General features: G+C 38.1%; 5 protein-coding genes across 6 annotated transcripts; 3 read left to right on the forward strand and 2 right to left on the reverse strand.

Moving 5' to 3' along the window:
• Positions 1 to 21086: 21086 nt before the first annotated feature.
• LOC119823318 (olfactory receptor 52E8-like) lies at positions 21087 to 22024 on the reverse strand. Its single transcript, XM_038343262.1, is given in 2 exon segments — positions 21087 to 21235; positions 21238 to 22024. Coding segments are annotated over 2 exon segments (936 nt in total).
• A 9107-nt stretch (positions 22025 to 31131) lies between these two features.
• LOC119822572 (olfactory receptor 52E8-like) lies at positions 31132 to 32086 on the reverse strand. Its single transcript, XM_038342007.2, is given in 2 exon segments — positions 31132 to 31656; positions 31658 to 32086. Coding segments are annotated over 2 exon segments (954 nt in total).
• Positions 32087 to 34666: 2580 nt separating this feature from the next.
• On the forward strand, positions 34667 to 41645 carry LOC119823073 (olfactory receptor 52E8-like). Its single transcript, XM_038342851.1, is given in 3 exon segments — positions 34667 to 34676; positions 40704 to 41014; positions 41016 to 41645. Coding segments are annotated over 3 exon segments (951 nt in total).
• A 6591-nt stretch (positions 41646 to 48236) lies between these two features.
• LOC119823326 (olfactory receptor 52E4) lies at positions 48237 to 50038 on the forward strand. Of its 2 annotated transcripts, XM_038343276.1 has the most exons (2): positions 48237 to 48260; positions 49124 to 50038. In XM_038343276.1, the coding sequence occupies exons 1-2, from the start codon at positions 48237 to 48239 to the stop codon at positions 50036 to 50038; spliced, it is 939 nt and encodes a 312-aa protein (XP_038199204.1). The 2 variants fall into 2 exon arrangements, with proteins under 2 accessions (XP_038199204.1, XP_038199212.1); XM_038343284.1 differs by lacking the exon at positions 48237 to 48260 and having other exon boundaries at positions 49094 to 50038.
• A 15887-nt stretch (positions 50039 to 65925) lies between these two features.
• LOC119821838 (olfactory receptor 52E5-like) lies at positions 65926 to 66852 on the forward strand. The gene is given in 3 exon segments (XM_038340978.2): positions 65926 to 66212; positions 66214 to 66569; positions 66572 to 66852. Coding segments are annotated over 3 exon segments (924 nt in total).
• The last annotated feature ends 5237 nt before the right edge of the window (positions 66853 to 72089 follow it).

Consider the following 72089-nt stretch of genomic DNA (forward strand, 5'->3'; position numbering starts at 1 on the left):
AAGCATCCCCATGCCATATAATAATGAAAACACAAAGCATACAGAATAAAGAACAGATATTAAGAGATGCAAAGGAAAAAGGTCAAGTAACATATAAAGGGAAACCTATCAGAATTACACCTGACTTCTCAATGGAAACCATGAATGCCAGAAGAGCTTGGATAGATGTGCTACAGACACTAAGAGAACATGGATACAAGCCTAGACTACTATACATGGCAAAGCTAGCATTCACCATCGATGGAGAAAGCAAGATATTCCTGGACAAAAAAAGATTTAAACAATACGTAGCCACAAATCCAGCCTTACAGAAAGTAATAGAAGGAAAATCACAAACCAAGGAGTCCAACAATGCCCACAATAACTCGGATATCTAGTGACCTTTCACCAGCACAACTAGAAGAAGAGAAACACACAAACTCTACTACAAAAAAAATGACCGTAGTTAACAACCACTGGTCATTAATATCACGTAATATCAATGGACTCAATTCACGTATAAAAAGGCACAGGCTAAGAGATTGGATATGAAAACAGGATCCAACATTCTGCTGTTTACAAGAAACACACCTCAACCACAAAAACAGATACCTACTCAGCGTAAAGGGTTGGGAAAAGGTTTATCAAGCAAATGGACCTAAGTAACAAGCCAGTGTGGCCATAAAAATTTCTAACAAAGTTGACTTCAAACTAAAATCAATCAGAAGAGATGGAAAGAGGCACTTTGTACTCATAAAAGGAAAAATCATTCAGAATGAAGTCTCAATCCTGAATATCTATGCCCCTAATATAAAAGCTCCCACTTAGGTAAAAGAAAAACTTCTAGAACTCAAGGCAGCCATCAAACCACACACACTAATAGTAGGAGACTTCAACACTCCTCTCTCACCAATGGACAGGTCAATCAGACAGAAACCTAACAGAGAACTGAAAGACTTAATGGTAGTAATGAACCAAAAGGACTTAACAGACATCTATAGAACATTCCACCCAAATAGGAAAGAATATACCTTCTTCTCTGTGTTTCATGGAACCTTTTTGAAAACTGACCATACACTTGGTAACAAAGCAAACTTCCACAGTTATAAAAAAAATATTAGTAAACACCTGTGACTTATCAGATCACCGTGGACTAAAATTAGAATTCAACAACAATGCTACCCCCAGAAAGCCCACAAACTCATGGAAACTGAACAGTCAACTACTGAACCACACCTGGGTCAAGGAAGAAATGAAGAAAGAAATTAAAGTCTTCCTTGAATTTAATGAAAACAAAAACACAACATACTCAAACCTATGGGACACAATGAAAGCAGTGCTAAGAGGAAAGTTCATAGCACTAAGTGCCCACTTAAAGAAAATGGAGAAAGCACTCATTGGTGACTTAACAACACACCTGAAAGCACTGGAAAAAAAAGAAGCAGACTCACCTAGGAGGAGTAGAAGACTGGAAATAATCAAACTGAGGGCTAAAATCAACAAAATAGAAACACAGAAAACAATCCAAAGAATCAATGAAACAAAAAGCTAGTTCTTGGAGAAAATCAACAAGATTGACAAACCCTTAGACAAACTAATCAAACGGCAGAGAGAGAACACGCCAATTAATGAGATCAGAAATGAAAAGGGGGATATAACCACAGACACAGAGGAAATTCAGAGAATCATTAGATCTTACTACAAAAGCCTATATGCCACAAAACTGGAAAATGTAAAAGAAATGGACATTTTTTTAGATAAATGCAATATACCAAAGTTAAACCAGGACCAGGTAAATTCTCTAAATAGTCCTGTTAGTAGCGAAGAATCAGAAACTGTTATCAAAAACCTCCCTACCAAAAAGAGCCCAGGACCAGATGGTTTCAATGCGGAATTCTACCAGAACTCCCAAGAAGACCTAATACCTATACTCCTTAAGGTATTTCATAATATAGAAACACAAGAGTCACTGCCAAATTCCTTCTATGAAGCAACAGTTACCCTGATACCTAAACCACACAAAGACTCAACCAAGAAAGAGAATTACAGGCCAATCTCACTCATGAACATCGATGCAAAAATTCTCAATAAAATATTGGCAAACAGAATCCAAGAACACATTAGAAAAATTATCCACTATGATCAAGTAGGCTTCATCCCAGAGATGCAGGGCTGGTTCAACATATGAAAATCTATCAATGTAATCCATCATTTAAATAAACTGAAGAAAAAAAACCATATGATCATCTCATTAGATGCTGAAAAAGCATTTGACAAAATTCAACACCCCTTTATGATTAAGTTCTTGGAGAGATTAGGGATACAAGGGTCATTCCTAAATATAATAAAGGCTATTTACAGCAAGCCGACAGCTAACATCAAATTAAACGGAGAGAAACTCAAGGCCATCCCACTAAATTCAGGAACACGACAAGGCTGTCCACTCTCTCCTTATCTCTTAAATATAGTGCTTCAAGTTCTAGCAATAGCAATAAGACAACATAAGGGAATCAAGGCATTCAATTTGGAAAGGAAGAAGTTAAACTTTCGTTATTTGCAGATGATATGATAGTGTACATAAGCGACCCCAAAAACTCCACCAAAGAACTCCTACAGCTGATAAACTCCTTCAGTAACATGGCAGGATACAAGATCAACTCCAAAAAATCAGTTGCCCTCCTATACACAAAGCATAAGGAAGCAGAGAGGGAAATCAGAGAAGTATCACCTTTCACAATAGCCACAAATAGCATAAAATATCTTGGGGTAACTCTAACCAAGGAAGTGAAGGATCTATTTGACAAGAACTTTAAGTCTTTGAAGAAAGAAATTGAAGAGGATACCAGAAAATGGAAGGATCTCCCTTGCAAGTGGATTGGGAGGATCAACATAGTAAAAATGGCAATTCTACCAAAAGCAATCTATAGATTTAATGCAATCTCAATCAAGGTCCCAACAAAATTCTTCACAGATATTGAAAGGACAATAATCAACTTTATATGGAAAAACAAGAAACCCAGGATAGTCAAAACAATCTTATACAATAAAGGTACTTCTGAGGGCATTACCATCCCTGACTTCAAACTCTATTACAGAGCTACAGTATTGAAAACAGCTTGGTATTGGCATAAAAAGAGAGAAGTCGACCAATGGAATTGAATAGAAGACCCGGATCTTAAACCACAAACCTATGAACACCTGATTTTTGATAAAGTAGCCAAAAGTACAAAATGGAAGAAAGAGGGAATCTTCAACAAATGGTGCTGGCATAGCTGGATATCAACCTGTAGAAGAATGAAAGTAGATCCATATCTATCACCATGAACAAAACTCAAGTCCAAATGGATTAAAGACCTCAATATTAATTTGAACACACTGAGCTTCATAGAGGAGAAAGTGGGAAGTACTCTACAACAAATGGGCACAAGAGACCGTTTCCTACGTATAACCCCAGCAGCACAGACATTAAGGGCAACATTGAATAAATGGGACATCCTGAAGCTGAGCAGCTTCTGTAAAGCAAAGGACACTGTCACTAAGACACAAAGGCAGCCTACTGACTGGGAAAAGATCTTCACCAACCCTGCAACTGACAAAGGTCTGATCTCTAAAATATATAAGGAACTTATAAATATATATATAAGGAACTTAAGAGACTAGACTTTAAAATGCTAATTAACCCAATTAAAAAATGGTGTGCTGAACTGAACAGAGAATTCTCAACAGAAGAAGTTCAAATGGCCAAAAGACACTTAAGGTCATGCTTAACCTCCTTAGCTATTAGGGAAATGCAAATCAAAACAACTTTGAGATACCATCTTATACCTGTCAGATTGGCTAAAACCAAAAACACCAATGATAGCCTGTCTTGTAGAGGTTCTGGGGTAAGGGGTACTCTCATCCATTGCTTGTTGGAATGCACACTTGTGCAACCACTTTGGAAAGCAGTGTGGCGGTTTCTCAGGAAATTCGGGATCAACCTACCCCAGGACCCAGTAATTCCACTCTTGGGAATATAACCAAGAGATGCCCAATCATACTACAAAAGCATTTGCTCAACTATGTTCATAGCAGCATTATTTGTAATAGCCAGATCCTGGAAACAACCTAGGTGCCCTTCAGTGGAAGAATGGATGAAGAGTACTACTCAGTGGTAAAAAACAATGACATCTTGAATTTTGCATGCAAATGGATGGAAATAGAAAACACTATTCTGAGTGAGGTAACCCAGACCCCAAAAGATGAACATGGGATGTACTCACTCATAATCGGTTTTTAGCCATAAATAAAGGACATCGAGCCTATAATTTGTGATCCTTGAGAAGACAATAAGAAGGTGAAACCAAAGTAAAGCATATAGTTATCCTCCTGGATATTCAAAGCAGACAAGTTTGCCGGGCAAAAATTGGGATCTTGGGGGTGGGGTGGGTTGGGGACAAGGGGATATGGGGAGAGCAAAACATGAAGGGCAGGATAGGGAGAGCTTGGGGTAATGGGATGCTTGGGATATAGGAAGGGTGGATATGGGAGCAGGGAAGCATATATCCTAATTAAGGGAGCCATCTTAGGATTATTAAGAAACTTGACTCTAGAGGGGTTCCCAGGTATCCAGTGAGATGCCCCCAGCTAGTTCCGTGGGCAGCTGAGGAGAGGGAGTCGGAAAAGGCCAGGTCCTATAGCCATACTGATGATTATCTTGCATATCACCATAGAATCTTCATCTGCCGATGGATGGAACTAGAGACAGAGCCCCACATTGGAGCACCGGACTGAGTTCCCAAGGTCCTGATGAGGAGCAGAAGGAGGGAGAACATGAGAAAGTCAGGACCGTGAGGGAACCTTCATCTGGCGATGGATGGAGATAAAGACAGAGCCACATATTGGTGCACCGAACTGAGCGCCCAAGGTCCAAATGAGGAGCAGAAGGAAGAAAAACATGAGCAAGGAAGTCTGGACTGCGAGGAGTGCTCCCACCCACTGAGATGGTGGGGCTGATCTATTTGGAGCTTACCAGGCTCAGCTGGACTGGGACTGAAAAAGCATGAGATAAAACCGGTCTCCCTGAACATGGCAGACAATGAGGGCTGCTAAGAAGCCAAGGACAAAGACTCGGGATTTGGACCCTACTACACATACTGGCTTTGGAGGCGCCTGTCCTGTTTGGATGCTCACCTTCCTAGACCTGTATCGAGGGGGGAGGAACTTGGACTTCCCACAGGGCAGGGAACCCTTACTGCTCTCTGGACAGGAGAGGGGGGAGTGGAGAAGGGAGGGGGGGTAAATGGGAGGCGGGGAGGAGGCGGAAATTTTTAATAAAAAAAAAAGAAATGAGGGAAGTGGATTTGAAAGACAGTATGGGAGGGTTTGGAGTGGGAAATGATGTAAATGTCATACACATTTACATGAAATACATGAAATTTTACAAATAAAATATTTTTAAAAGAAGAAAAAAAGAATTTAATAATAATCACAAAGCTGTAATTATTTACACTGTTGCTTTTCATTAAATATCAGGGTATATTAAAATTTTTTCAAAGGCACAAATATATCTCCTTCCACATGAAAATTACCTTCCATGTCTTCTACAACTTTGACAGTGTTCTTCAATATTCTGATCTTCCCATTTATAGCCTAAAACATAGTACCAAAATATGATATCTTATTAGAAATTATAAAAACTTTGGGTTATCTTCAGTGATTTTTAGAAGCATGCCTGACTTATTCATCATTCTTCCTCTTTAAAAGTAAAATCCTAGTGGAACAAAAATCTCAAAAAAAGGCTTGTCCCCTTAAGTAAAAAGCTAGAGAAAACTCACATTCTTACCTACAGCAGTGAGGTTCTCACAGGTTTCCAACATCACATCTCTGTAGAGACTCTTCTGGAAAGGATCCAGCAAAGCCCACTCTTCATGAGTGTAGTTCACATGCACATCCTCATAGGTCACTGTGTCCTAAAATATGCCATATATGTACATAATAGAAATGGTGAGATTGACTGATTTCAAATGTATACTTCGTTGTATATATGTTTACATAATTCTGCGTGCTGAAGAAATTTATTTCATATCACAGAATTTCAAATGCATTCACCAAGTCCTTTAAGAAGGAAACAGAAAAGGAGGACTATGACTCTTATTTCTGGGCCTTCTGAGGAGTATATGACATTGTAAGAAAATGTGGACTTACATATAGAGAAACTTACAGACAGAGCAATAGTACTGAGTAAACACTAGCAAAATTATCAAAATTACTGGCATCAAAAAAGGATAGACAGGGTGGGCATGGTGGTCCACACTGTTAATACCAAAACCAGGAGACAGAAACAAGTGAATCTCTGTGATTTCCAGGCCAGATTGGTTTGGAGAGAGATTTCCAGGACAGCCAAAAAGGTACATACTGAGACCCTGTCTCAAACAAAAAAAAAAAAAGGAAAAATGAAAAGAGAGCACTCGGGCTCACTCTACAGTCTACCAATGAGTTAAACACCTACTCTATAAATGTACTTGTCTTTTAGAAAACTGGAGAGCCTCATCTAAACTCCAAGGGCCATACAACATTTCTATGAAGGAATGCATTTTTTAATAAGTTGTTGACTGACAGATCAAAAGAGTTCTCAAAAAATTAGTAAGTAAAGGCTGATGCTAAAAAAAAAAACCAATCAAACAAACAAAAAGAACAGTAGATTGTAAAGATGCTTCAATGATAATGATTACCTGTTGTTTTTTGCATTGGACTGACATCAATCCCCAGAACTCACTTAGAGCTCCCAACAATTTGTAATTCCAGATCAAGAAAATCCAATGATCTCTTCTGACTTCAGTGAACACCAGCACTGCTCACAGCACACACACACACACACACACTTATACATATGAGAAAGACGTATGCATACATTTCAAAAACTAAAAAAAGAAATTAAAACATGCATAAAGGAATAGAGAAAGTTATACATCTGCAATGTATTGATTCAGGAGATCAGTATAAATGTTCTGTATCCTGGTCTGTTTGTGGGACCTCTGGCAGTGCGACCAGGATCTAACCCTAGTACATGAGCTGGGTTTTTGAAGCCCATTCCATATGGTGGTATGCTTTGCTCAGCCTTGATGCGGGGGTGGGGGGCTTAGTCCTGAACAGTGCCTGGCTTTGTTAACTCCCCATGGGAGGGCTTATTATTTCTTTGGAGTGGGATGAACTGGGGAAAGGGGAAGGTGAAGAGAAGAGGGAAAGGGGATTGTGGTTGGTATGTAAAATAAATAAAAATAAAAAAGTTAAACATGTTTTCTGACATTCAAGGCAGTCTCTTGACTTATATCTTTTAAATCAAAAACAAATTATATCTATGCAACACACAAATATATGGAATACACATTTCAAAAATAAAAAAGTACTTCACATGGGATGATTTCTTGTTGTTTGATTTGCAAATTTCATGATGTCATTTTTTTTAACAGATGACTAACTCTCCATTATATAAAAGTACCATGTTTTCATTGTCCATTCTTCATTTTAGGGACATCAAGGTTGGAGGGATCAGGCATGGGGTTGGAGGGTTAGAAGGAGAGAGTACCTGGAAAGATCACTAGACTTGGGGCCTTAGGGTATGATGTAGAAATCAGTACAATGAAAACTCCCTGGCATCCATGGGAGTGACTCTAGCAGTTTCCTAGTAATGGGGGATGTGGCATCCAGAGTGGCCTACTTCAATAACTAGGCAAGGCTCCTAGCTTTAACCTCATCAGTTAAAGCAAGGATGAGTAGGCCTGCTGTGCAAGAGTCTCCTTCCTGTTTTCAGTCCCACCAAATGACAATGAAGACTACCAACCCGAATTGGTTCTGGACCAACTAAGCATGCTTTACATCTGTGTACACTAGAGCAGGACCAGGGGTGGTGCCGTCAACTCCACCCATCATCCAAATCTCTGTGTGTTAGGGGGGGTGCTCAGGAGATCGGCAGCAAATTATCTTTCTGGACTCCTTTTAGAGGGAAAAAGTCTGTGGGTCTTCATGTAACATGAATTCTAATTGTTCTTTTTTTTCCCCCACAGGTCAAGACAGTTTTTTTTATTAACCAATGGTATTCACAGCATACAGAGGGGAATCCCACACCACCTCCACTTTTCTGTCTAAATAAAAAGGAAGATTTTAACATTAACACAGAAAAAATACATTTAACAAAACAGGTATCAAGCAAGAATTGCAGTTACAATATTTATGTCTACTTTATTTTTTATCATAACTAAGGAAAACTATATTATAGCTACATATTCTTCGACTCCATCAAAGACTCCAGAAGGATATAATATTACCTAAGTAAACAGGAAGTACATTGTAAACAACTTCCAAAACTCTAGAATTGACAGAGACATCTCACTGCCTGGATGGTCATCCAAAATTTTGCAACATTGCGGGTGGCCATCTTCAGCCTACTGGCCTATAGTATCCAGCAGACTTTTCCATGAAGCAGGAAATTTCAAAGACAGTTCCACCTTTATTTGCAGTTTATCAGTCACTTTCTTCTGTGTCCTACAGAATGTCTGGCAGACTCTTTCATGAAGCAGAAACTTTGAAGGACAGTCTCACCTTTAGGCAAGTTCAGCAGTCATTTCTTGTGGGTCTTGCATGTCCAGTTCACACAGCATACCATCAAGCAGTCCAGGCAAGAGTAGTTTCTTGCCCAAATGGCTAACAAACTCCATAAGGAGCCTCTTTGATGCCCATCTTCCTCTTGAAGTAATTGATGCTGCCAGGAGCAGATGTGTCCCACTATCATGTCCTAAGTTCTTAAAACATTTGAAATGACATATTCTGAAGGTCTTTGAAAGATTTGAAGAATACCTACCTAACTGAAATATATTTCTATATATCTAGGAAACCTAACTAACATGACTACAAGCTTGACTATTATAGATGATTACCTATTTACCCATATTTCTTAATTATACATTTTAAATGAGCTGTACAAATATAATAATCAAGATCAGAAATACACATGTTACAAAATTAACCTTAAATTTGTATCAATAAACTAAGATCCATACCAATGCAAATTATTCATCTCTATAGCATATCCCTTAATAAAAACCAAAGTCAGATATTATGGGGTGAAAGGTGAGAGATGAGAGAATCATAGCGGCCAGCCTCTAGAAAGACCTTTTATCTCTACTGATGCTCAGACCAAAGGGGTGATCCTGTCTTCAGACTGCACCTCTGACTCTACCTCCAGACAGCATCTGTCTCTACCAAACCTCAGACTGCACTGAGCTCCTGGGTCTTTCTGCCTTAGATTCTTCTCTCTGCCCAGCCTTATCACTCCTGTCTCTACCTCCCAAGTGCTGGGATTAAAGTTATGTGCCACCACTGCCCAGCGCAACCTAACTTTCTAAACTACTTTTATAAGGCAAAGTCTGGGGATCACCAGAGGGAAATTTGCCAGCATAGAAACTTGGCAGGTAAAAGAAAAACAGTTAGCATTATGAAATATTTAACATGAAACCTTGTGAGGGTTTTGTAATTTGAAGTGGGAGAATCAACTTCTGATCTGAATCTTTGGGGTATGAAGACATATCTTCAAAACATGGGGACCTTGGGAGAGGGTTGAAAGGGACAGGAAAGGCAGAGAGGAGAGCAGAGAAAAATGTAGAGCTCAAAATAATTCAATAAGAAAAAGTCCAGGTCTTTCATCCAGGCAAAAACTTCTGCTGGAAGCCTGTCTCAGGCAGGGAAGAAGGCAGCTCTTGCTCTTTGCCTGATTGCTCTTGACTTGATAACAAGTTCATTTATTCCGTGGCAGTAGAGCCTACTTCTTAGAGATTCCAGCATATGTTGAAAACCGGCTAAGAAGTTCAGCCTTCTGTCCTGGGCAACTGCTGCATTGTGGACTTTCCATGTGTGGCCAGCCATTGTTGGCCAAGTCATTAGTCGGAGTAGCCTGTAAAGTCCGTCACCTAGAGAACCCTGACTAAAACTGTTGCACACTTTGTTCACCCCTTTTACTCAATCACCCAGGATCTGATCCTCTACACTCAAGGTCTTTTGACCCACTGGCTTCATTTGTTAACATTCTGTAATTTAGGTATACATGTACAATGGTAAACACACACTTTTTAAAGTAAAAACATATTCACTGTTTTATCCTGATGAGATATTAGCAAAATGGGAGATAAATATTTGCCCAGTCAATCACAGTTTAAGTCTACTGCCTTTTCCAGTTCACATTCAGGAAGCAGAGACAGGAAGATTTCTGTCAGTTCCAGGCCATTCTGGGCTACATAAATAGCTTCTGGCTAGCCAGGGATGTGGAGTAAGACCTTATGCTTCAGGCTAGCCAAGCACTTGTAGTGATACCTTATTTGTAACAGTGGAGGGAAAGGAAGAGTGAGCTGAGGGTTAGAGTGTGGAGGAGTAGGGGGGTAAAGCTGAGGTGGGAGGAGAGAGGAAAACAGAAATGGGAGGAGGAGGTGGAGGTAGAGTTGGGGGAGGAACTGAAGCATAGGGATTGATGTAGATTTGGGAAAGAAAGGGGTGGGAGAAAATAGAGAAGGGAGGGCAGACAGAGGTGGAGGGGGGACAAAGATGTCCACAAAGATGGGGAAGGGAAGGAAAGGAAGGAGATACAGAGAGACAGAGAAAAAGACACAGAGACAGAGACAGAGAGAGACAGAGAGAGAGATTCTGTTTATTTAAAATGGTGGTTGCAGCCCAGCAATGGTGGTGCATGCCTTTAATCTTAGCACTTACTAGGCAAAGGCAGGCAGATTTCTGTGTTTTCAAGGCCAGCCTGGTCTATAGAGTGAGTTTCAGAACAGCAAGAACTACACATAGAAACCCGGTTTCCAAAAACTCCAAGAAAAAATAATAGTGCTTTTTTTTTCAAGGAGTAAATGTGTGATATACCAGACAGTGAGTTTTCATCTCAAAATAACACACAGATTCAGTAAAAATTAGGAAATTGATTTGAAATAGAAAGGGATGTTTAAAATTATGAAGTCAAGAATTGGACAATAGCAATTCGATGGTATTCAGTTCATAGTGCAGACTGATACGACTCCTTGATCAATCCTTCTGCCTCAGATACAGAGCTTGAACTGGCCATCTTCTATAACCAGGGAATGCTCCCAGCATTGGGACTGTTACATCAAGCCAATCACAAAACTTGGAATTACAATCTGTCCTGCCTGCAAGACTGACTGGGGCAATGGTATCTCAGAACTTGTGGGAATCAACAACCAAGGACTGGTCTAACCTAAGCCCAATGCCCTGAAAATGATCCCAAGCCCAACACTCCCTTGGTTGGCCATGAACCAGATGTTGGATAGTTCTGATACCTAGGTTAGAACCAAACAAGTCTGGCTAAAAGAAAGAAAAAGAAAGAAAGGAAGGAAGGATAGTAGGAAGAGAGGAAGGAATCAAGGAAGGAAGGAAGGTAGGAAGAGAGGAATGAGGGAAGGAGGGAGGTGAGGGAGTTGTTTTTCGGGCTTTCTTCTTTTTGCCCTTCCTCCTTGTCTCCTTCCGGAAAGAAAGAAAGAAAGAAAGAAAGAAAGAAAGAAAGAAAGAAAGAAAGAAAGAAATTAAAAAGATTTCTAATCAATCATTCTGCTATATTCATAGATTGGTACCTACCACAGTCATCATCATGGAGGCTTCCTCCAGCAACGGATGGGAACAGTTGTAGAGACCAAAAGACAGACATTAGACAGAACTCAGAAAATCTTGCAGAAGAGCAGAAGGAATGATTGTAGGAGAAACAAGGTTCAAGGACACCAGGAAAACACCCACAGACTCAACAAAGAAGTGCTCAAAAGAAAAGAGCTTAAAGAAACTGGAGCAGTAATCAAGGATTTTGTAGCAAATAGAAATAACTTATTCTGACCTTATAACTAAGACTTTCAAGCAAACACTGATGAAGAAATCACACCTGAGACCGCGACTCTAGAAACTGTAGCTCACTTTTCCCTATGCAGCTTTTTTTGTGTCTTCACAATACATACATTATAGTATGGAATTTCATATGATGTGTATATGTAATCTCATGATTACATCTCAGTCTTATAGGCACATATATCTGTGAGTGGTCAGGAAGATGACTTTTCATTTTGCTGTATAATTTTGTTTTTTTTTTCCTCATGGTTTATTTTTTTTATATTTAAAAATTTCCATCTCCTTCCGTCCTCCTCCCCCTTCCCTCCCCTCCCCTCCACCCATACCTCCCCTCCCTCCCTTGCTGTATAATTTTGATATAGAAAATATATTAGGCCGGGTGGTGGTGGCACACGCCTTTAATCCCAGCACTTGGGAGGCAGAGGCAGGTGGATCTCTGTGAGTTCGAGGCCAGCCTGGTCTACAAGAGCTAGTTCCAGGACAGGCTCTAAAAAAGCTGCAGAGAAACCCTGTCTCAAAAAACCAAAAAAATAAAAAATAAAATAAAATAAATAAAAAAAGAAAAAAAAAGAAAATATATTAGGACATGCTTCATAGGTAAAGATATTTGTCCCATGAGGATTGTTGATAGTTCAAAGTCTGCCTTGTTCTTTTGCTTAGTCTAACTGCACACATGTAGCTCACTTTTATCTCAAAGCAAGTTCAACTAGACTAAAAGCTTTTTGTAAGTAGATTATCAGTTTAAAACTTTACAGCTATACCCAAGGTCAGAGTCACAGATGTCTTACCAAGGTTGCTACACAAAGCACCCAAAGAAAAGCAAGCTATTCCTTGCTTGACAAGTCTGTTAACAATAGACCTGTATCTCAAAGTTTGTCACTGAGCATTGTGCCCTTCCCTGGTCCGATGACACTTTTACTCCTAAACTTTGAACAACTTGTGTGGCCATGGCAATGGCTCAGTTCCCTATTGCTTGTCCTAGGAATGTGCTTTTGACCAATAAGTGGCAACTCTTGCAATTTCTTCACCGCTTCAAGGCTCCTTGAAAAGAGAGATTTAGTCTAGGAGAAGAAGCTAGAAGAAGATAGAGAAGTCAGAAATAGGACAGGAGAATAAGAATAGAAGCAGAACAATAAAGAAAGTGATCAGAAAATCATGTAGTGAGACTTTATTTAATTGCTCTCAGATAGCCAGAAATAAAAGCCTTTTTCACTTGCTGTAGTGTTCAGTTCTGAATCAGGACGAGTGCTTTGGGGCTGGAGCCCAAAGCCTCACATTAACCATATATAATCACTTCACTGTGGATGTTCTGAGAATAGAAATATAATTGTTTTGGGATGTGAATGGAAGTTTCCATTTAAAAATCTCTCTATGTGGTCCTAGAGTAGTGGTTCTCAACTTTCCCTTTAATATAGTTCCTCAAGTTGTAGTGGACACCAAACATAAAATTATTGTCATTGCTATTTCTAGCTGTAACTTTGTTTGTTTCTATGAATGAGTTGTAATTCAAACACCTATATGCAGTATAGATGATATGCATATGCAACCCTTCCATCCTGTAAATGGGTTAGGACGTACAGGCTGAGAACCACTGTCCTGGAACTTCAGTAACCGGTTGGAATATTTAGTTTGTTGATATCTAGTTTCTTTAGATCTTTATGTACTTTTAAAATCAACCCTCTGTTGGATTTTTGGGTTGGAGATCTTTTCTCATTTCCTAGGCTTCAATTTTGCCCTATTGATGGTATCCCTTGCCTTACAGAAACTTTTCAATTTCATGAGGTCCAATTTATTAATTGTCAATCTTAGTGCCTGTGCCATTGGTTTTCTGTTCAGGAAGTTAATTCCTGTGACAGTGCATTTGAGATTATTTCTAACTTTCTCTTCTATAAGCCTTAGAGTGTCTGCATTTATGTTAAGAACTTTGACTCACTTGGACTTGAGTTTTGTGCATGGTAAAATTATGAATCAATTTGCATTTTTCTACATGCCTACACCCAGTTATACCAGCACTATCTGTTGAAGATACTTTCTTTTCCCCATTGCATTATTTCTGGCTTCCTTGTTGAAAATAGGGTGTCCATAGGTGTGTGGATTTACATCTGTGCCTTTGATCTGATTCTTTTGTTCCACTTGTCTATTTTCCCACAGTATCATGTAGTTTTTATGACTATGGCTCTGGAGTAGAGCTTAAAATCAGGGATGGTGAAACCTCCAGGAGCTCCTTTATTGTACAGGATTGTTTTAGCTATCTTGGCTTTTTGTTTTTGAGTATTATTTTTTCACGGTCTGTAAAGAATTGTATTGTATTTTATTTGCATAGAATCTTTAGATTGTTTTTGGTAAGAAGGTCATTTTTACTATGTTAAGACTACCAATTCATGAGCACAGAAGATCTTCTTATCTTCTGATATCTTCTTCAATTTCTTTTTTTTAAAGACATGAAGTTCTTGTCATACAGGTGTTTTGCTTGCTTGGTTAGAGTTACACTGAGATATTTTATATTATTTGAGGCTATTGTAAGTGGTGTTGATGTTTTTATTTCTTTCTCAGCTCATCTATCATTTGTAATTAGAAGGGTACTAATTTTTTAATTAATCTTTTATCCAGACATATGACTGTATTAGCTGTAGGAATTCCCTGGTAGAAATCTTGGGATCACTTATGTATAGTATATCATCTACAAATAATGATACTTTTTGACGTTTTTCTTTATAGTTTATATCCCCTTGATTTCCTTTAGTTGTGTTATTGTTCTAGCTAGAAGTTCAAGCATATATTAAATAGGTATGGAGATAGTGGACAACCTTGGCTTCTTCCTGATTTTAGTAGAATTGCTTTGAGTCTCTCTCCATTTAATTTGATGCTGGCAATCTGCTTGTTGTATATAGCTTTTATTATGTTGAGATATGTCCCTTGTATCGCTGATCTCTCTAAGACTTTTATCATGAAGGGTTGTTGGATTTTGTCAAAGGCTTTATCAGCATCTAAGGAGATTATTGTTTTTTTTTCTTTCATTTTCTTTATATGGTGGATTGCATTCACAGATGTTCATATGTTGATACATCCCTGAATCTCTGGGACAAAGCCTGCTTGGTCATGGTTGATTACCTTTGTAATGTTTTCTTGGATTTGGGCTGCCAATATTATATTGATTATTTGTGTAACTATGTTTATGAGTAAAATTGACCTGTATTTCTCTCTCTTTTTCTTTTGTTGGGTCTTTTTGTGGTTTGAGTATCAAGTGACTGGGGACTCATCAAAAGAATTTGGCATTGTTTTTATTTTGTGGAATAATTTGAGGAATATTGATATTAGCTCTTCTTTCAATGTCTGATAGAATTCTGCACTAAACTTGTCTGGCCATGAGGTTTCTTTGTTTGTTTGTTTTGTTTTGTTTTGTTGGTTGGGAGATTTTTAATGACTATTTGTATTTCCTTGAGGGTTGTAGATCAATTTAAACTGTTTATCTGGTCTTGATTTAACTTGGGTGAGTGGTATATATCAAGAAATTTGCCAACATTTTTTAAATTTTGAAGTATGACCTAATTATTCTCTGTAGTTCCTCAGAGTCTATTGTCATGTCTCCATTTTCCTTTCTGATTTTAAAAATTTGGATATTATCTCTCTGTCTTTTAGTTAGTTTGGATAAGGGTTTATCTATTTTGTTGATTTTCTTGAAGAACCAACTCTCTGTTTCACTGATTCTTAGCATTGTTTTCTTTGTTTCTTTATTATTGATTTTAGTCCTCTGTTTTTATCCCTGCTGTCTGCTCCTCCTAGGTGTGTCTACTTCTATTTGTTCTAGAGCTTTCAGGCATGCTGTTAAGACACTACGATGAGATCTCTGCACATTCTTCATGAAAGCTCTTTGTGCTATGCACTTTTCCTCTTAATACTGCTTTCATTGTATCCTGTACACTTGGGTATGTTGTGAATTCATTTCCATTGAATTCTAGAATGTTTTTAACTTCTTTCTTGTTTCTTTCTTGACCCACTGGTAACTCAATAGAGAGTTGTTCAGCTTTCATGAGTTTGTAGACTTTCTGTTGTTGAAATCCAGCTTTAATCCATGGTGATCTGATAAGATACAGGTTATTTCAGTATTTTTTGTATCTGTTGAGACTTGCTTTGTGGCAACGTATATGGTTTATTTTGTAGAAGGTTTCATTCAGTGCTGAGGAGAAGGTATATTCTTTTATGTTTGGGTAAAATGTTCTGTAGATATCTGTTAGGTTAATTAAACTTATAGCATCTGTTAGTTCCAATATGTCTCTGTTTAGATTCTGTTATATGTAATTTAAGTCTTGATAATGTTTCTTTACAAATGTGGGTGTCCTTATATTCAAGGCATAGATGTTCAGAACTGAGACATCATCTTGATGGATTTTTCCTTTGATGGATATGAAAAGCTTTTCTCCTTTTTTATTAATTTTTGTTGGAATTCTAATTTTTGGATATTGGGATGGCTACACCAGCTTACTTCTTAGATCTGTTTGATTGGATAATCTTTTTCCAACCCTTTACTATGAGGTAACGTCCATCTTTGATGTTGAAGTGTGTTTCTTGTATGCAGTAAAATGGTGGATCTTGCTTTTGTATATAATCTATTAGTCTGTGCCTCTTTATTAGAGAATTGAGTTCATTGATATTGAGGGATATTAAAGATCAACAATTGTTAATTTCTGTTATTTTGTTATTGGTGATGGTAGTGTGTGTGTGTGTGTGTGTGTGTGTGTGTGTGTGTCTTCAAATTTGGCTGGTGTGAAATTTTCTATTGCCCATATTTTTGTGGGTATAATTAGATTCCTTGGGTTGAAGATTTTTTTTTGTACATTCTATAGGACTGAGTTTATGAATAGATTTTTTTAAAATTTTTATTTTTTCTTATATGGTTTATTTTTTATATTTAAAAATTTCCATCTCCTCCCCTCCTCCTTCCCCTTCCCTTCCCCCCTTCACCCATACCCCCCTCCCTCCCTCTCCAGGCCAAAGAGCCATCCGGGTTCCCTACTCTATGTTAAGACCAAGGTCCTCCCAACTCCCCCCAGGTCCGGGAAAATGATCAACCAAGCTGAGAAGGCTCCCACAGAGCCCATCCATGCAGAAGAATCAAAGCCCAGTGCCATTGTCCTTGGCTACAGCTGATAAACTCCTTCAGTAACGTGGCAGGATACAAGATCAACACCAAAATGTCAGCTGCCCTCCTACACACAAAGGATAAAGAAGCAGACAGGGAAATCAGAGAAGTATCACCTTTCACAATAGCCACAAATAGCATAAGATATCTGGGAGTAACTCTAACCAAGGAAGTGAAGGATCTATTTGACAAGAACTTTAAGTCTTTGAAGAAAGAAATTGAAAAGGATACCAGAAAATGGAAGGATCTCCCTTGCTCATGGATTGGGAGGATCAACATAGTAAAAATGGCAATTCTACCAAAAGCAATCTATAAATTCAATGCAATCCCAATCAAGGTCCCATCAAAATTCTTCACAGATATTGAAAGGACAATAATCAACTTTATATGGAAAAACAAGAAACCCAGGATAGCCAAAACAATCTTATACAATAAAGGTACTTCTGGGGGCATTACCATCCCTGACTTCAAACTCTATTACAGAGCTACAGTATTGAAAACAGCTTGGTATTGGCATAAAAAGAGAGAAGTCGACCAATGGAATTGAATAGAAGACCCGGATCTTAACCCACAAACCTATGAACACCTAATTTTTGATAAAGTAGCCAAAAGTACACAATGGAAGAAAGAGGGCATCTTCAACAAATGGTGCTGGCATAAGTGGATATCAACCTGTAGAAGAATGAAAGTAGATCCATATCTATCACCATGAACAAAACTCAAGTCCAAATGGATTAAAGACCTCAATATTAATCTGAACACACTGAGCTTCATAGAGGAGAAAGTGGGAAGTACTCTACAACAAATGGGCACAGGAGACTGTTTCCTACGTATAGCCCCAGCAGCACAGACATTAAGGGCAACATTGAATAAATGGGACATCCTGAAGCTGAGCAGCTTCTGTAAAGCAAAGGACATTGTCACTAAGACACAAAGGCAGCCTACTGACTGGGAAAAGATCTTCACCAACCCTGCAACTGACAAAGGTCTGATCTCTAAAATATATAAGGAACTCAAGAGACTAGACTTTAAAATGCTAATTAACCCAATGAATAGGTATTTTTTAAATTTGACTTTGTTATAAAATATCTTGTTTTCTCCATCTATGGTGATTGACAGTTTAATTGGGCATAGTAGTTGAGCTGACATCTGTGGTCACTTATAGTCTACAAGAAACCAGTCCAGACCCTTCTGGATTTTAAGGTCTCTGTTGAGAAGTCAGGATGTTTGTGCCTTGCCAGTTTTAATCTTCTTTCTTTATTCTGTATGTTTAGTGTTTGGGTTATTATATAACAGAGAGATTTTCTTTTCTGATCCAATCTATTTGGTGTTCTATAAGTTTTTTGTACCTTTAAAGGTATATTCTTATTTAGGCTAGATTTTTTATGATTTTATGAAAGATATTCTCTGGTGCTTTGAGCTGAATTTCATATCATCCTATTCCTATTATTTTTATGTTTTTTTCATAGTGCCCAGGTTTCCTGGATGTTTAATGTTAGAAATATTTTTACATCAGCATGTTTCTTTTTTGACTAATGAATCTATTTCCTCTATTGTTTCTTCAATGCCTGAGATTTTCTCTTCCATTTCTTGCATTCTGTTGGTGAAGCTGTGTTGTGATGTTTTCCTGTGGTGTAATGTGTTCCTGTTCAGTTACCCAGATTTCCCATTTCCAAGATTCCCTCCATTTGTGGTTTCTTTTTTTGCTTAAATTCCATTTTCATGTCTTGAATAGTTTTCTTTACCAGTTTGTTTGTTTGCTTGTTTGTTTTTTCTTGGATTTCTCTTAGTGATTTATTGATTTCTACCATTTTTTTCTTTAGTCTTTTTTTCAAATTCCTTAAGAGATTTGTTCATATCCTCTTTAAGGAATTTATCATCTGCATAAAGTAATGTTTAAGATCATTTTCTCATGCTTCGGCTGTGTTTGTTTATGTCTTGCAGTTGTGATAATATATTGCCTTTCTAGTTGTGTTCTTAAATTGGTGTTTAGGCATCTGAATTTGGGATGATTTTAGGTGTAGGTGTTGACTCCTGCATTTGTCTTTGTTAAACAGGTGCTTTGTTCCTTGGTTTCTTTCTTCTCTCTGGTCTTCTGGCCTAAATGGCCAAGGATTATGGTCACAAACATGTTTTCAGGTTCAGAAGAGTATTTCCTCTGAGCTAGAGAGGCTATGGGTCCCTAGATCCATAGGACTGAAGTCCTCTTCTGAAGTTGTAGACCAGAGGTGGGGGTGCAGAGTGGGGTCCCTGGATCTGATCTGTCCTCTATGGTCCCTAGAACAAAGTAGTAGGCCAGAATATGGGGCTCAGGGGTGGTGGTACAGTCTGGGGCTGTTGAACAGGCATAAAGGGGTTTATGGATGAAGGGAAGTCTCTTTCCTGGGGTCCCTAGAACTGTCTGGTCTTTGGTAAAGATGCCAGGAGGCTATGTGTCCTAGTGTGGAGGCCATAGGATCTTCTGACTTCTATTATTTATTATAATTTTGGAAATCATACCCATTATATACATCAATGGCTTGTTGCTGAACATCATGCAGTCTTCTGAATGCAATGCTTTTGCTTAATCATTTGCAAATTGATAAATGTTTAACTTGGAGTAATTATAGGTATAGATTCAATGAATATCTACATATGAAATTTTGTATAATAGGTTTTTATATTTTCTTATAAATAACTGGGAATTAATTGGCTAAGTCATATCACTTGCCAATGGGGAAATTTTGTGAAAATGAGTCTGTTTTCAATATCTTTTTCCTATCTTTCATTCTTTCTTATGAAGTATTAGGACTCCAGTTTTTCTTTATGTTTTCTAATATTTGGTAAGTCTAATAATTGCAATTTTAGAAATTTTAATATATTTGAAATGCCATTTAATTATAATTTCAATTAGTATTATCCTTGTGACTTTACATGTGTTATTTGTCACTCATCTCTTTATTAAGCATCTATTTGAAATTTGTCAAGTTGTCTAATTTGGAATTTTTTTTATTGGTCACTTATAAAAAGGTTTTGCACAATTGAGTTTCAAATATATTGTCTTATAAGAGTTCAAAGACTCTTATTCCAGTGTTGTATTATTGTTTTCATTTTCTTAGTATCATATTGTAATAAAGAAATAGTTAAATATTGTAATTAGTCAATATCAGAGTCAGGATTAAGAAGGAGAGAGGATGGGTGAAGAGTTTGCTCGGTTGTTTCTCATCAATGCTTAGTGAATCATTGACCCATCCTCTAATTATTGTGTGTTCTAAAGACATACACAGCATCTGGAAGAATTCCTTTGTGTTTGGAAGGGGTTTTAAACTCTTTTTCTATCTAAAGGGTCTTCAAAAGATGCAGTGTTTGTCTTGTAGCAATTGAAAATAAAGGATTTTGGCAAGCATTTGACCTGGCTTAGCTGAGGCGAAGGTTCACTCTGTGCCTGGCAGGTTTTCTGAGGGTTAAACCTAGAGGGTTTTCCTTTCTTATTTTTTTTTTTATTTCTCCAGACTTTAATGCTGTATCCTTACTTCTCCATTGTATTCTTTTTTGTCATCTGGGATAATTCCTCTCTGCTTGTTCTGCATGTATGACCCTGCAATTGTGTTTTCCCCCAAAAGTTGTGAGAATAGATTACAAAGATCTTATTTTGTTCAATATTTTTTACCATTGTTACACAATGATAGATTACAATATTACTATGAAGATAATTGGAATTGTGATTGATTTCTTTGATCAGGACTCCTGAAACTCACTTCTTGAACAGTGTGTTGTCAACCCTAGTGCACCCATGATAAACGATGGCATCATCAAACCCCTGGAATCAACAGATTCTGAATAAAAGTATTGTGAGCTGCCTTATCCTTGATACATGGCTCTAATGTCCATTGTAGAAATAAAGTCCATTTGTGAAACAATTATCTTATTCAGACTTGGAAAAAAATATTTACTATAAAATATCTTGTTTGCTGCCCATGAGTATAAAAACATTGTGCATTTACCAAAATATTCTGTAAAGCAGTTGTTCTGTCTAATCTCACATATAAATTACCCTCTTTTAAGAATATGAAGGACAAAGATCTGAAGACCACAAATCATTAGCTCACAGTCAAATTTCCTTACGAAAAAATATCACCACACGATCTCGAATCTGCTTGGTTCTTACCCCATAAATGAGAGGGTTAAGAGCAGGGGGGAGGATGACATATAAATTAGCAAGGAGGATGTGGATATACCGTGGAATATTGTGTCCAAACGGTGAGTCAAAAATGAGAAAAAGGCTGGAGTGAAGAAGGCCAAGATCACACACACATGGGAACCACAGGTATTAAGAGCTTTGAGCCTGGCTTCCCAGGATGGGAGTTTGAATACAGTATGAAGAATTTTCACATAGGAAATAGCAATCAAAATAACACCCATAAGTATCATAGAGATGAGTATTAGCCCAAATAATATATTGACTTTTATGTTAACACATGCCAGCCGAGCAATGCCCATGTGCTCACAGTATGTGTGGGGAATGATATTGTGTCCACAGAATGAGAGCCTTAGAAGGAGAAATACAAGTGGAAAAACCAAAATGAAATTTTTGAATAGCCCAACTCCAGCAATAATACAGATTGTTCTGTTGGTGAGGATTGTGTTATATCTGAGAGGGTTACAAATGGCAACGTAGCGGTCAAAAGCCATGACTACAAGCATGAACGTTTCTATACCTGTAAACAGGTGTATGAAGAACATTTGAGCTAAACAATCCCTAAAGGCAATCTTATGGAAACCAAACCAGAATATGCTGAGTGCTTTGGGGATGGTTGCTGTAGACAGGCCCAAGTCAGTCAGAGCTAGCATGGCCAATAGGTAGAACATAGGTTGGTGAAGGCTGTGTTCAAACTGGATCACAAAGAGAATGATGACATTCCCTAGGACAGCAAGAAGATAGACTGTACCAAATGGGAAACCTAGCCAGAAATTCAACTGTTCCAATCCTGGGATTCCCAAGAGCAAGAAGAATGAAGGGTGAATCTCTGAGCTGTTGCCTAGTGACATGCTCTCAGGAGCCTCTGATGGACAGACTCATTTGAAGGACTCTAGATAGAACTTGACAGGACTTCATCAGGATTACTAATAGTAAATAAAAACAAAGAGTATGTAATTAGTGTAACTTCTCATGTAATGCATAAATGTCTTCCTTCATATTTCCTCTCTTTTTCTTTTCATTGATACAACTGGCAAGTGAAGGTGAATATTTCTTAATAAATGAATGAATATTTAGACTCTGCTGTAGATAACTTACATTAAGTTTTGTCTTTATAGAAACTAAGTTTCTATATGGGAAGATGAACCTAGCCAGCTCACATGTAGCCAGATCAAAAGCTACAGCATTTTGAAATATATTAATTGTAGATAAGTGTCTCTGACTGATAAATTACTATGAGTTCAGAACACAGATAATATGAAGCTTTAAAAATATCCTTCATAGGTCATTTATTTAACTAGAAACATGAGCAAAATTATGGCATGGCCTCTTCCACTTGCAATCAATGGAATCAATCCTACTCCTCAACTTGCCTGTAAATAACTGAGAGTCTTACATAGATCTAATCTACATGGGAAGTAGAAAAAGACAAGATTTCCTCAGTAAATTGGGAGCATGGGGACCTTGAGGGAGGGCTGAAGGGAAAAAGGAGAGCAGGGAGGGGAGCAGAGAAAAATGTAGAGCTCAATAAAAATCAGTAAAAAAAATTAACTATAGTCTGTGGACAATGTTAACCCAAACAACATAGGCTATGAAATAAAAAGTTAAGTGCCATGTATGGGTTACCTCTGTTTGAGTTGCTATTTACTGGTTATTGCCATTGATTTTGTTTATCCTCTGGAACATGATGATAAGATCCTTGTGCTGAAGACATTGCACATTTAAGTCATATAATGTGAAGAATTAATCTGGCACTGACCTGGAAACTTCATTCCCTCCTGTGTAGTTTTTATAATAGTGGGAGGTGCTATGCACAAGAGAAATAATAAAAAATCCTTGAGCTACAATAACAATTGTTCTGAAAAGAAATGCCCACTGGTGCAAATGCAGCATGGATGTTATAGAAGTAACCAACCATTCTTTCTTTGGATAAAAAGCCTGTTCCAGAACCTGAAGAGATGGTTCAGTGATAAAGCGTGCATATTTGTCTTCCAGAAGACCAAAGTCAGTTTCCCACCATCCACATAAGGCAGTTCATAACCATCTATAACTTCAGATTCAGGGGGTTCCAAAACCCCTGGCCTCCATAGGCATCTCCATTCACATGCATACATACATAAACACAAACACATAAATTATATATCACCATTATCATCATCATAATATCCACTTCAAAATATGGAACCTATGCCTGGTGCTACTAAATGGTCCAAGACACATGGCTTGCTAAGTGATAAGCCCCAGAGAAGAACCTATTACTAAATGGATATAGAAATAATACACTCAGCCTGGAAGTGGTGGTGCATGCCTTTAATCCCAGCACTTGGGAGGCTGTGGAAGGCAGATCTCTGTGAGTTCGAGGCCAGCCTGGTCTACAAGAGCTAGTACCAGGACAGACTCCAAAGCTACAGAGAAATCCTGTCTCGAAAAACCAAAAAAAAAAAAAAAGAAAAGAAAAGAAAAGAAAAAATCAATAATATACCCCCTAAGTTCTTAGCTGTTTTTTTTTTAACAGTAGAAAATGGTTAGTTCATAAACCCACAAATAGTTAATGTTCAGAGAAGAAGAGATTATGAAGTACCCAAGTCTAAATAGGACATTCATATTATACCCTTCCCCCTCCTAAGGCTCAGGGATCATTACAGAGAAAGAGATGGAGAGATTACAAAAGTCATAGGAGGTAGACATATGCAGAAAACTGTATTTGCCAGGCATGACAACATTATTATATACATGAAGTCCCAGAGACTGGGACTACTTATACAAGACCTGCATAATATCAAGCCAATCAAAATCATATTGTAGACAGATAGGCACATGAAGTCCCACCACTAGATGAGGAGCTATTGTCAACTGATGACTGCTATGGAGGGGAGAGTTTTCCTCAGAGATGTGGCCCCTGAAAAGCTACCCACTTTTCAGTAGATTCTCCTGCACCCATGCATATATAGCCTGCACCAGGGGAGCTTAAAAACACAACACATGAAATTGGCATGGAAAAGTTGTAGGGAGTATAGAGGAGGAATCAGAGGGAAGGGAAAGGGGGCTGGACACATTTCTGTGAGCCAAGGAAATAAGGATGCTGCATCATGTACACAAACTTGAGAGCATAGGAAATCAAAGTCAAAATTGATAAGAATGAGAGAGGCATGCCCTTGTTAGAGGAAAGGGAAAATGAAATTTCTAAACATGGAAATGTGACTGTTGGAGGACTCCAGCATAGGTATGAGAAGCAGAATGAGGAATCAGCATGACCCTCCTGTAAGTCCTTCAGGCTGCATTCATTCTCAGACAGCCTTTACTGATTCTCCCAGAACATTTTCTGTAACTATATAATGTAGAACATATTCCGTAATTATGTAATCAGTCCATAATCCCCAATTGATTATGACATGCAGAAAAATGCATGAAAAAAATGGTTCTATTCATTGCTATCTCCTTTGTTACACCTGAACCATAGCTGCTACATGAAATATATTTGTTAATAAGAGATGAATATATAGTAAATTTTTAATTTTAATTCTTGGTTAAAAGTCCTATATGTTAAAGAATAATAACAGAATCACACAATATATCTGGTATCTGTGGATGGAGAAACCAGAAAGTAAATGAATTCTTCTAAGAGGATTCTGTGTGTATATGAAGAGATGCATCTCATCAGAAGCCTTCATGACAATGGGGCTCTCAGTAAGCCTGATTAACAGAGAGATTATTGAAAGTGTACTTGGTAGAGTATAGGAAGAAGCTGACCATGGCAATGAACCTGAAATAGAACATCAACTATAATTTATGGACTAATTTATGTATAGCATATCTTCATAAAAGGCCATGTATCTTTTGCAAGCTGTATCTATTTGACATCCATGAAAAGCTTTCTTAGTGGTGTATTTTCTGAAATCTGAGACAGTTCATTCTTTACAATGTTGACTTTCTTTTAGCATACATGACTTTTTGCTTCTCATTACGGTGTCAAAACAAGTAGCATTATAAAAAGAAAAAAGAGATAATGAAAGAGACTTGCAAAATACACCACCAGAAAAAACATACTTGCTAGAAAATATAGGCGACATCTGGATAGGAGAGAAATAGATCCAGAAAAGAAGTAGGATAGAATTGCTGCAAACAACTTCATTCTGTATGTCACCTGTTGAGAATTTTTCCTAGGAGATCTTCATTCAGACTTGGAATTAATGGCAAAACTTGGGAACTGTGTAGAAATATGTGCATAAAGGCAACACGAAATGGACTCAAAAACTTGTATTTATATATTTATATGTGTATGTAATATATTTAATATATATAACAATAATAATTAAAGAAAAGTGTTGTTGATTGAGTGGGAACAAGAGGGTTTCTGAGCAGTTAGAGGGAGGAGCAAAATCATATAACTATATTACTCATATATAAAATTCTAGAAGTCATATAAAAATAGATTTCAACAATATGAGTAATGAAAGAACAAAGACAAAAACAAAAATCTTGGAGATGTGTTTAATCAAACATTCTCTGATGTTGGGGGGGGGGAGTTTTCTGTGAAACCAAAGCTGTTCCTCACCCAACAATGAGTAAACCTAACCTGGAGCAGACACTGAGTTCTTAGACTACCAGTATTAGAAACAGAGATTGTGGCTCAGTTGTATAGTTCTTACCCATGTTCAAGGACCTGGCTTCAGTCTCCAACACTGCAACAACAGCAATAACAAAAGGGCATTTTTCATTATCCAGGAAAGGAAGAGTAGACTCTAGACCAGGAAAGGAGTTAACAACATGTTAGTTGCTATATTTATGGGAAGAAGAGGAGCTATGATTTTTTAAAAAACAAACTCATATTTCTAATTGCTGTGTTTTTTGTCTACTTATTATAATTAAATGCTGAAATAGCAGCATTTAATTTGGAAGAATGTAATAGAAGAGCCAACACAAAGAGAGAGATGAAGCCACACAGATACACATCAGAGTGGCAAATTCAGGGTATGTTTTTCAGACATTACCTATAAACAGTTGAGGTTGGGCAGGACTGACTCATTTCTGTTCTTCAACATGACTTACAAAGAGTTAAAGAGAAATAAAACTTATGATTTGGAAAGAATAAGAATTCCACTTCAACATTAAACAAAAATATTTTCAAATCATCAGTAACATAGTAAATTCCAGTAGAACTTGTCTAAAAGCAAGAGCCAGGAAGCAGAAGCAGTGACAAAGGGAGAAGGAGAGTGAAAAGAAAAGAACACAGGAGAGAGAGGGAGAAAGAGAAATTGAACAACACTGCAGCAAAGTCAACAGTACACTTAGCTGGAATTTTAAAAGACTCCCATTATTCAAAGTAGCTATGTTTATTGTAAAAAGAAATGCAAGCAAGCAAAGCACCTAACAGCTTCATCTACTGAAATTCTACCAGGTAGACACCAGCATATGAAATATTATATCTCCTCAAAGTTAATATTTGAGTTATATACAATTAATGAAGAGATTACATCAACAGATCTTACTTCAATCCTTATCAATTTTGTGATCAAAATCACATCGTACCAACTTCAGACAGAAGTGCTATAGACACCTTTTCAGTCATAATAACTACTCCAAGACTGTCAAACTAAGATCCAAGTTTATATTGGAATTAAAATCTTCCTCCTTGAACAAGAACAGTTGTTCCCCTGGGGCTTGTTGGGATCAGACGACAAAGACAATATGTAACTTTCAGTATGGGCTTAGGGGCATAAAAAGCACACCTTCAGGAGAACCCTTGGGACTTCAAAATTTTTCCCTTCAGCTCCTAAACGTGCACACTTCTATTATTTTTAACTTCTTAATTCCTAGTTACTCTGCTGCTATTCATCCCACAAGAACATCTGAGCCAATGTGAATTCCCTATCTTATTATCTAGGGCTGTTATATATTCTCTCATGACTGGGCCATTTTTCAAGAAAACATTATTTTCTTACTTCATGATGGATTCAACCATTGGAGACTTTGGATTACCTGGGATCTAGAATGTCATCCCTTTTTATCCAGATTTTGTACTCAGATGCATTTCATATTTTATTTCATCCCCGCAAGAAACTCTTATTTATACAGATTATACTAGTCACTTATAAATATGCAAATAATTAGCTTCCAAGCATACTATTCAGATAATTATTTCTGCATAAATTCAGAAAGCCAGTAAATTTTCTTTTTAAAATTTCTTTTGGTTTTTCAAGACAGGGTTTCTCTATGGCTTTGGAGCCTGTCCTGGAACTAGCTCTTATAGACCAGGCTGGCCTCGAACTCACAGAGATCTGCCTGCCTCTGCCTCCCGAGTGCTGGGATTAAAGGCGTGCGCCACCACCACCCGGTTTAAAACCATTTTTAATTGAAATAGAATTACATCACTCCCCCTTCTTTTCCATCCCCCAGCCACTCCCAGTTACCCTCCCTCAAACTCCCTCATGCCCCATCCACTCTCAAGTTGATACCCTTTGGTTAAAACCAGTAAATTTCAAAAGAATCCTATATCAATTGCCTTTAGAAGGGAATTAGAAGATTCATGATAAAAATTAAAAATTGAGATGAAAATTCACTATTTGAGCCATCACTGGAACAATTATACTGTTCTTAACTGGAAATGTATGGAGTCATGAAGTCTGGCTTTCTTCTCTAGGGTATATTTATACATGTGTGAAAGTGTGTGCAAACATTTTTTTTAAATAGTTTCTCACTGGGATAGCACTCACCAAGTATGCTAGGATTTCTAGGGACCTGCCTGTTGATGCCTCCACAGCACTAGGATTACAAGCATTTATCACCATTCCTACGGTTTGCCCATGTGGGTTCTGGTATTCTAACTCAAGTCTTGAAGCTTTCAAGGCAAGTACTCCACAAACTGCCCGTGGGCTTGATTTACTTACAAGCAAAAAAAAAAAAAAAAAAGCAACTTTAATGGCTGTTGACTGTAAAACCTACACTGACATCTTAACAGTGATGAAGTAAAATAAAAACAGTAGGTTGTTGGAGGAAGGGTCACTTGTTCGCCCTGGATGCCTAGCCATGAAATAACCATTCAGAAAACCATATTATTTGCAATATTATTTGGCCAATAGCTTAAGCGTATTTTTGGCTAAACTCATAACCTAAACTAAGCCATCTCTATTATTCTGTATATTGCCACATGACTATGGCTTACCAGCTAAAGTTCCCAGCATCTGTCTCAGGTGGCAGATCCATGGCTTCTCCTAACTCTGCCTCCTGCCTCCCATGCAATAGGCCAAACCAATTTTCTTTATTCATTAACCAATAAAATCAACACATAGACAGAAGAACCTCCCACACCAGTAGATGCCTCTATATCACTTCTGAGCAGAGGCAAAACCAATAATGCTGCCCCAAAATGGTGTCTTCTTTACTGATGATACTGAATATGTATAACACGCATATACATACATGCATACACATACACGGATACAAATACACATACAGTGAGAGAGAGAGAACAAAAGGAAAGAATTCAGGCAGCTATGAGTCTATGGATATCATATCAGTTGATACATATAGCATCAGTCATAACTGGCTAGATTATGCTGAATGATAAACTTTAGTGCAGAAAATCGTACTAAACAAACAATTTCATTTGCCTATGTACTCTAAGACCATTGATCCTGTTAAGCAAAAGCTGAACAGTGTTTATCCACAACCAAGTAGAGAGCCAATATGAATACACTGATCAGAAGATAAAACCTTCATTTATGAGATAAACATATTTTAGAAATCAGTGAACAAACAGTATAAATTTTGCAAGATACAAACATCAACTCAATAATATATACATATGCCAGATGATCGTTCTGTATACCTTTACTGTATGTAATCCTTATTTAATCACTAAACATTTTAAAATAAAAATAATAAAGAAATTAAATAGGATGAGAACAACTAAGTTTAATGTGGTATTCATTAGTAGTGTATTCTTCCCTTGACATGCCACTGTGGACTCTGCGGCACCATTTTGGGCCTTTTTCAGTTATCTTCTTTTATCAACATATATTAATTATAAATAATAATAGATTTCATCATGATACTTTCATTTATGTATATAATGAATTCGTGTCATATTCCCCTCCTATTGCCCTGTTTTATCCCTTCCACTCTCACTGATTCTCTTCTCAGCTTTTTCTCTTTGTATTTTTACATTTTTCTTCCTTTCCTTTTGATTTTCTTTTGTAACCCACAACATTTTATTAACATTTGTTACAGGCTCCAGGGTGAGTCACTAGAGCCTGGATTCCTTACCATTGGTTACATGACCCATCCCCTAGTGACCATAGCTGACTCAGGGAGGAGTCAGGTCTCATGAGTCCTAGAAACCCAATTGCTACTGGCTACCATTATCAGAGTTCTCAGAGAAAGAGGGGATCTCTTGCTTCTTCCCCAGGCAGGATGCCGATAGGCCCAGTCTTGTGTGGAGCTTGGGCACACAAACCCAGCTGCTCTGAGAACAGGAGTGCATCTGCTGAGTAATTCTGCCTTGGGTATAGCAGTGCAGGATTTTCGAGGCCTTTGTCCTAAAACCATCTTTATCCAAAATAATTTTAGATCCTTAATTTTATCTCTAAATTGTACTTTCTAAAACATTAGCATATGTGTGAAGTATATAAATACAGAAGTAGCTTTAAAAATATTTCCTTTGTAGTGTTTTCATGCAACTTTATTTTTATTGTTTGAGAATTTCATACATCATATAATATGTTTTGTTCAAATCCACGGTGCATTGCATCCCATCCAATTCCTCCTATATCCCCCACCACTTTCTCTCTCAGCACACAGAGTCCATTTACATATGCATGGGTATAGGACCATCTGCAGGTAATGGGTAGTATTTCGGGGCCCACATTCCTGAAGAGAAGTTCCTCTCCCTCTTTTAGAAGCCATCATTCTCCAGTAGTTCTAGCTTCTGCTGAGACATCATGTGCCCTTGTCCTATCCATTCTGAGACCTTCTAAATTTACAGAAATAAACCTTTATATACACTTCTTTTAAACTAACCATTTATTTTCCTATAAAAGTGATTTTTACAATCACTTTCAATCATTCTATTGCTCAAGAAGAAAACACATATGGTACTTGAAAACTATATGTGTGTGTGTGTGCATGTGTGCGTGTGTGTACATATAGTATATTTTTCATGTAAATATTGTACACAATATATTTGTATTGTCATATATTATATAATTTGTATCAATGCACTGTAAATACTACTCATTCAACAAATAAAACTAAACTAGTTATTTATGGGTCTATATTTCATGCTATATCAAAGCTACATTGTCACTGTTTTCCATTACACTAACTTCTTTTCTCTGCTTGCTTCTCTATGTGCATGAGAATATTACATTAATAGTTATGAATGAATGAATGAATGAGTATTCTTATCAATATCTTTGTGTGTATGGTATATTTGTAGTAAGCTGATGTCATGCTATATTTGGGTAAATTGTTATCATTATTATTACCATTATACCATCATTCTGGAAGTGTGTTAATTTATCCATAATGGCTCTGAAGCAAACAAAAATATTCTGCATTGTATTAAATTCTGCAAAATCCTAGAAAAGGGAAATGGTCATAATTGGAGGAATCTTATTTGGCCTAAATTAGTCCTTCCTGCTAAGGATAAAATTCAAATATATCACTTAGCTTTACTAAACATTAATAATTTCACTGCAAAAGAGGGAACTGTCCTAAATACAGAACCATGTGCAAGATCTAACAATATTAATGAAATGTTTGCAAAAAGAGATTTTTCATGACGATTCCAATATTTTCAGTACTATCATGAAATATAAGATGTTTGATTCACACTCAAATAAAAGTTTTGGTCACAATGTTTCTATCCCTTTTCCTATTTTCTATGGTCTAGAAACAAAATAACTATTTTTAACAACATGTGACAAATTCTGGAACAAATTCTTCAAACTACAATTGGTTAGTGATCTTTCTGGAAGAAAATCCTCAGCACTCGCTCCCTAATCTGCTTGGTTCTTACCCCATAGATCACAGGATTAAGGGCTGGTGGGACAACCACATAACGATTGGCCAAGAAAATGTGGATATACTGGGGCACATTATGGCCAAAATGATGTGTCAAAAAAGAGAAAAATGCTGGAGTAAAAAAGGTTAAGATAACACCTATGTGAGAGCCACAGGTATTGAGAGCCTTGAGTCTGGCCTCTCGGAAGGGCAGGCAGAACACTGCATAAAGGATCCTGACATAGGAGAGAAAAATAAGACCCACATCCAGTAACAAGAGAACAATGTTGCTAAGACCAAACATGATATTGACTTTGATACTGGCACAAGCTAGACGGGCAATGCCCATGTGCTCACAGTAGGTATGAGGGATTATGTGGTGCCCACAATAGGGTAGCCTCAAAAGGAGAAACACCAAGGGAACAACCATGTATAAGCTTCGCAGGACAGCAATACCTGCAATGACACCAATGATTTTTGTTGGTGAGGATGACAGTGTATTGAAGGGGCTTGCAAATGGCAATGTAGCGGTCAAAGCCCATGGCCAATAACATAATGCTTTTCATGACGGTGAAGAAGTGGATGAAGAACATCTGAGAAAGGCAACCCCCAAAAGATATTTCTCTGAGACCAAACCAGAAGATGCCCAGAATTTTGGGGATGGTGGCTGTGGTCAGACTCAGGTCAATAGAATCCAACATGGCTAGGAAGTAGTACATGGGCTCATGAAGACTATGTTCAGTTTGGATCACAAATAAAACAGTAGTGTTCCCCAGAATTGCAATGAGATAGAAAAAACAAAAAGGTAATCCAATCCAGATGTGTGCATCTTCTAGCCCTGGGATGCCTAGCAGGAGAAATGAGGAAGGATTGACTTGTGAGTCATTAGACAGGGACATCCTCTCAGTCATGGACAGATGCTGTGCTGAAGGCAGATAAGTTTTGATGTATGATTAGTATGATTCTTTGTCTACTTAGTCCTTTATTTTCATTCCTGGTCAAATATAAAAACAACCTTTTAATCCTCTATTCATATTTGTAGAAAGAGGTAAAAATACTCTCTTTGTTTTATGCATAAGCCTCCTGGATTTCACAAAGCATCAGTTATAGACCCACCATTACTGCACTGAACTCATGTAATAGCAAAGACTAATACAAAGAAGAGGGAAAATAAGAAATAAAAATTGCAGTATGGTCAGGAATATGTGGGGAGGATGAAGTTCCAAAGTTGGTGTTCAAGGTAGTGTTAAATATTCTTTTGCTTAATAATCATAAGAGTAACTCAGGCGTTGGTTATCGTGATCTTTCCTTATCTTAGAAGCTAAAACTCTCAAATGCGGTGTGTACAATATTGTCTGTGTGTGATGGTCCGGTTCTGAAAGCAGGATAAACAACTTACCTTCTTTTGTTTGGTTGCATGAAGCTTCATGTAGAAGTTTTCAGTATTTTCTTTCATAGGTAGATGAAGAGATGAAACTGTAGGTATTTTGATTTATATTATGGAAAGAAATCATTCATGTCCATTACAACTCTATCACTAAATCTCACCAGGTTTGGAAAGTAGACAAAGACAAAGGGAAAATATTATTTGACAAAGATCATTTTGTTCTGTAACTATGATAAAAAATGATTAAAAGATTGTCTTAATATAGACAAAGTTTTCATTTGATCAGTAGTTAAATAAATACATCCAGTAAAGAAACTGCCTGAGACATGGACAACTTTTAGAAGAGAGAGCTACATAACTTCTCAATATGCATCTACATTGTATACATCAGAACAGACTAAAATATTCAAGATATTCCATTCAGTTCCTTCTCTGATTCTATCCCACCGCCATGATTAGTGAATACTGCTATAATAGTAAATTCTGAACGAGTAGTAAATTAAACATCTGAAGAAAACATGAAGCACATTGCTGCACACATTTACAAAAGCTATTGCTCTAACAATGTGAAAGTGGCTGTTTTATGTGTTATACACAAAGAATATATTCAAATTTAACAACACTTGACTGCTGAAATAATTTAAGGTGTCTATTGACACCTTAAAAGGAAAGATACGCACATGAACTTTCCTTTCTGTAACTATTTCTGAAACCCCATGGCCAACAGTCTATCATAGAATCTGTGTCCTCTCTCAGAGTTTCCCTCCATTTTCTGGGTCCTGTTTCATAAATGTGTATTCTAATGACCCATTCATCGTGATTCACTTATACATTAATTCACTAATTAAAAAGCGTGGTTTAGAACTCTCTGGGCAGAGGTGAAGACCATGATGGGGCACCACTGCAACAGTTTCCCGAGCTAACGGGAGCTCACCAACCCCAGCCAGACAAGGAAGGAAAGAGCGTAGGTTCAAACTAGTCCTCTAAATGTGGGTGACAGTTGCATGGCTGGGGCAGACTGTGCGACCACTGGCAGTGGCATCAGGACTTATCCCTACTGCTTGTATTGACTTTTAAGGAACCTATTCTCTTTGGATAGATACCTTGCTCAGCCTAGATATTCTAAGGAGGGCCTTGAATGTTCCTCAAAGCAATTGAACTTACCCTCTCTGACGTGTAGATGGGGGGGATGGGAGATAGGGAAGGGGGTGGGAGGAGGGGAAGGAGAGGAAACTGGGATTGGTATGTAAAATGAAAAATGTTGGTAAATTAAATTTCAAAAAAAACATGGCTTAGATACCCTTGATGTATCTCGAAAACAGGTAAGTACAATCTATCTCTTCTTGAAGTTCAGACATGCATAAACTTACACAAGACCAGAAACAGCAGATAACTAAATAAAAAAGACATATTGGAGCAAAACCATCTTCAGATTTTTCATTAGTTTTACATGTAAGAATCTGTGTGCTCGTACAGCCTGGGAGGTCACATGTGTGTAATTTTTCTGTATCTAGGGCTTACACAATCGTCTTTCCTCCATCACTTCACTCTAGCTGGACAGAAGCTCATTATTCATCTCTCTTGATATTTTTTCAAAGTCTTAACACAATATGACTTACCTTGGTTTCTAAATCTCTCTGAAACATCAGTTTGGATAACCCTGGAGCACGTTGTTTCTTTGCTGAGCATGATGAATTTTTATTTCTTTCCATAGGCCCGATTCCTCTAAGAATGCAACCACACTATCATGGGAACCGTTGATAGAGTGTAGTGTGCAGACTCTGGAGAATTCTTCCTCTCAGTCACTTTTTGTATACACGAGATGCAAGATCAAGGGCCTATTGCTGCTCTTTTGCTTCTTTCTAATTACTTTTCTTTTATTTGCACTGATTGAAAGTGTCTAACTTGTGATTTCAAATTAAACGTTTAACTTGTAGTCCATTTCTGGGATACTTGCTGTTGTCTGCTATTCATTCTTAGTGATTTCCCCTTTCACAGAACTTTTCTTATTCCTTCTGTGTTTTATTGTGCTATGGGCAGACTAATCGATTTACCAATATTGTGTTTCTGTGATAGAGTCTGGTTGATCTAATGCATCTCACTGATGACTGACAGTCACACAGTAGGAACGGAAGAAGTGTTTGTCCTGCAAACAGTGATGTGCTGCACCAGCAGCTGTGTCAAGAGACTGCTTTACATCAACACAGGTGTTGGAAGAAACACGAAGAGTGGGATAAATGGCCATTTAAAGCAATCAGAAACAAAGCAAAAATAAACACAACAAAAATAAAAGGAAAGTCATAGCAAAGAAAAGCATAACTTAGTATAACACAAACATATGATCCTCAACATAGCAAATTAAGATGAGACTCCGAAAGGTACTAACACTGAACTCTGTTTTTATTTATTAGATTTTTTAAAAAAAAATACCAATCCAAATTCCCACTCCTTCCACCCCTTCCATTCCTTCTACACACCTTCTCACCCCACCCCACTCTAATCCTAAGAGAGGGTAAAAGGCACTTTCCTTTTCGGAAGCTCCACAGCCCCCTTACAATATCCAGGCTGAGCAAGGTATGCATCCAACGAGAATAAGATCCCAAAAAGCCAGTACATGCAGCAGAGATAAATCCCAGTGACATTGCCAGTGGCCCCTCAGTCTGCCCCAGCCATACAACTGTCAACCACATTCAGAGGGACTAGTTTGGTCCTATGCTTGTTCCTTCCCAGTCCAGCTGGAGTTGATGAGCTCCCATTAGCTCAGGTAAACTGTTTCAATGGATGAACCCTTCATGGTCCTGACTTCTTTGCTCATATTCTCATTATTTCCATTCTTCAAATGAACCTAGGGAGCTCTGTCCAGTGCTCCAATGTGGGTCTCTGCCTCTGTTGGAAGAAGATTCTATGGTGATATTTAAGATAATCATCAGTCTGACTACAGGACAAGACCAGTTTGGGAACCCTCTCCTCCATTGCTTAGGATCTTAGCTGGGGTCTTCCTTGTGGATTCCTGGGAATTATTTTAGAGACAGGTTTCTTGCTAACACCATAATGGCTCCCTCAAACAAGGAATCTCTTTCCTTGCTCTCATGTCTATCCTTCCTCCATCTCAACTATCCCATTCCCTCAAGTTCTCCTCAACCCTCTCCTTTTCCCCTCTGCTTAACACTGAACTCTTTATCAAGAGAACTCACTGAAAATGACAGAAGAAGCTAGCAATGTCAAATATTATAAATGAAAACAAAGATTGGTGACTCTGACTTTTTAAGGGATAATATTTTGTTTTAATTTTTCCAGGCTCAATAGGGAATAATGACAATTAAGGATTCTACATATTTACGGTATATAAACAATGTTTTGATGTCTATGTATATTATAATTGATCAAAGTGAAGTAATTATCAAGTCAATTAACTTAGATTTGTCAAGAGAGTAGTAAGATGTGCTCTCTGTAAGTAAACTACATCATTGTTGATGACAGTCACAGCTCTATTGAAATGATCTCCAGAACTTATCCATCCTCTATAACCAACGCTTTATGTCTTTTTATCTGCATTCCCAGCCTCACTTACATCCTGGTCTCTTGTAACCAGCATTATAATATCTCCTTATGGGAAATACATAACAGAGACCTAACAGTGGTGCTCTGTGTTTGCTCATTGGACTAAAGATAGTTTCTTTCACATGACAGAATATACTCCTGGTGGTTGGCAATGCTCCCGTGGAGGGCCACAGATCCATTATACTCTGGGCATCACTAGCTGTTGTCTTGGTGCATTTTGTGTAGGGAAGGGGGTGGATTTGGAGAAGTGGGGAGAGGGTGAGTGTGATTAAATGCATTTTTAGACTCTCAAAGAACTAATGGAAAATGAGAAATGGGAACTTTATCTAATGTTGGCATGATGTCTTCCTTTGAGCAATGTCCCAATGCCCTTTGCAGAGTTTTTCAGCCAGTTCTCTGCTATCTTAGCATTGTCTCATCTCTTTCATGTATTAACCTTTATTTTCTATAAAAGCACCCTCTGTTATTACTTTCACAAAGCCCTTTTCTGTTTTTGCTGTCACCTATGCTTCTGGGAACAAATTTAAAAATTCTCATTGCCAAAACCAGTGCCAACGATCTTCATACAGGGTAGGAAAGACTGCCACATAGTTATAACTCTTACAGACTACCTGAGTTCATTTCCCACAAGGCAGCTCACAGCCACCTGAACCCCATCTCTGAGTATACATCAAGATTCAGTTTCTATTTCTCAACATGCAACCTGTAGCTGTACAGTCTCCAGCAAGTTCTTAAACGCAAAGAATAGGGACTATTAAAAATCCCAAGCTAGGTACAAGAATCCAAGTAGGCACAACTAAGAGAGGGTCTGAAAGCTGCTCCCATGCAGTCTCCCTAATGCAACAACAAAAACAAAATAAACATGGGCAGCTCAGCTATGAGGGACCACAGCCTAGCCCACTTCCATGCCCTGTTGGAGTGTTTGTTGTTTATAAAAAACTGTTGTAAAGGAATATACCAACCTTGTGTCTATGGCACATCTTCCTGGCCTGGTACCCTAACACAAGTGTACACTGGAGAAAGGACTACTACTCACAATACTAAATTTATGGTGACCAGGAGCCTATCACCTACTAAATAGATAAAGAAAGGGTGGTATGGTATACATTACAGCGCTATTCAGTAATAACAAAAAAACATAGTGACATCATTTGCTAGACATGGGTGCGACTTGAGATCATCATATTATGTGAAATAACCAGACACAGAAAGACCAAAATAGCCTTTTCCTCTCAGTTGTAGATTCAAGATTGTGTGTGTGTGTGTGTGTGTGTGTGTGTGTGTGTGTGTGTGTCTGTGTGTGTGTCTGTGTGGAAAGCATGCGTGAGACTGTAGGAAGTAGACTAGCAGGAATGGGCAAGAACGGGGAAAGAATTAAGAATTAAGAAGCTATGAAGGATTAATTTTGGTCAAATGCATGATATACTTAAAAGAAATATTTATGAAAATCAATAAATATTGAGAACAAAGATATACCAAGAAAGAATAAATCAAAACAAAAAATCTATAGGGTATAGAGTGTAATGCTGATATAAAGAAAGACATACAAATACAAGAAATAGAGTTTATAGTTGAGCAAGCTACATAGCATGGTTCCATTATATGAACTTTTAAGAATTTCTTAAAGACAGACAGCCAAGTAATGTTTCGTGTTTAATGACTTCAATGTTCACTTTTGGAAAGATAAGAAATTTTGGACCAGAAAGAAATCATAATAGCATGCTCCATGGAACTGCAAGCCTTAAAATTGTAAGTTTTATGATGTACATATTTTCTAAGAATAAAAATGCTGCTGCTTGTATAAATTCCCAATAGAGTCCAAAGTGGGCAGAACAATCAACACATGAGTAGGAGGAGAGGGGCAGGGAAAGAAGAAGGGAAAAGACAAATGGGTCTTGCCAATAGTAATATATGAAACCAAAAAAGTCAATTAATCGAATAGAGGGAAATTGTTCACTGAGATTGGACAAAAGTAGCTCTTCACCTGGTGCAGTGACTGAAGGGAATAACTGTTCAATAATTAGAAGGATGCGGGTGTCTGGAGACAGTTACCAACCGTACACTCTAGCATTTGAGCACACACACACACACACACACACACACACACACACACTTCATTAATATCACCTAAGGTATATTAAAGGCTTCTTTTAAGCTGTGTATCTGCATTTTAAAACTGAAAACACAATTGTTACATGAATCTCAGAAAAAGAAAGAAATATCAGTAAGTTTTTTTAGTATATGCTTAGATTTTAGATTTTCAGAAATTGAACTAAAATTTAGAATATTCATGAAATGTTTGACAAGTAACAGTGTAATTAGAATAGAGTACAATACAAGCAAAGAAACATCTATTCATACTGAAATTACATAAGATTCATAATACCACAGCAGTGACTACAATGTCACATAAAAATCCTGTAGGGTTTAAGTGGAAATACATCGGAAGACATTGGAAAGAAAATTATTTGGCATCTACAAAATGTCAAACATATACAGTTTCATTTATTCAACTCAATAATACACACTACTGTGCATTTATCTAAATGAGCACAAACCTAGTGTGTAGAATGACATGCTTATTTTCAGTAGACTGAGAGTAGAATCAGGATTTAACCCTGTGACATAGTCTAATATCACTAAATTTTGTGTATTTTTACTTAGTTTTTCTATATTTGGTGTCTTTTTAGTGACATAATAAATGATATACAAATTATAGACCATAATAGTGAAAGAACAGAGCAATACATTATAACTCTTTATGTTGACATCACATACTTTGACATAGGACAGGACACAATATTAGTTCTCATATTTCAGAAGCATTAAGTTAAATTCAAAGTTGGTTATTAGAATTTACACTTAAGTACAAGATAAAAAGATGAAGCATGAGATCAAAAAGCTCAGACACATCAACAACAACAAGTACTTTAGGAACTAAGTTTGCAAACATATAATTAAAAACTTCTACTTTCACAAAGAGAATGCAGTTCTTTATTATTCTGAGCTTCCAGGAGGTAGTTTCCATGTTCAAAGTGAGGAGTGGATATTACATGTCTAACTGAGGGTGCAGTCAGATCACAGAATCAAAATACTTTGTATGAACTTCTCAAAGAATTCATGAAAAAAAATGAATACTTAGAGAAAACTGACCTAGAGCATGAACTTCTTTGGAGATGGAGATTATTCTGACCAAGTGGCATCAGTCAACATGGAAAAGAACAAGTACAATGCTGTGTCAGCTATGAACTAAGCAGGCAGTCATCCTTATGTAATGAGGTCCCAAAAAATACCCAGGTGACCTTCCCTAGATGGGAATATCTTTAATGTATGTTGTCAATGTCGGGAGGATGGCACATTGCAACTCTATGAGAGGAAAGCGCGTACCTCACATTTGTAACCCTTACAGGCTTTCCCAGGAATGGGTCTAACTGTAATCAGCATCCTTTTCCAGTGAGAAACTACGCATGAGCATAAGAGCTCTGAGTGATTTTCCTGAGTCCCTCTAGTAAGTTCTTGAGATGACAATAGTTTTGGAGACCTGAGACTGAAGATGTCAGAGGTGAGGGTAGACATGAGATTTGTTCCCTAAAACTCTACACTTTAGCTTTGGGCTGATGATCAAGTTTGATGCTACATGTTTTCAACTATTAGCATGCTATCATAAGGCAACTTCACACGGAAGATGCCTCATAGCTCACCGTTTTCCCTTGCTAACCCATCTTCAATTCTTACCTGAGGCTCTTTCTTTTAAACACCCAGATCCTATGATATATGTGTGCCTGATTTTAGACTCTCAATTCATTCCACTGTCTTTTTCTCCTTTTTAATTTATTCATTGTTGGGTCACTAACAGTTATAATTATCATGGTTTTCTAAGAGCTTCAACATATAGTATCCTAAATCATGTGTATTTTTCCACTGAGGAAATATTGTATAAACTATTCTTTTTACGGCCCATTTCTTCCCCTCTCTCTACGTACTGCACCTGCTAACAAATACAGAAAGACAGATCTAGACCATGCCACAAGATTAATTTCAACTTGTCATGAAATAGTGCCCCTTCTGTTTATTAGCATGGAAATACTAAGAAGTAGTTTACCTTACTAAAACATCTCTTATGCATAAACCAGATGCAATCAAATTTATGTCAGCAAATTATAACTGCCTTAAACAGCACATGTAATAACAACAGATGCAAAGCTTTTCAATAGTCATTATTGAACTAATGATAGCTGTTTTAGTACCAATCAGTTTTAGTATCTCCACCTAATATCTAGCTCTTGAGATGATGGGAGTTCACATCTTTCCTTACTCTAAACACTAATTTTAAGAAGTTTATAGTTCACATCTTGCATATCAGCTTTTCACACTTTTTCTGTTAAGTGAGTGTTAGGATTATTTATACAGAGCTGAAGAATGGGGGAAATCTCAAAGATCTTTGGAGAAATGTATATTTAATATCAGCACATTGTTTGAAGACTCTTTAAATTTTTTGTAGCTCTCTATTAAGTCTGGATGAACTGTCCCATGGAAACTGGCAACAGTCTTTAAACCATGCCCAGCATCAGCTTACAGAGGAATGTCATTGCCCAATGTCACTGAGGCCCACCCTCTTTCCTTCCTGCTGCTAGGGATTCCAGGCCTGGAAGCTGTACAGTTCTGGCTGGGATTTCCCTTCTGTGTTGTGTATTTGATTGCTCTTGTTGGAAACCTTCTCATTCTGTTCGTCATATGGACTGACAAGAGCCTTCACCAACCCATGTTCTACTTTCTGGCTATGCTGTCTATGATTGACCTAAGTCTTTCTACTGCTACCATCCCTAAGATGTTGGGCATCTTCTGGTTCAGCCTCCAGGAGCTGTGCTTTGGATGCTGTGTTGCTCAAGTCTTTTTTTATTCATTTCTTCACAGTCATGGAGAGCATAGTACTCCTTGCCATGGGCTTTGATCATTATGTGGCTATTTGCAACCCTCTCAGGTACACCATGATCCTTACCAACAGAATCATTGGTGTGATTGCTGTGGTCGTGGTTGGAAGAAGCCTATGCATGATCATTCCCATCATTTTTCTCCTCCTGAGGCTGCCTTACTACAGACATAAAATCATCCCACATTCCTACGGTGAGCACGTGGGTGTGGCACGACTTGCCTGTGCGAGCATCAGACCCAATGTCTACTATGGTCTTGGGAATATTTCCATCTTGTTTCTGGATTTGTTTCTTATTATAGTTTCCTATTCTAGGATCTTGTATGCTGTTTTCCACCTCCCTTCTCAAGATGCTCGCCTGAAGGCTCTCAACACATGTAGCTCCCATATCTGTGTTATATTGGCCTTCTTTGGCCCAGCTCTCTTCTCCTTCCTCACTCATCGCTTTGGTCATAACATCCCTCAGTTTATCCATATCCTACTGGCTAATCTCTATGTAGTTATCCCGCCTGCCCTCAACCCAGTCATTTATGGAATCAGGACCAAGCAGATCCAGCAGCGAGTGAAGAGTCTTTTGGCTAAAACAAATTGAGTGGGAAGTGAATTGTTCACATAATGGGAGGATAAGGTCTAAAAGAAATTGAATTAATAATAAAAAGCAATAATAATTTTACTTAAATTGAACATCAGGGTCTCATTGTGTAGCTCAGGCTGATTGCTATTCTGAAGTCTTTATGCCTCAGCCTTCCTAGTGACTGGTATACTACAGAAATATATTTATAACACATATAATATATATATTATAATATTTATAAAGATCTAAATATGATACATATATAAATATGTGTGTGGTAGCTGTTGAAGGCATGTTGCATGTTCTATGGAAACCTGGCAGAATATGTATGTATAATATATTTAGTACTTATATGCTTACTATACATATATAAAAATGTTGGTGGTACTTGCTGAAGACATGTTATATCCTTTATTAAAACCGGAAGAATATGTCTTTCAATGGCAAGTTTCAAGGAAGAGTGCTTTAATTTGCTGAAGGAAGAACTTGCTGTTAGCACTGTCTAGTTCTAGATCTCTTACATCTATTAAGATTTCTTTCAGAGATATGTTTAAATACAGGTCATCTGGTCATGATAGAAGTAGATTTAGGTAATGGTCTTGTAAATAAAGAGGTAGCACTAATTGTGAACTAAGAAGTCAGGGCCAATTGAGCGATTTGACAGAGAGAATGAAATGGAGGATAAGTTAGAAATGAAGTATTAAGTCTGTATTATCACAAGAACACTCACAATACAAAATGAGTTACAGGTTTGTGTGTCATAAGTTTTATGCATGTTCCTTTCCATTTTTCTTTCTCATGCCTCTGCCTACTCTACCAAAACCTTTATTCATCACAAGAAGTTCCTCTCCAATTTTCAAGTGTCTGTTGGAGAAAGACTTGTGTGTGTGTATTTATGTACATGTGGGGGAGTGCACATATGCACATATGTATGGCTCATTAAACTTAATTAAGATGCCCACATGAACATGTATAAGAAATAGCTTCCTAAGATTTTGCATTTCCCAGTAACCTATTTCCCTATGACTGTGCATATTCCTTTGTCATCATTTGTCCACTTGTTCTTTTCAAATTGGAATATATAAGTTTAAAGGGTAATTGTATTAGTTACTTTATACATTGCTGCAACAAAATATATGACTAACCAGCTTAAAAAAATGAAGAGTTTATTTGGATTTATATATTCATTAAGGTAGGTCCACCATAGAGGAGAAGGAAAGTGGACAAGAGCTAGAAGCTGGCTGGTCACATTGTCTCCATAGTAAGAAACCAGTGAGCAAACAGTAGGCTTTGAATATAAAACACAAGGTCTGCACCCTATAACATTCTTTCTCCAGCAAGTCTCTACCTTCTGATGGTTCTACAACCTTTCTGAACAGTGTCAACAATTAAGGGTTAAGAGGTCAGATACATATCATATCCAAACGACAGCAGTAATAGACCAGATAATATTGAAGAACAATACTTTAGAATTTATTTCCTAAATTTATAATATATAATTGTTATACTTAAATAAATACATACATGTACAGAGAGTCTCATTAATTAAAATGAAGGAAACTTGTACACAGGCAGGCAGCTTGATAAAAAAAACAGAAAGAATATTTACAAAAAAATGTATAGTTAATGACATAGAATTGCAAACAATTGGATCACGTGTAGAGTTGCTGGTAAGTGATGCAAAATGAAATGAATAACAATTTAAGTCACTTATGTGCAGTAAACCAAATGAGGTTTTCCCTTGAAACCTTGCTTTTCAGTGTGACATTTAAGAATAGTGTTTTTAAGACACAGGGAGGAAGTTGTCTAAACTCAGAGTGATTATAATAGCATTCACAAGACCTGAATAAGAACAAGTCAGACAATACCACAGCATGGAGAAGCAATGTGAGTATGAAGTCCTATATTTAACTAAGGAATGTCTGGCAATTGTTAGCTTCTGAGACGGTTTTATTTAAGGGAATGACTCCTAACAGGTCGACCACATTCCTTTAGACTCCCACTCACCTTAGAGTAATTAGACACAAATTGGACTTGAGTTTAAGATAATGAAGTCACAAAATTGAAATAGTAAAGGAGGGGGAAGATCTAAGAGTAGTTCTGGTAGGACAGGAGAACCTAATAAAAATTTATTGTATGAAGTTCTCAAAGAAGTAATAAAAAAGGAATTGTTATTTTATAACTTCTGAGTTTGAGTAAAGGTGTCACTTCTTATGAAATTAGTAAACAGGATACAAGCAGAGGCTTAAAGAGACATTGCAAATGAATATTGATTACTGTAGCATTTGAAAACCTGGGACCATGATGAGCATGTCAAGCTGAATGAAGGATAAGAGGCTATAAAGAAGAGAATGGGTGTGAGCTCTCAGTTTTCAATCATAAAGCACTATGAGTGAGACTGTCTTTAACTGTACAGCTACACTGTGATTTACCTTTTTTAAAAAGGCTCATGAAATTAAATCAAGGTAATCTAGACTGAATTAATTATTTATTCAATAAAAGAATTTCAACTGAGAAAAATCAATATTTTAAGCCACAAACTGCACAAAATTTGGTTATGTCACAAAAACTAAATAATGCAGCACAACGCATGAGTCATTTATAAGGTGATTCTAGGAACATATTATACACGTTACTCATGCATATAAGAAGTTATAATATGCATTTTAGTGGCGAATTATTGCATGCTGCTTTCATTCAATAAGAAGCTGGTTCTAGGCTTGTGGCCCCAATTCAGACCCAGGCATGTTTATCTTATAGTGTCAGTGATGGGAACATGTAATTGGAAGCATCACCCAGAAGACCTTTTGCCCAGGACTTGGTCAGAAGCATGACTTTTGGGTTTAACACAGCTTCCCAAGGCGTTTTCTACTGGATGATACAAGTATCTGATACTGTGTTCTACTCTTCTTCTGCTGTTTTCTTTATGATTATTTTGTCTAATATTGTTATATGCATAACAAAATCACCCTTCAAAACTGAAAGTATGGCTATTGTCGATAATTCTCCACATAAAAAAGAAGTCATAACATGGAGAAAATATTCAGTATACTTTTAAGAGAAGAAACAACAAAAATATACATTTAAATGATACAAATGAAGATATTAAAAAGTAAAATTGGTCAGGCAGTGGTGGCACATGCCTTTAATCACAGCATTCAAGGGGCAGAGGATGGATGATCTCTGTGAGCTCGATGCCAGGCTGATCTACAGAAGCTAGTTCTAGGACAGCCAAGGCTACACAGAGAAACCCTGTCTCAAAAAAACACAAAAAAGGAAAACTAAAGCAGACTCCAAAATCATTGAGAAATTAGCCATTGATCATATTATGGCATAAAGACCAAGGAGTTTCTAGTCTTTTAAGGATGAAGGTGAATACTATTCAAGACATGTCAATGGATATGAAGGAGGATGTTCTCTCTTAGGCTTTTTGGCTTGAGGAGTTACAGTGTAAAAAATACACCCAATTGCTAAAATCTTTACAGGAACTATTTCTTTAAAAATAAATTTCTGTCTCAAAAGGAAAATGAACAAAACATCAATAATGTTTTATTTTGAAGATAATAATAATGCTCACAAAAATCTGGTAGAAGACACTAATAATTTTATAAGTTCAAAATAAGAGATATAAGATCATACAGCTTTGGGCACCTCACAGAACTGCCATTTTTAAATTCTGTAGCTTATATAACCCAGCAATATCTGAGCATTTCCTCCAAGCAAGACACAGCTAGGTGAACTAAAGAGTAAAGCTGAATGAAATGTTACTTTAATGTCAGCACACAGAGAGTGAGAACAGCAGGCAACTCTAAATGAGACAAAGTAAACTGTGTAAGAGTGGCATGAACATACAGAAAGCACAAGGCCATACATATAACAGTCATGGAGGAATGTCAGTGGGGAAGAATTAAAGGAAAGTACAAATGATTGATGATGATTGTATATGCAAGACCTTCTGTCCCAAAGACAGAGATAGGTACTGTAAAATCACAAGTCACAACTAAATGTCTATAGCATTATTGGTTATGAACAATGGCAATAGTTAACAGCAGTTTCTGTAGTTTACCTAATGAAGTTCATAGAGGACTTTGGGGAGTTCACTGTTATAAACTTAATGTTCTCCTTTCCCCTAGGAGACCCATTCATTTTCATCTTTCCTCATCATCATATTTCCCTTCCTTGCCTTTCACACCACACCTCCTCTGAGCTAAGAGATTATATCTGGCACAGTGTTCCTCTACCCTGCTGTGGGGAGGAATAGAGGATAAGACCCTTGGGTACAAGTTCATGCACAGAGAGTTCTGAAAACTGTGTTCAGGGATTCTGGGACATGTCTAGACTCGCTAAAGTTCTCTCCATTGGGATCAGTGAGATCAGGAACCCAGAAGTTTAAAAGAGCCATTTTTGAGAACCTAGACCACAATACTATTCAATTCTACATAAGGACTGCGAAATAAAATATTAAGAGACATTATACTTCAGGCAGATACAGAAGAGACCGCTGAGAGGAGGAAGGGGGCTAAATATGCAGAAGCCTCCCTTTTCTTAATGATTGTGTGAGCACCATTCTCCACACAGAGAAACACAGCTAGGAGAGACTGGTACAGCTAAGGTGAGGACTGTGCTCTATGTGAAGTCTTTGTATGCTTTGTTTTAGCCTGTGCCCTTCTCCTCCCTTCATTCCTCTCTCTCCCTTCCTTGTTCTTCCTTTCTTCCCTATATCCACCTCCCTGAGATACAACCACATTCCTTTATTGCTTATAAAACCATGGACACACACATACTTCAATGAAAACGAAAATTACAAAGACAAGAAAACTGACACAGGAGCAAAGCAAGCAGTAGCATTTGCTCAGCTTCTTCTATGACAGGCAAAAATGTGCAGATCCCCTTCGCATGTGGGCTGGCGCAGAGGTGTGACTAATGTCAGTATCCAGATAGAACTTCATCGTCGCTATTCTCTGCTCCTGTCTCTCATATCCCTTCTCATTTAAAAGTCATACCACCTAATGGACCACCTAGTTCCCACTACTTTTGTAAACTGTATCTATAACTTTGATATAATATCCCTGCTAAAACAGCAAGCCTCAGTCCCTGGCCTCCTTCATGTTTCAGCCTCAAAACATCCTGAATAAACTTTCAGAACATTTGGGTTTTTTTTTTCTATTTGACTAAACTGTGGAACGCTGAAGCAGGGGAAGTAAGATTACAAAGAGAGCCTGGTTCTCTTCAACTGAGCAGTAATGGATTACGTTCATATATGTGGATAACTAGAGAAGTGCAAATGTCTATCTTGTAGCAGCCCTTCATTCTTCTGTAACAACTCCCTCATCTTCTAGACTACAGTGATGTCATTTTAAATAATGGTCTTTTCTTATCATCTTCCATTAAATTAAAATACTAGGAAGCACCACTGATGTTTTCAACCACCTTCCCAGCTGCTTCACTCACGACCATTCATCTTGTTCATTCTGAAAATAGACATTAGTTGGATTTACTCCCCAGTTTTACAAGAAAAAACCTGATTTATAACATAAAGAAATTAGTCAAAATTCTTCAGCAAGTAAATGGCACAACAAGATTTTAATAATTTAAATTTAAAGATTTTCAGGTCTAACCAAATCTACTTAATGTTCAACAAGGACCAAAGAGAAAGAAACAATATTGTAAAAAATATCACAAGGTCAGTGGCCACAGCATTTGTGTGTGCTGTAAGGGAAAGTACCCTAATTATCAATTCAGGTTTTAAATGGTGCTGTAATACTGAGATCTTTGTCAATGAACCCATCTAAACTAATATGACCTCCAAAGATGATCAGCTTCTTAGCTGCACATGGCAGCCACTTCAGGCATCACCCAGCTTCCTTCTGCAGGCATAGAGAGTACCCAGGAAACCTATGCAAACAGACAAGGGAAGTTTATGGCACTTGATCCACTTTTTACAAATGTTGCAAGCTCTAAGGACCTTTTAGATCTGAAGTTTACACCATTTACAAGGAAGAAGCCAAGGCTCTAGATGATCAGATCTGGGGCTGGAGGTCTATCAGTGGATGTTCCTCCAGTGGATGTTCCTCCAGGCTGTAGATAGATGGTTAGATATCTTTCCTGAAAGTAAGGCACAGGCAGTCAACCTCCTAAACTAACATCATCAGTAAACTGAGGTGAAGATAAGTGTAAGGATTTATGAATCTTTCAATGCAATGTTAGTTTTAGGTCATTCTTTCCTATCTCTAACTGAGGTAAAACCAGTGCCTGCTTGTTTTTTCTATCTATCTGAGCAGCTAAGAACCAACAGCTTTAGGCTTGTCATAATTCTATGACCTTGGATATCTGAAATTTCTTAAATGGAATATTTTACCTGGACCCTAAACACTGACCACATACCCATCAATAAAGATAATTATGGGAAGGCAGATCTCTACATTTACATTGAAGAAAGAAACAGAGATCTGGTAGTGGGAACTGGGTTTCTTGACTGTGTGACTGTTTTCATACATAGTTAATGGATGTAATAAGTAAACCCCAAATGCATAGGGTAAATTATGCCGAGTAAATAATCAAATAGTGCTGAACTGTGGGAGATAAATCTCAAATTTATAATAGAATGGTATGATCTACAGTGATAAATCTATAGCCAGAAACAATCACATTACTCACAAGGAAATAATTCCCTCATGCTTTGCATCTTGCCCTAACCCTCAATACAGGGTTCCTGAATCTGATGGATTGACTTTGTAAAATGAGACTGATTAATTACTGAATGATTCCATGGCTCATAGCACCTCCTCAAGTTGCTTTTAGTCATGGTGTTTTATCACAGCAATTGAAACTCTGAGACAGATATGTGAGCATTGCCAAATAGCTATGGAGGCTTGAATTGTTTTAAAAATTACACAGCCCCCACAAAGTACTAAAAAATAGTGATGTCAGAGTAAACAGACTGCTCAGAGCAACAGAGTGTGGAAAATTCTAAGACAAAGCATCACATTGGGCTTAATTGTGTTATGTTGACTATACTGTACCCATGAACAAATCTCTAGATTTATAAGAAATCAAAACACTAATGAAAGTATAATGCATCTCACAGAATTTACAGCATTTAAATAGCATATTACATTTAGAATGCCCATTACATTTGGACATTCATGGAAATATACCCAAAGTGGTAAGTGAAAATGAACACCAAAAAATATGAGCATATACCATAAGATGGAATATTCCAAATTTTTCAGAGACCTCATGTATTAGGAAAAAAATGAGCAAATGAGATACCATAGGTCTCAGAAGTAATATGTATGTAGAATGAATTGCCCAATTACTCTTGAGGAGAATATCTTTTCTTCAAAAGCAGCTACACCATTTTATTCAGCACACTGATGGATGTTTTTCTATCTCCCAGGACCTTGATAATGGAAGAGTTTAATGAAAGAATAGCCTCCCTTGACAACAACCTTCAGACACTTGCTAGGAGAATGCCTTTGATCAACAACACCCAGTTTCACCCTTCCTTATTTGTCCTTCTGGGAATCCCAGGTCTGGAAGTTTTTCATACATGGATTGCTTTCCCATTCTGTTTTGTGTATCTGACTTCCCTTGTGGGAAACCTCACCATTCTCTTTGTAATCAAGACTGAACAAAGCCTCCACCAGCCCATGTTCTATTTTCTGGCCACATTGTCTATGATTGATCTGTGTCTATCTACATCCACCATCCCCAAAATGCTGGGCATCTTCTGGTTCGATCTCCAGGAGATCAGTTTCGGGGGTTGCCTTGCTCAGATGTTCTTTATCCACATGTTTACAGGCATGGAAACTGTTTTGCTGGTGGTGATGGCTTATGACCGCTTTGTTGCCATCTGCAACCCTCTCCAGTACACCATGATTCTCACCAATAAAACCATCAGCCTTCTCCTCTCAGTTGTTATTGGAAGAAACTTAATTCTTGTGACTCCGTTTGTGTTTCTCATTCTGAGACTGCCCTTTTGTGGGCACCACGTCATGCCTCACACATACTGTGAGCACATGGGTCTTGCCCAATTAGCCTGTGCACCCATCAAGATCAACATCATCTTCGGACTCGTGGTGATTTCCCATATCCTTGTGGACATGATCCTGATCACCTGTTCCTATGTGCTAATCCTTCGAGCGGTTTTCCAAATTCCCTCTCAAGATGCCAGATTGAAGGCTCTTAACACTTGTGGTTCCCACGTGTGTGTCATGTTGTGTTTCTACACACCAGCCTTGTTTTCTTTTCTGACACACCGCTTCGGCCAAAACATTCCCCACTACATCCATATTTTTTTAGCTAATCTATATGTAATTGTCCCACCTGCTCTTAACCCTGTCATTTATGGAGTCAGGACTAAGCAAATCCGAGACAAAATAATAAAAATATTTGTACAGAAAGAATAAGTATATGGAAAACTTGGGTAAATATATCCACGTATGGCTCAAGGTATAATAATCTGAGTTCTCTTTAAGCCTTTATAATTTTGGATGTGATTGCCATGCCTTGCATTTTGATTAGGAATGCTTTAGTGTTGATAACTAAGAAAAACAATTCTGTTCAGTCTTCCCACCTTCCTCCACATATCTGGACAAAGTTTAGAAAGTCATGAAGATAACACAGAAGGTGACAATGACCTTGAAATAGAATCACCTGCAAGACTGTTAAGTTTTTTCTGGCCACACTCTTCTCTTTAGGTAAATTTGAATGCTGAAGGACATTGTGACCTAACAATGTGTTATAGATTCAGGGTTTAGTTCGTGACTTAGTATTTAATGATGCTTGAACTGAATCACACCCTTCTATTCTTTACAATCAGCTTAGACTTTCCTTTCACCTCTAACATTATTCACTTGATAGACTCTGCTATATGAACATTAAGGAAATGTGATAGTCTTTTTCAATTTGATGCAAGTCATTGTAAATGTGATTAGGTAAGTGTCTTGTGTCTAAATTCAATCTGATTCTATATATCATTTTCCTTTGTGTATTTAGGACTTTATAAAATTTAGAATGGGAAATAAGGTCAATTCTATGGCACAAGTAAAAAAAATAAACAACAAAATTTCTTAATGCTATGGACTTTTAATGTTTGTTCATATTGTCAAATTTCCAATATGGGTGAAGAATGAAGTTTTGTTTAAATTAGGGCAAAAGGCCAATGAAGTGAATTCTTGCTGAAAAAATCAGATGTGCCCTGCATGTCTTATGTTCCAGAAATGTTGTTTGGGTCTACATGTAAATACAAAATTCCTCAAATTATTAGATGATTCAGAAATATGGGTAGATAAGGCCAACAAGACATTAAAGGAACAGCATCTATTAATCTCTGTGAACCTGGGCAAATCTTGTTCTGAAGGAAACCAGCTTAGCTCCACTCCTGACTGGTGGAGCAACCTACAGAATTCCTGGTGTGTGCATGACTCACGTTTGAATTGTACTGCCTCTGCCTCATGCACCTGTAAGTTATTTACTACAGGTTTCTGCTGGAAAATGTAGTCTATCCACCTTAGTCTTATAAATAAAATAGCTGATGTGTAAATCAACAGACACGAAGTGTACAAATGGACCCATCTTTAGCATCATTTTCATATAGCAAGAGAAGGAAGAACTCAGGCAGATTATGTTTATCAGAAATAACCAACTTGCATAGTGTGAAGCTCAGAAAAACAAGTATTAATTATTTTGTCACATGTGAAATATGGGGGTGGTCATCACGGAAGATAGAAGGAAGACCATAAGGGAAGGTGGAGAGGACAAAAGGAACTATATTAAGGAAATGGAGGGGTGTTAGCAATGTGTTTATGCATTTATAAAATGAAACCTGCTACTGTGTCCAATTACCATATTCTAGTCAAAACTGTGAAAATAAGCACTTTGTGATTTTACAGTTTGCTATTGAACTATGTCTGCCATTTAAAAAACCTTCCCAACTTTCTGACATATACTTTTCATCCTAAAGGAAATCAGGGATCTCTGAACACATGTTTTTAACCTTGTAGCTGCACAAATAAATATATGTCTAAATATATTGTAATATTGGAGTTAGGGTGATAGCCGGAGGATCTTTTGCTATTTCTGCAAAAAATGTATTTGATTTGACCATTAAGTATCTATACAGTTCAAACTGCAAGCAGATTTTTGTTGATTTGACTTATATTTACCAAGAATCAAAGTATTATATTGTCTAACCTATAACACGAACTCCATAAAATAAAAAACACTTTGCATCTAGGACCTTTGCTTTGGCATATGCATACTACTAGCATCTACTGGGCAGAGAAAACACATGTTGATCAAATGAACTAGTGAGCTTTTCATAGGCTACCTACCTACCGAGTGAGAAATGTAACTGCAGGTTCTTTTCTACTCAACTACTTATTTAGCTATTGAACATGTCCTATTCACCATTTCCCCTTATATTCCTCTCTTTCTTCATTATGACCACCCCCCATAGTTCACATGTGAGAAAATACTTAGGGCTTGCCTTTCTGAGCTTCACATTATACAAGTTAATTGTTTTTAGGAAAGACAATCTATCTATATCAAATAAGCAATGGGGATAAGTTATCCTCATTGCTTATTTGCTGGGACTGTGCAATGAGACCTGCACCACTTGCTGAGGGTGACACTGCCCATTGAGAGTGGGAGGGTTCAGGGAACACCACAGAAAGAATGCAAAGGAAGCAACACAGTCATGGCAGTTAGAATCCCACTGAGAAACCAAGGACAACGGCGATGGGCTTGGACTCTACAGCATGGACGGGCTCACTGTGAGCCTTGTCAGTTTGCTTGCTCACCTTCCTGGACTTAGGGGGAGCTGGGAGGACCTTGGACTTAACATAGTGAAGGGAACCCTGATGGCTCTTTGGCCTGGAGAGGGAGGGAGTGGGAGTATGGGTGGAAGCGAGGAGAGGGAAGGGGGAGGAGGAGGGGAGGAGATGAAAATTTTTAATAAAAAAATGAGGAAAACAAAGAATCCCACAGCAACTAAAGTTGCCTACATTTGGCCTGTCAATCATTTATGAGGGAGATGTTTATGGGTCCTTACAACTCCCGATGGGTTATTAACTACTGATGGATTCTGGGAAGGCACACAACTAAAGACAGGCTCCGAAGAACAGTTCCAAACTCAAAAGGCCTGAACAAACTCAGTAGGTCACAAAACAAAGCAAAAAGACATGAAAGTGAGAAAAAGACGTGGGGAAGAGGAGGGTTTGACTGGGATGGGAGAGAGATAAGAGAGGGTCGGGAGGAGGGTCAACAGAATGCACTGCATACATGAGGGATTATCAAAGAACAAATACGATAAAATTATAATAAAACTCATGCCCCTGAATTATACTTCTTCCTTTACATAAATGTCTAGCTATATTTATTTTTGTTTTATCAATTAATATATAGAATTAGGGGAACCAAATGCTCCTAAAAGGGTGCAGGCTTATGCGCGCATGCATGTGGTGGTGGTGGTGGGGGGTGGGTGTTAGCGCACGCGCGTGCATCAAGGTTTGGGAAGGAGTTAGCATCATCTTTGTCTACTATGTATTAATGTGTGTATGTCTCAGATATGACTTTGAGGAAGTACTGGGGTTTCCCACAGTGCTGCTCTTTTCCTGTCTACAATGACCTCACCTTCCACCACAGTGAAATTTAAAATGTTGGTGCGGAGCCATTGTGCCTCTGAAGAGCTAGCCTCCTGGGGCACCTTCAGGGCAGAGTATTCTCTAGGTGATGCACAGATTACTGGTCCCTGACCACCACAAGCAGAAAAGCAGAGATCTGCTCTGAGACACATGGGGATTTTCTGCTCCTTGTCCAGGTCCTCTGATATAGCTCATTGAGAGGAAGCTGTTCCCGGAGGACTAGAGGTCCTGTTTAACTCCTCGGCTCTGGCTACTGAGAACTTGGTCCCACACAGGTTGCAGTCTTCACAAATGGGAGGTTGGACAGAGGTAGGTGAGTAAATTTCAGTACTGCCGGTAGAAAGGCCTCCAAACAGTAACTGAGCTCCAGCGACTCCGTAGATAGATACCAAGACACGTAGTGGGGGAGTCAACTTGAAAATAACTCAGGTTCTTTTCTGAAAATCAGACACCAGCACTCACAGTGACAAAAAAAGAACAGTTTCAACACATGTAGGAGAGTGTGTGCATTCAGGGCACACGGATAAAGAAATGTGTATTGTGTATGCAGGGACATAACCACGGGCAGGGGTCAGCTGGCATGGAGCGTGTCTTTTCCTTCTCATATATTTCCATTTGTCTTTTTAGATGAGGCCAAATAACCAATTAGTCATGGTAGCAGGACAAAGCAATTTCACGAGCAAAATAGAGGGTTAAGTGCTATTAGTGGCAAATTCAAAGTTATTTTGATAAATAACTTTAAAATTTAACTGAAATATACAACTTTCCAGAGTTAATATTTTAGAAAATACAGTTTATATAATAGGAAACACAGTCTGAAGTTTAAAAAGAATAATCATTGAGTTGAAAATTACATTGCAAGAAAAAATGGGACTTAAAATCACAAGAAACCTCAACAATATAAAGCCAAACTTAAACATAAACTTTTACATCTTTAACTTACTTTTCCCAAATTCCCTTTTTATTTTATTTTATTATTTATTTAGCTATTGTTATGGCTTTTGGATTGTTAATTTGGCTTTCATTATTTTGGTAAGCTGCTTATATCATGGAAAGTTTAGCTGGTACAGTGAACTAAGTTGACACCAGTAGTCTGGCGGGTTGACCTCCACTTGTGACGTGTGTTTGTGTGTGTGTGTGTGTGTGTGTGTGTGTGTGTGTGTGTGTTTCTCTTGCTACTTTCAATACTCTTTCTCTGTTGTATATACTTAGTGTTGTTTGTTTGTTTTTCAAGACAGAGTTTCTGTGTGTATCTTGGCTGTCCTGAAACTCACTCTGTAGATCAGGCTGGCCTCGAACTCACAGAGATCAGCCTGCCTCTACCTCCCAAATGGTAGGATCAAAGGTGTTCACTACCAATGTCTGACAACATACTTGGTGTTTTAAGTATGATGTACATGAGAAGTTTCCCTTCTGGTCTTGTCTACTATCTGAGCTTCTGTGTACTTCTTGTTTCTGTCTAGATTTGTTTCTCTTAATTTGGGGAAGTGTTCTTCTATGATCCTGTTGAATGAAGATCCAGTCTATACAATTGACCAGAGATTCTTCTTTTTCATCTGTTATGATTCAAAGCTTTGGTCTTTTCATAACATTCCTAAGTTGTTCTTGTGTTCTTCTTTTGTGTGCTTTTTCAAAGTTTTCATATTCTTTCCTGTAGCAGTTCAATTCCTCTGTGTTACTTTCAAGTTCTGATATTCCATCTTACTACTTGATCGGTTCTGTTTAAAAGATTTTTTGAGTTTTCTCATTTGTTGAGCTTTTCCATTCCATCTTCATTTCATTGTGAGGTCTCTTCAGTATTTCCATTTACTGAATTTAATTTTGAAATACTCGATTTTTTTATTCAATGTTTATTTTTGGTTTTTTTTTTGTACACCAATCAGATATTTCCTGCTTTTCTCCGTGTTCATTGAGATGTTTGTGTCTTCTTTAAATGCTTTGATTTTTTTTAAATTTAGTATTTACTCTGTATACAGTGTTCTGCCTGCATGTATGTCTGCAGGCCAGAAGAGGGCCTCAGATGTTATTGCCGATAGTTGTAAGCCACCAGATGGTTGCTGAGAATTGAACCAAGAACCTCTGGAAGAGCAGCCAGTGCTCTTAACCTCTGAGCCATCTCTCCAGCCCCTGCTGTGAGCTTTGATGATGCTGATTATTGCTGTTTTAAACTTTGTGCACTGGTAATCATACAGGTAATTCTCAATGGGCACCGTTTCTAAAGGACTGACAGACTTAGGAGAAATATTGTCATAGCCTTTTGTATTGTTTGCAATTTTGTGATATGACCTGTACATGTCTACATAACTTCTTTAGTTGTACATCTATGTGAGATTCTAAGCTGCCTCTGTTGACTGAGCTGTAGCTAACTGTGTAGCACAAGACAGCCTAATTTAAGGACCCTCCTGCACAAGCTTCACAAGTGTTAAGGTTAGTGTATGATCAGACCCCTAACCCCATTGCATTTGTTTATCTCATCAACTTTGGACACTCCTGATTTTTATTTTTCCTGACATTGTAAATGAGTTATCTCTATTCTATAACTTTACAAAAAAATTTTGTGTAGCTTTCTCATTAATACAACCAATATTATCATGATATATGACCTCTATATTTTAAGCTTTGAAAACACTTAGCAGAATTTAGACATGTAAAGATACTAAAATTGCATTATACCATTAGGAAGCAATTAGCACATTGGTTTTGTGCTGGGTCTTTCTAGAAGCCATAGACTGATGGAAACATTAAAATGAAAAACCAAGCAGGACAATTCTATAGTAATTCAGACTATCAATGTTGGTCAGTAAATTTCATTAACAATAAAATGTAACACAGTAAAGTATAAAATGAGGAAAATGGACATTGAGATATAGATAAAATATAAGTATATAGAATATTTAAAAACATATTCAACATGCCATGGTAGTAAAACAAGACAAAATAATTTAAACGAAGGAAAATTCATTCAATATTTTCGTGTCTTGGAAACTGGAAATGTACTACATATTAATAGATAACAAAGGGTATTACGTGAGAAATAATGTGAATTTAAAGACAGAAAATGGAGACTGATTGGATAAAAAAGAGATATTCATGGGAAGTATCCTCCATTTCCTCATCATCTCAGTTATAATGATGCTGATGATGATGATTGCAGTTAATAAAATCCACATTCAGTGTTGAGCAAGCACACCACACATCTATGTCATAGTTTTCAGAATATCCTTGTGTGTTACACCAACTCTGATTAATATTAATATGTACACCATATGATATAATATAGATGCATGCATGGAGATAGGTAGATAGCCTTTACCTGACCTTCATTGACCATCTTTGTAAATGGGAGCAGAGGCACAAATCTCAGATCTGCTTTAATACTTAAATGCTTACAAACATTGAAAAAGTTTCTTAAATATCACCTAGAAGTCTTTTCTCTAAAACAATCTGAAGTATTATTCTTTTCAGTTAAAGTAAAATTAAAATAACTGTTTGGCCTCTCATATACTGATCAGAGACTAGGGATGAATGCAAACATAGAGCTAACCAAGAGTCACTGGGCAGAGGAGACCTGACTGTCTGCCAGAAGATCCATCATTCATTGGGGTGAGTGAGTGCCTGAACAGCGGCAGCTGCCCAGAGAGGGACCACCGACATTCCCCAACCCCCACCCCCCCCCACACACACACTTCCTGCTCTTCTTGCAGGGATTATTCTCCCCGGATACTGCCTCTCTCTTCCTGTCCCTTCCCAGTTTTCACCCAGAATCCCCCCCCCCCCTTCATCCTCCCGTCTTTGGGGCCACAAAATCTCACAGCTCATCCTGTTTGGGCACCAGGACCGGGAATTGAGTGCACCCAGGTCAGTGGGATGTCCCCTGCTTCAATACCCTGCCTGCACCAAGGTAGGCCCTTTGTCACCGAGCTGCTTGGCCAGCAAGGAAACCTGACTGTCTACCAGAAGATCCATCATTCATTGGGGTGAGTGCCTGAATTCCCCAACGCCCCCCCCCCCCCACACACACACTTCCTGCTCTTCCTGCAGGGGTTATTCTCCCCGGATACTGCCTCTCTCTTCCTGTCCCTTCCCAGCTTGCACCCAGAACACCCCCCGTTCATCCTCCCGTCTTTGGGGCCACAAAATCCCACAGCTCAGCCTGTTTGGGCGCAAGGACCGGGAATTGAGTGCACCCAGGCCCGTGGGAGGCCCCCTGTTTCAATAGCCTTCCTGCAGCAGGGTAGGCCCTTTGTCAGCAAGCTGCTTGGCCTGCAAGGAGACCTGACTGTCTGCCAGAAGATCCATCATTCATAGGGGTGAGTGAGTGCCTGAACCATGGCAGCCGCCCAGAGAAGGACCACTGACATTCCCCACCCCCACCCCCCACACTTCCTGCTCTTCCTGCAGGGCTTATTCTCCCAGAATACTGCCTCTCTCTTCCTGTCCCTTCCCACCTTGCACCCAGAATTCCCCCCCCCCCCCCCCCCCCGCTTCATCCTCCCGTCTTTGGGGCCACAGAATCTCACAGCTCAGCCTGTTTGAGCGCCGGACTGGAATTGAGTGCACCCAGGCCAGTGGGAGGTCCCCTGTTTCAATAGTCTGCCTGCAGCAAGGTAGGCCCTTTGTCAGCGAGCTACTTGGCCTGCAAGGAGACCTGACAGTCTGTCAGAGGATCCATCATTCATTGGGGTGAGTGAATTGAATTCATTGGGGTGAATTGAACTTCTAAAAGAAGACCCAAAGGGGATTATTCAGAGGAAGAAATGGGCAGGCGCCAATGCAAGAATTCCTCCAACAATTTGAAAAACAACATGAAAGCACCAGAACCCAGCGAACTTATAACAGGAGGACTTGAACACACTAATCAAGAAGAAGTAGAAAAAATTGACTTTATGAAAGTAATAGAGTCCCTTAAACAGGAGGTGAAAAACTCCCTTAAGGAAATGGACGAGAAGAATAACAAAAAGTTTGAAGAATTGAGTAAATCCGTAAATGATATCCTAGGAAACCAAGAAAAAACAATCAAACAGATAATGGAAACAGTGCAAGACTTGAAAACTGAAATGGAGGCAAGGAAGAAAACACAAACCGAGGGCCAGCTGGATATGGAAAATCTATGTAAATGAACAGAGACTACAGAAATAAGCATAACCAACAGAATACAAGAGATAGAAGAAAGAATCTCAGATTCTGAAGATACCATAGAGAAAATAAATGCACTGATCAAAGAAAACAGCAAATCCAACAAATCCTCATCACAAAACATTCAGGAAATCTGGGACACAATAAAAAGACCAAACCTAAGAATAATAGGCGTAGAAGAAGGAGAAGAAATACAGCTCAATGGTCCAGAAAATATATTTAATAAAATTATAGAAGAAAACTTCCCAAACCTAAAGAAATATGTTCCTATTAAGGTTCAGGAAGCTTACAGAACTCCAAATAGACTGGATCAAAAAAAAATCATCCCCTCACCATATTATAATCAAAACACAAAACATACAGAATAAAGAAAGAATATTAAGAGCTGCAAAGGAAAAAGGTCAAGTAACATATAAAGGTAAACCTATCAGACTAACACCTGACTTCTCTATGGAAACCATGAAAGCCAGAAGGTCCTAGATAGATGTTTTGCAGAAACTAAGAGACCATGGATGCAAGCACAGATTACTATACACAGACAAGCTTTCATTCACTATAAATGGAAAAAACAAAATATTCTAAGATAAAAACAAATTTAAACAATATGTAGCCACAAATCCAGCCTTACAGAAAGTAATAGAAGGGAATTCACAAACAAAGGAGTCCAGCATTGCCCAAAATAACTCAGACATCTAGAGACCCTTCACCAGCACATCTCAAAGAAAGGAAACACACAATCTCTACTACCAAATAAAAAATGACAACTGGAGTTAACATCCAGTGGTCATTAATATCACTTAATATCAATGGACTCAATTCACCAATAAAAAGGCACAAGCTAAGAGACTGAATACGAAAACAGGATCCAACATTCTGCTGTTTACAAGAAACACACCTCAACCACAAAGACAGACATCTACTCAGAGTAAAGGGTTGGGGAAAGGTTTATCAAGCAAATGGACCTAAGAAACAAGCTGGTGTGGCCATACTAATTTCTAACAAAGTTGTTTTCAAACTAAAATCAATCAGAAGAGATGGAAAGGGACACTTTATACTCATTACAGGAAAAATCCATCAGAATGAAGTCTCAATCCTGAATATCTATGCCCCTAATATAAAAGCTCCCACTTATGTAAAAGAAACACTTCTAGAGCTCAAGGCAGCCATCAAACCAAACACACTGATAGTGGGAGACTTCAACACTCCTCTCTCACCAATGGACAGGTCAATCTGACAGAAACCTAACAGAGAATTAAGAGACTTAATAGAGGTAATGAACCAAATGGACTTAACAGACATCTATAGAACATTCCACCCAAACAGGAAAGAATATACCTTCTTCTCTGCAGCTCATGGAACCTTTTTGAAAATTGACCACATACTCGGTAACAAAGCAAACTTCCACAGTTACAAAAACATATTAGTAACCACCTGCATCTTATCAGATCACCATGGATTAAAATTAGAATTCAACAACAATGCTACCCCCAGAAAGCCTACAAACTCATAGAAACTGAACAGCCAACTACTGAACCACACCTGGGTCAAGGAAGAAATAAAGAAAGAAATTAAAGTCTTCCTTGAATTTAATGAAAATAAAGACACAACATACTCAAACCTATGGGACACTATGAAAGCAGTGCTAAGAGGAAAGTTCATAGCACTAAGTGCCCACTTAAGAAAAACGGAACGAGAGGGGTGCGTTCACTCATGGAAACGGTGGGACAGAACTAATGGGAGATCACCAACTCCAGTTGGAATGGGACTGATGGATCATGCGACCAAACCCGTCTCTCTGAGTGTGGCCAACAGCGGGGGCTGACTGAGAAGCAAAGGACAATGGCTCTGGGCTCTGATTGTTCTTCATGGACTGGCTCTGTGGGAGCCTTCTCAGCTTGGTTGATCACCTTCCTGGACCTGGGGGGAGTTGGGAGGACCTTGGTCTTAGCATAGAGTGGGGAACCCTGATGGCTCCTTGGCCTTGAGAGGGAGGGAGGGGAGGTATGGGTGGAGGGGAGGGGACGGAAGGGGGAGAAGGAGGGGAGGGAAGGGGGAGGAGGAGGGGAGGGAGGGGGGAGGAGGAGGGAAGGAGATGGAAATTTTTAAATATAAAAAAAATAAACCATGAGAAAAAAAAAAGAAAAAAAAGAAAAACGGAGAAAGCACATATTGGAGACTTAACAGCACACCTGAAAGCTCTAGAAAAGAAAGAAGCAGACTCACCTAGGGAGGAGTAGAAGACTGGAAATTATCAAACTGAGGGCTGAAATCAACAAAATAGAAACACAGAAAACAATCCAAAGAATAATGAAACAAAAAGCTAGTTCTTGGAGAAAATCAACAAGATTGACAAACCCCTAGCCAAACTAATCAAACGGCAGAGAGAGAACACACAAATTAATAAGATTAGAAATGAAAAGGCGGACATAACCACAGACACAGAGGAAATTCAGAGAATCATTAGATCTTACTACAAAAGCCTATATGCAACAAAATTGGAAAATGTAAAAGAAATGGACACTTTTTTAGATAAGTACCATACACCAAAGATAAACCAGGACCACGTGAACAATCTAAATAGTCCTGTTAGTCGTGAAGAATTAGAAACTGTTATCAGAAACCTCCCTACCAAAAAAAGCCCAGGACCAGATGGTTTCAATGCAGAATTCTACCAGAACTTCCAAGAAGACCTAATACCTATACTCCTTAAGGTATTTCATAATATAGAAACAGAACAGTCATTGCCAAATTCCTTCTATGAAGCTACAGTTACCCTGATACCTAAACCACACAAAGACTCAACCAAGAAAGAGAATTACAGGCCAATCTCACTCATGAACATCGATGCAAAAATTCTCAATAAAATACTGGCAAACAGAATCCAAGAACACATTAGAAAAATTATCCACTATGATCAAGTAGGCTTCATCCCAGAGATGCAGGACTGGTTCAACATACGAAATCTATCAATGTAATCCATCATATAAATAAACTGAAGGATAAAAACCATATGATCATCTCATTAGATGCAGAAAAAGCATTTGAAAAAATTCAACACCTCTTTATGATAAAGGTCTTGGAGAGATTAGGGATACAAGGGTCATTCCTAAATATAATAAAGACTATTTACAGCAAGCCGACAGCTAACATCAAATTAAATGGAGAGAAACTCAAGTCCATCCCACTAAATTCAGGAACATGACAAGGCTGTCCACTCTCTCCTTATCTCTTCAATATAGTGCTTGAAGTTCTAGCAATAGCAATAAGACAACACAAGGGGATCAAGAGGATTCAAATTGGAAAGGAAGAAGTTAAACTTTTGTTATTTGCAGATGATATGATAGTGTAAATAAGCGACCCGAAAAACTCCACCAAAGAACTCCTACAGCTGATAAGCTCCTTTAGTATTGTGGCGGGATACAAGATCAACTCCAAAAAATCAGTTGCCCTCCTATATACAAAGGATAAGGAAGCAGAGAGGGAAATCAGAGAAGTATCACCTTTCACGATAGCCACAAATAGCATAAAATATCTTGGGGTAACTCTAACCAAGGAAGTAAAAGACCTATTTGACAAGAACTTTAAGTCTTTGAAGAAAGAAATTGAAGTGGATACCAGAAAATGGAAGGATCTCTCTTGGATTGGGAGGATCAGCATAGTAAAAATGGCAATACTACCAAAGGCAATCTATAGATTTAATGCAATCCCCTTAAAGATCCCATCAAAATTCTTCACAGATCTTGAGAGGACAATAATCAACTTTATATGGAAAAACAAGAAACCCAGGATAGCCAAAAAATCTTATACAATAAAGGAACTTCTGGAGGCATTACCATCCCTGACTTCAAACTCTATTACAGAGCTACAGTATTGAAAACAGCTTGGTATTGGCATAAAATTAGAGAAGTCGACCAATGGAATCGAATAGAAGACCCAGATCTTAACCCACAGATCTATGAACACCTGATTTTTGATAAAGGAGCTAAAAGCACACAATGGAAGAAAGAAAGCATCTTCAACAAATGGTGCTGGCATAACTGGATGTCAACCTGTAGAAAAATCAAAGTAGATCTGTATCTATCACCATGCACAAAACTCAAGTCCAAATGGATTAAAGACCTCAATATCAATCTGAACACACTGAACCTGTTAGAGGAGAAAGTGGGAAGTACTCTACAACATTTGGACACAGGAGACCGCTTCCTACATATAGCCCCAGCAGCACAGACATTAAGGGCAACATTGAATAAATGGGACCTCCTGAAGCTGAGCAGCTTCTGTAAAGCAAAGGACACTGTCACTAAGACAAAAAGGCAGCCTACTGACTGGGAAAAGATCTTCACCAACCCTGCAACAGACAAAGGTCTGATCTCTCAAATACAAGGAACTTAAGAGACTAGACTTTAAAATGCTAATTAACCCAATTAAAAAATGGGGCACTGAACTGAACAGAAAATTCTCAACAGAAGAAGTTCGAATGGCCAAAAAACACTTAAGGTCATGTTCAACCTCCTTAGCTATCAGGGAAATGTAAATCAAAACAACGTTGAGATGCCATCTTACACCTGTCAGATTGGCTAAAATCCAAAACACCAATGATAGCCTTTGCTGGAGAGGATGTGGAGTAAGGGGTACACTCATCCATTGCTGGTGGGAATGCAAACTTGTGCAACTGCTTTGGAAAGCAGTGTGGAGGTTTCTCAGGAAATTCGGAATCAACCTACCCCAGGACCCAGTAATCCCACTGTTGGGAATTTACGCAAGAGATGCCCAATCATATTACAAAAGCATTTGTTCAACTATGTTTAGAGCAGCATTATTTGTAATAGCCAGAACCTGGAAACAACCTAGATGCCCTTCAGTGTAAGAATGGATGAAGAAAGTGTGGGATATATATATATATATTAGAGTACTACTCGGCAGTAAAAAACAATGACATCTTGAATTTTGCATGCAAATGGATGGAAATAGAAAACACTATTCTGAGTGAGGTAACCCAGGCCCAAAAAGATGAACATGGGATGTACTCACTCATAATTGGTTTCTAGCCATAAATAAAGGGCATCGAGCCTATAATTTGTAAAAAATCCTAGAGAAGCTAAATAAGAAGGTGAATCCAAAGAAAAACATATAGTTATCCTCCTGGATATTGGAAGTAGACAAGATTGCCGGACAAAAAATGGTAACTTGGGGGTGGGGTGGGATGGGGGGATGGGGGAATGGGGAGAGAAAAGTGTGAAGTGAAGGATGGGAAGAGCTTGGGGGAATAGGATGGTTGAGATATAGGAAGGGTGGATATGGGAACAAGGAATTATATATCTTAATTAAGGGAGCCATTCTAGGGTTGGCAGAGACTTGACTCTAGAGGGGTTCCCAGGTGTCCAGGAAGACGCTCCCAGCTAGTTCCTTGGGCAGCTGAGGATAGGGAGCCAGAAATGTCCAGATCCTATTGACATACTCATGAATATCTTGCATATCACCATAGAACCTTCACCTGGCATTGGATGGAGAAAATAACAGAGCCCCACATTGGAGCACCGGACTGAGCTCCCAAGGTCCTGATGAGGAGCAAAAGGAGGGAGATCATGAGCAAGGAAGTCAGGACCGTGAGGGGTGCATTCACCCATTGAGATGGTGGGACAGAACTAATGGGAGACCACCAAGTCCAGTTGGAATGGCACTGATGGAACATCCGACCAAACTGGACTCTCTGAATGTGGCTGATGGTGGAGGAGGACTGAGAAACCAAGGACAATGGCGATGGGCTTGGACTCTACAGCATGGACAAGCTCATTGTGAGCCTTGTCAGTTTGGTTGCTCACCTTCCTGGACTTAGGGGGAGTTGGGAGGACCTTGGACTTAACATAGTGAAGGGAACCCTGATGGCTCTTTGGCCTGGAGAGGGAGGGAGGGTGGAAGGGAGGGGAGGGAAGGGGGAGGAGGAGGGGAGGAGATGGAAATCTCTAATAAAAATATGAGGAAAAAAAAAGATCTATGGCACCAAAAAAAAAAAAAGAGTCACTGGGCACAAAAGTCACTGTCACGGGGTCTCATATGATCAGAACTTAACATAGAGTAACACTGGGGTAATCCAACCCAGGGAGGAAACAAACTGCAAAAACGCAAATTATATTACATATTTGCAAATAATTCCATAGTACATTGGTAAAGGAAATGGGATAAAATATGGCACATACCAATCTATATCCCCATACTTTCAAAGCAATTTTTAAACCCTGTATTATAACCATAGGTATATTTCCTCTTTAAATTCCATGCTACCGTTTTAGAAGACATTTTACTCAAATGAACATCAAGGCAACACAGCCCATGGCACTGCTGTAGATACATCACTGTCTACCCAACCAGTCCAATTGATGTCTGACTAACACCTGTGAGTCAGCATCTACTACAAAAGTCACCCTCTATGGCTTATAGTTAAGTAATAGGATAATTTTCTCACACCCATTACTTCATCACATTACAAACTGCATCTGTGACACTGATGACTCAGACCAGAAAACAAGGCAACAGAAGAATTCATCTAGGCAGTCAGCTAGCCAGTAACTAACTTAGAAATATCCTTGCACACTGTGCCAGAAAAACTAGATATAGCACTAACCCAATGGAAGGAACTCATTGCTCTTCACATTGCTCCACCCTTTAAAAAATTCTGACACTGGTTACCTCTTTACAATACCACAAATCAGCTGCACATTTACATAATGCACCATAAAGATAAAAATATCATGAATCACAAAAAGGCTGAATTTGTATCTACTGCTGTGTTTGTAATGATGGTAAGATGGTGCATGAGATGATTTGACATTTCTAAGAGGGATCATTGTTCTGCGGAACTGTGTAATAGTCTCCATCTGACTCTAAGACCTTAATTTCATTCCATTGTCTAAATACAGTCACTGTCTGTCTATCCCATCCCCCATCTTTACAGGCTTCTCCACCACCACATATATCAATTTCTCTTCTGCTTTGCAAGGTATGTATCATTTCCCTCGACAGCTTGTTAAATCATCACCTCCTAACACTAGTGCAGTAATATTGTATACACTGTACAATGCACACACAAACACATACACACACACACAGAGAGAGAGAGAGAGAGAAAGAGAGAGAGAGAGAAAGAGAGAGAAGAGAGAGAGAGACTCTATATTGGTCATATACTTTATGTCCTAATTAACTAGTGTGTTTATCAATAAATAGTTGCTATATTAAAGTATGTAAATTCTTCCTTAAAGACTGAAGGAATAAATGACTGAAGTATTTGTTTGTGCCAAGTTTGCAAGTTTTCTACATGGTTTTCTATAAATGTGAATTTTTTTCCAAATTAAATTATCTCCTATTTTCTCTGTAGGTCTCACCTGCTATATTATGGAATTAAAGAATGAGTTTCCCACTTCTGCAAGAGTTACACAACATACAATGAAAGAAGCTAGAGTTTCTCAGTGGAAGCCAGAAAATTCCAAGAAATGCATCTGTGATCAGTTCACACTGACATGCTTAATTCCAACAAGACACAGTTCTACCCTTCCTCCTTCCTCTTGATAGGGATCCCAGGGTTGGAAGATGTGCACCTGTGGATCGGCTTCCCCTTCTTTGCAGTGTATCTAATAGCTGTCCCGGGGAATATCATCATCTTATTTGTGATCCAAACTGAACGCAGCCTCCACCAGCCCATGTTCTACTTCCTGGCCATGTTGGCATGCACTGATTTGGGATTATCCACAGCTACCATCCCCAAAATGCTGGGCATTTTCTGGTTCAATCTCAGGGAGATTTGGTTCCTGTATCACACAGATGTATACCATCCATATATGCACTTGTCTGGAATCTGTGGTGCTGACAATTATGGCCATAGATCGCTATATTGCTATATGTAACCCACTGAGGTACAGCATGATCCTTACCAACAAGGTGGTAGCTATTCTGGGAGTAGTCATCATAGTCAGGACGTTGGTGTTTGTGACTCCATTTATATTTCTTATCTTGAGGTTGCCTTTCTGTGGTGTTCGTATCGTCCCCCATACCTACTGTGAACACATGGGTTTGGCAAAGTTAGCATGTGCCAGTATCAGGGTCAATGTCATTTATGGATTAGTTGCTTTCTCAGTGGGATATGTTGATCTATCTGTGATTGGCTTTCCTACGTCCAGATTTTGCAAGCGGTCTTCCACCTTCCATCCTGGGATGCTCGGATCAAGGCCCTTAGCACATGTGGCTCCCATGTCTGTGTCATGTTGGCGTTTTACCTGCCAGCTCTCTTCTCCTTCATGACACACCGCTTTGGCCACAATATCCCTCATTACATTCACATACTTCTAGCCAATCTGTATGTGGTTGTTCCCCCTGCCCTGAACCCTGTTATCTATGGAGTCAGGACTAAACAGGTAAGAGAGAGAGTACTTAACCCAAAGATCCAGTGAAATTTACCTCCAAGACCTTCCACAACAGTTCAATAAGAAAACAAGGACATCCAGTCAGAAGTAAACATTTGATACCCTTCTTGTTCAATTTTCACAAGATAGTAAATGATCACCACAACAATAAATTCTGGAAAAAATAATGCTAACCTCCTCACATTGTCCCTCAGAGGTCAATCCAATTACATGACCCTTCATGGCTCATAAGTTAGTACACACCATCAAGAGACATTACATAAAGATTCCAAAAGCTTATCTCTACTCTAACCTGTAGAAGGTACAACAAAACACTTTGTTTAAGCCCGTGATAGCATAAAATTCCTAGGGAGAAAAGGGAACTGGAAAAAGTTGGTGCCAGTAACTACCTTGAATGATATAGAGATTCTAGTCAGTCACTTGCCAGAACTAAAGTTATAGTGATAAATGGCATGTAGTATTATCAAAACCAAGAAAACTGGCAAAAGATAAGCTAAATATCATGAAATCTACATTTAATCTCAGGTCCAGGCCCTTTCTCAAAGTTTGACCTGAAAACTGCAATAAACCCTTTTGAAGATGTATATCACTGCCTGAAATCCCAGTTCCTGTGAAGCTTAGACAAGAGATTTGGGACACATCTGGGTCCATCTTGAGCTATACAAGATGAGTTTGTTCCAGGCCACTCTGAGCCACATAATGATATCCTGGCTCACTAAACCTAAGAACGAGAACAAAAAACAACCTAGAAAGACCTTTTTGAACTTCAATATCCCTGCCCTCAAAATGTTAAAAGAAAATTAATGTGATACCTTGAACTCAAAAAAAAGTGAAAATTTTTGCAAACTATAGACCTTCAAAAGATTTGGAATTGTGCGTACTGAACATGGTATGTCTGTGTTTTTTTGCTGTATGCATATTTAATCTTTTTTTTTACCACACAACTTTATTCACTAAAGAATCATACACCAAATAAAAAACCCTCCTTTGTCCTATTTCATTTTCTCTTCAGACAAAAACACTACTAAATTGTATCATTAACATTTCATTAAATTTTAAATTTTGTTTCAATATATCTGCACTCACACATATACAAAAACACAGATGCATATACATTTAAAATATATTTTTAGTTTGATGAAACTCTCCGTACTTGAGTCTCATTTTTCTACTTAGACATATACTGGATTTTATAGCATTTATGCAAGCAGGGCACATTCAAAATACTTGAAAACGTCTATTCTCCTTTCCAGAATAATAATCATACTTCTATTTATTCTTTGAAAATTTTATGCATATGTACAATGTACCTTGATCATATTCTTCTTTACTCTCCCTTTAACATATCTCTTTTTCAAATTCATGTTATCTTTTTTTTAAAAAAAAAATTTAGCCCACTGACCTACTGAGTCCAGTTAATGCTGCCCAAATGTACATTGATAAGGAGTCATCCTCTGGGGTGTGGGCAAACTATCATTGTCCTCACCCCAAAGAAAAGTGACTCTCCCTCCCCTAGCAATCATGAATTGACAATAGCATTTCAACTAGAAGTAAGATCTCAGTGGCTCCTCCCACATCCTTGTTGGAAGCTTTACATGACTCAATCTTGAGCAAGTCTTACACAAGCAGCCATAGCTGCTGTGAGTTCATTTGGCAACAGCCTTGTCACATCCAGAGGAAGTTTCACAACCCTCGCCCCTGTCTTCCAACTCTTACACTCTCTGCTCCTGGCTCTGTGATGTTCTGAGATATTTGGTGCAAGGGAAAACTGCAGGTCAACATAGACGTCCAACCCATACTTAGTACTCATAATCACTTATTTTCAGGATTTTAACAGTTATGGCTGTCTGTTACCTTAGACACAACCCATTACAATTAAAAGCTCTACCAACTTAGCTACACCATCAGCCCTGGATATCATTAGTTTAAGTGAAATAAACCAGACTAAAAAAAATCACCTGTTTTTATTTCATATGCAGCCTAGACTTATACTTAAATAAATATATATGACATAGAAGTATGTAGCTGGCTATTAGATGGGAGGAAGAGGAATGGGCAGAAAATAAGACAGAGTAATGAATACATAGATCAAAAGCAAAAACAAGCACTCACTTCAAGGGAAACAGTAACTAATTAGGTAATAATAGACTATAAAGAGAAACAAAAGAATTTAAAAACTTGCTATACTCCTGAATCTCCAACTTCATCAGGGCTAGCAAGGCTGTATATATTTCTCCAGGGAAGAAAAGTGATCTAAACTCTAATATAAATTTGTCTCTCTAAGAAACAGAATACAGAACTATCCCTACCTATTAGAAGGCACTATGTTCATCCCAAGTTGGACCTCATAGAAAAATGAAAGATTCTAGCCATCTCCGTGGTACTTGTGGAATAAGAACTGGGCTTTAACCTACAAGAGTTGTAATGATGACACATGAGAGTAAATCTTGAAGGGAAATTAAGAAGGGCTACAGGATAGAGAACTAGTAAAAGGCAAGGGATAGATGGTACCAACCCTAAGCTAGACTCACATACTCTTTGAGAGGACCTGGATCATATAAAAGGATTCTAGGATCTGAACAAACTTGACGGAGGATACCTTGAGCAGCATTCATCAAGTGCTCATAAGAATAGGGAGCAGAATGGAGGTTCGGAGGAGGAGGGATTGCCTCTGCCATACTTCTGTCCAGGTGGCCATCATTAATTAAAAACATTACTGGTCTACCTTTTACTTCCTTTCTCCTTTAGATTAAACACATGCACAAGACACTTTGGAAGCCCCAAATGTGAAGGGATATATTTTCTCTAGAAAGTACCAGAAAGCTAAGCAGAGAGAGTTGCATGGTAGATAAACTGGAAGATGCAGGACGGTATACCAGAAATCTATATGACCATGAACCAGGGCATAGACTGGAAGATGAAGGAGAGTATACCAGAAAGCTATATGACCACGAACCAGGGCATAGGAGCAGGAAAGCATTTTGTTCATTTGTGGAACAGGAAGTGTGATTCTTCCTAGTTACCCTTGTAACCCCATAAGACAAACACTGGCGTTAATGTGTTTCCTGTTTTCTCTCATAATGAAACCTGTCCCTCCAGCCTTGGACTCCCACTGTTGTTGTCTTCTGGTTTTGTTTCTTTCTGTCAGCTCTGTACAAGTCCAAGCCACCTTATCATGTCTATTTAAATTAGTACAATAACCTGTTGGGACAGGGAGGAAGCTCTTTGCTTTAGCTCATTTTTCCTGTAGGGTAGTCCAATATAGTCACCAGAACAGTCATTTCAATCCATGTCAGGCCAGTTATATCTCTACCATGCACAGCTTCACAATTTACTCATAATGGGAAGAAAATGCTAACAGTGATTGACAGGACCAAACACAGTCTGACCCTCAGTGACATATCTGACCTCCTCCTCAAGCCACTGTCTAAAGTCCCTCATTCACCATTTGACAAAAACAACTTCATTGTTTTTCTTCTGGGATGTGCCATTCATTGTTTGCTCTCAGCACATAGTTCTTCTTCATCTACTGTGTCTCCTCAATTACAACATTTAGGATGATATCTGCTTTACTTACACACATAAAAACATTCCCGTTATAGTCCCCATTAAATTGTTCTACAAAGCATTTCTTACCAGTTAATGACCATGGATTCAAGCAATTCTGTTTTTGATAAACAATATGTTTATCAAATAAAACCAAGAGACATCTTAGGCTTGAGATTAAAAAAAAATCATAGAAGATACTGAATCCTAAATACCATGCTACTTTGGTGGTCATTCTTCCAGAACAACTACATCAAATTCTGAGGAATGATGGAATTAAAACCTAATCTCCCCATTGGCTTCACAGTCTAGTCAAGAAGAAAAACAAGGGACTAAAGTTTGCTGTCCAAATATGCAATCTATCTATGTGGAATATGTTCAATGAATTTGAAGACACCAAACATCAGGCAAGTAAAAGCATTATGAAATTTGGATAACAAATGAGGGAAACCCTAGAGATGTAGGCAGCTTTGAAAGAGTTTTCAGACTGATGAACAGAGAGGAAGATTGAATTCCAGGAGGGGCTCATCAGTGGTCTTTAAGTTGGGGACAGTACATAAAAGTTAGAAAGATGAAAAATGTTATATTTAAAAGACCAAAGGGAGATTCAGAAGAGAAAGGGGACAAAGTGAAAGAGGTTTAAACTCTGCAGAGAACCTACTCCAGTAAGCATGTCATAAAAATGCAGGGTCTAAGGGAAGGAGGGCAGTGCCCAAGGGAAGGGAGGACTGTACCCAGTTCTCATATCTGTTCACTGTACCCAGAAAGAAAAAACATTCCCAGGGTACTTGGGAGATAATTAAAAGAGATTTTCCTCATTAATAAATCAAAATTAGTCATAAAGAATTGTTCTAGGTCGTTCTTGGCATAACTTTAGGACAAAGTCACTCTCCCAAAAACAAATTATCCTCAAAAAACTTTCTCATATTTCATAATGAATCATAAAAAGACATTTAAAAGTTAACATTTACAAAATCTGGTGCCCAAAAGAGCAAAGTCTCAAAATGTCTGATATGATAGCTAACAAAAATTACCACATACAGAAATAATTTAAAAAATAACCCAAAATAAAACGGGGAAAGGAATTGGTTAGGTGAAATTAGCAATAATGCTACAATTGGAGGATAAGAAGTTTGAGGTAATTACTGAACTTCAGTCCATATATTCAAAAGAATTAAGATATATACAATATATGGCAGACTTAAGCTTACCTTCCATAGCATAAAAGTATGGTGAAATGGCAAAATAGAATCAGGGTATATTGAGTACTACATAAAGGAAAGCATGCCTTTTACTTCATTAATGAAAACAGTTCCACTGAGTAAAGAGCAGCTTGCACTGAAACCTTCTCCATAAGATTTTCCCATCATATCCACTAGTATTTTTATGATAGCAGCTCCAGGACAAGAGTTGTGATAGGTTAACTCAGGCTCATTAAGTTTTAGGGACTGTATCCATTCGACAGTGTATTCAAGATGCAGACACAAAATGTTTGTGGGCTCCATTAAAGACACTGAGTGGCATAGAAGAGAAAGTGGGAAGAACATTTGAACGCACAGGGAACCACTTCCTAAATATAACCCCAGCAGCACAGACACTGAAAGAAATAATTAATAAATGGGACCTCCTGAAACTGAAAAGCTTCTGTAAAGCAAAGGACATGGTCAACAAGACAAAATGACAGCCTACAGAACGGGAAAAGATCTTCACTAACCCCA

The sequence above is a fragment of the Arvicola amphibius genome, chromosome 1, assembly GCF_903992535.2.
Source record: "Arvicola amphibius chromosome 1, mArvAmp1.2, whole genome shotgun sequence".
Classification (NCBI taxonomy): Eukaryota; Metazoa; Chordata; class Mammalia; order Rodentia; family Cricetidae; genus Arvicola; species Arvicola amphibius.

What these genes read in the sequence shown, in the direction of transcription:
- LOC119823326 (XM_038343276.1), top strand. Translation starts at nt 48,237, where the DNA reads ATGATCTACAGTGATAAATCTATA. An exon ending in TCTACAGTGATAAATCTATA is followed by an intron (nt 48,261 to 49,123) that starts GCCAGAAACAAT and finishes AACAACACCCAG; the next exon opens with TTTCACCCTTCCTTATTTGT.